Below are 71519 nucleotides of genomic sequence, written 5' to 3'. Positions count from 1 at the left end.
TTCCTAAGAGACAAAATGACAAAAATGTGAAAAACAAACATCTGAGAAAATGTTCTATAATTGCAGTCAATTTTTTCCATCAAAATCATCTTAATTTTTCCTGTCAGCTTGCTTTTCTGCTCCAACCAGGGACCTCGCCTACATCAGGCAGGACCTATCCTACATTAGGCAGGTGTTTCTACCTCCAGACTACACCCCAGGCTCTCCAGCTGAGCCCCATACCAGCTTTGTTTCTTTGGTTTTTGTTGCTGTTGTTTTGTTTTTTCCTTGTTTCTCCCCCGCTCCCCACCCCAGCACTGAGGACTGAACTCAGGGCACACTGTACATGCCAGACAAGCATTCTGTCAATCGAGCTACATCCCAGTCCTTCGGTCAAGAAAAATGGTGTCTCTTGATATTCCTTTTAATTACACATCTAAGTCCAAGAAAAGGTTGGAGAAAAAGATGGATCCAAGGAAAGACTTAATTGGGGCTTGTTTGAGTGCAATCTAGAAGCACTTCCTGTGGAAGAGAAGGGGCGGGCTTCTTTGTCATGCCAGAAAGGTTAAGCAGGTGCATGATTTGCTTTCAGCCTTTGCCAAGTCACCACCTAAGGAGATGAGAGAATGTAATTGTCTTTGTTCACAGCATGCTGCCAGCCTGGAATACTGCATGTCACAGGAAAGAAAACCAAATGCTACACACACACATCCCCAGAGGAGAGCCAGCTCCTGACTGAGAATCACTCCCCCTCACCATCAGCATCATCCAGAGAGCTTCCTTATGCCCAACTCATTTACACCTTGCCCCAGATTAGCCACTCTGAGATGAAGTGTAAGTACAGAGGCAAAGACCTGCCCCACCCCCGCTTTCTTTGCAACCCTGATTGAGATGTCTAGACAGAAGCAGAGGAGGGAAGGGGGAAGCAGAACAAACAGAAAAACAAGTCCTAGAAAAGTGTCACCTGCAAGTGGGGCCCAGAGGAAAGGCACTGTGGGACTGCAGGACCCAAAGGGAAGCACATTGGGAATTTGCAAGAAGCAGGTGTTCCCAAGGGATCTCTTGCCAAAGCTCTTGATACCAATCTGAGCCCTTTTATGTTATGCTAAACACATTTGTCTTATCTGTTTCTAACCAAGCCTAACCCTGCTCAGAAATGTTTGTTTAAAGTAGTTTCACTTGTACCTTGTCTTCTGGGATGAGATCTGTTGTAGTTAGGCAGGAAGTTCTTGGCTCACTTCTAGCCCTCGGGCCTGACCTGGCCTTAGGTGGCAGCAAATCCAACCTCTGTAGAACTCAGAGGCAGTGTGTGTGTGTGTGTGTGTGTGTGTGTGTGTGTGTGTGTGTATGTGTGTGTGTGTGTGTGTGTATAACAACTTTGTTACAAACACACACATGCTAAAGCATTTACCTAGGTGGTCAGGCCCTTGGTTTGATTCCAGCACATATATCCCACATTCAACATCTATAATTCCACACACTCAATTTTTAAAAAAGATTTATTTATTACGTATACAGTAATCTGTCTCCATGTGTGCCTGCAGGCCAGAAGAGAACACCAGATCTCATTATAGATGGTTGTGAGCCACCATGTGGTTGCTGGGAATTGAATTCAGGATCTGTGCTTTTAATCTTCTCTCCAGCCCAACACACTCAGCTTTCAAACCCATCATTTTGTCATTTGTCTTCAATGTACATGAGCCTTTTACACACTGCCTTCCCTTGAATAAGTGGACCATTTAGAAACTAAATATGCTTGTGTTGGAGCCATTGCTAGGAGCACAGTGATAGCCAAGCTTCTGTGTGTGTGTGTGTCTGTGTGTCTGTGTGTGTGTTTGTGTGTGTGTTGCTAATCCTTGGATGAACAAAAAAAGGAAAAGAAAAGTTTAATATTTAATATTTGCCTTTAGACTTTTAGGTGAAATGCAAGTGGAGCTGATGCTGTCTTCTTGTACCCACCTGGCAGTTTTGAGCATCACACAGCAAATGGCTGCTGAGAACTACTAGGGCATAGGTACTGAGCTTCACATGCCGTCTCCTTACAGTGTGGGAATGCAGTGGGCACAGGACTGGGCAGGGCTCTGTGATCTAGGCAAGCCGTCTGCTCCTCCTGAGTTTCCATGTACACTACCAGCAAGAGGGGAAAGTACAGGAGACAGACATGCTGAGTCCATGTCAGTGTCTCTACCTTTGGACACAGTCAATGCTGGGGACCACTGGGACCTCAGGATGTCCAGGCAGATGCTGCCATTGCTGCTGATATTAGGGTGATAGATTTTGGTAGTGAAAGCACACCTTTGGGGATTTGGAAGGATAACCTGTAAGGGAGTGGATGGTCAGGGAAAAAACCCTTCCTGGTAAGGACTGTCCTTATTGCAAAACACTGAGCAAGACGATCCCTCTGTGAACCAGGCAGATCCTTCTGGACCCGATTCAGAGCCATGATCCCACTGCTCAGGCCAACCCAGGGCTGCCTGAGACAGTGGCTGAGCCACAACTCTGTGTGGTTTCTTTGCCAAGTGAAGTCATCTGAGATGAGGGCTTCCTCCCCATCACATTGGCCCATAGGCAAGCCTGAGAGGCATCATCCTGATTAATGGTTGATGTAGGAAGACTTAGCCTACTGTGGGCAGTGCCCCCTTGGGCAGGTGGTCCTGGGTTGCATAAGAAAATGGACTGACGAAACTATGAGAGAGCCAGCCAGCCAGCTGCTAAGTGACCTCCTCCGTGACCTCTGCTTCAGCTCCTGCCTCCAGGTCCCCACCTGACTCTGCACACACCTTTTATCCCAGCACTCAGGAGGCAGAGGCAGGCAGATCTCTGTGAGTTTGAAGCCAGCCTGGTCTACAGAGCGAGTTCCAGGAAGGCAAGGACAACATTAACACACACACAACAATTGCCAATGTGTTTCGCTAGGGTGTGTGGTTTCCTACAAATACAACTTCAATTGGCCTGCACAGTGACCATCTCCCCCCCTTGAATGGGTCACTCCTCACACTACAATGCAAAAGCCTGGGCATGGGTCCTCCTCTGCACAGTGAAAATTCCATGTCTTTTTCATTGCTTTCTTTTTTCCAGTGCTGAGGACCAAACCAAAATGTTTGGTTAGAACCTCACTCCCTGTACGATCCAGAAAGCCCCATTCCTGTCTCTCTCCCTCTCCAAACCTTGCCCGCTTAGAGAGTCTCCAACAAAGGAAAGGTGTCAAAAAGCCATATTTTTGGTGGCTATTGCAGGTTACTCCTCTGAAGTTGCCAGTCACCCAAGTCCTGACCTAACCCATACTTAGATAGAAACCCATGGTTTGTATGGTTGACATGTCATGACCTCTTGTCTACAACCTAGAAAATCTTCCTGCTTTTTTTGAGAGGAACGACTTCTCTGGCCCCAATCTCTGGGACCCCAGGGCCCACCCGGGAGTGGCATTGTTCAAATAAACCTGTTGTTTAACTTTTTCCATTCGGCTTCATCTGGCTTACCTTATCAGTAAACCTATTACCAAGACCTTGGACTGGGTAGGCAAGCTTTCTACCCTTGAGCTACACCCCCAGTTCCACAATTTCCCCTTTTAAGCCTGTCCTTTCTGAACAAACTCGCACAACATAATAACAAAAGCTATGACGACCACCTGCCGCTAGAAGCATGAGGCCTGGCATAGACATAGATCTAGTCCAGACCACTCTTCCTTCCCTTGCTACAGTCCCTGAGGCTTTTTATGTTGCAGATAATAAGAAAGAAAGGAGACTCCTTTAGACATCTGCACTGGAGCCAAGGGGACTAAACACAGAATGTGCCTCTTTTCGCTTGCGCTAAACAGAAAAGGCCAGACTTTCTCCGGTCTCTTCTGCAACTCGATAGAAAACAGGAGCAAATATTTGCCAGATTCACCAGAAACTGCAAAGGGAAAACAAGTCCAACTTAGGACTGTGGTGTAGCTTAGAGGTAGAAGAATTGCTAACACGGGCAAGGCTTGGGGTTGACTTTTAGCACGTGGGGCACGAGACTCTAGTCTTAGAACACTTTGGAGTCAGGCATGGTGGATCATGTCCAGAATCCCAGCACTGAGAGGCTAAGGCAGGGAGGCGGGGAGTTGTGGGCCAGGCTACATAGTGTGGCCCTGTTGAAACAACCAAACCCTCAGCTGTGTCTAGGGAAGGTGGACGGGGCTAGAGTAAGCCCCTTACAGTTACGTCATCATCTACTCATCAGTCTGTCTCCCCAGGACTTCCCGCCTAGAAGACTAGAAGACTAGAAGCCTAGAAGACTAGAGTTGCAGAGAGACTAGTCCTACAAACCAGTTTCTAACGTCATTTCCCCCACAGCAACCCAGAAAAAGAGCCATTCCACAATCCCAGGATTCCTGTCCTGATGGTCATATTAACAGTGGCAGCCCCTTCCTGGGATCAACTGTCCCAGGATTCCTGTCCTGATGGTCATGCAGACAGTGGCAGTCCCTTCCCAGGATCAGCTGGCCTCACTGCTTGCCCAGCGGTTCTCAGCCTTCCCAATGATGCAGCAACACGCCCAGCTTTGCCATGGAACTCCAGTCCTCTGCTCCTCATGCCCGCCTGGCATTGTACCCTCAATCATTTCCTCGGTGCCTGGTGGGATCATTTTAGTTATAGCTGGCAACTTTCTCTTTGTGCAGAGTTCCGAGGGATAATGTTTGATTGGAGCTTCCAGCTTGTTCCTGAACAATCTGGAAAGCCCCATTCCCCCCACCCCTGGTCTCTCACTGTCTGTCTTTGTCTCTCCAAACCCCAAACCCCACTCAGAGAATCTCCAACAAAGAAAAGGCACCATAAAGCCTCTACCTTCCTTGTACAAGAGAACCTCCTGTCCCAGGATCACATTACCCGCCATAATGAGACTAGGCTCCCCTGCATGAGTTCACAATTAAGAACACACCCTGTCATCATGTCTGCAGGCCAATCTGGTGAAGGCAACTCTTTGAGGTTCTGTCTTCCCAGGTGTGTCTACTTAATAACTGAGGTGATTTCTGCAAAGTTTTATTCATTTTTGAGAGAAGGTTTCTTGTAACCCAAACTGGCTTCAAATTCAATATTTAACTGAGGATGACCTTGAACTTCTGATCTTCTTGTCTCTGCCTCTCAAGTGTTGGAGTTACAGGCATGTGCCACCGAGGCTGGCTTAGAAACTTTTATTCATCTTTCCAGATACATATTATTCCATTATGTAGGGGATCCCATGGCACATTTAACTGTCCCTACTTTAAATTTTTACTTTTATTTATTTTTGCAGTGGTGGGATCATATGTGCAGGACCTTGGGAAGAACTCAAGGATAGGCATGTGTCACCAGCCTATCTTGTGTGTCTGTGTATGTGTAGGTGTATGTACATGTGTGGTCATGTGAGTGTACATGCACTCAACTAGTGTGTGATGTCTTTACCTCCTTCTCCCTTTTCTTCCCTCATTCAATCCTTGATTTTGTTTTTTGTTACTGTTTTGAGACAGGGTCTCTCTGTAGCCCTGAAACTCCATTTATACACTGGCCTTGAACCCACAGAGATCCTCTTGCTTCTGCCTCCTGACTGCTGGGATTAAAGGCATGTGCTACCATATTCAACTAATCCTTGTTGTATATTGTGGAGCCAGGATCTTACTATCCAGTCCAGGCTGGCATGGAACTTGGGCTGGCTTTGAATTCATGATCCTTCTGCCTGTCCTCCAGCTGGTGAGATTACAGGCACAGGGCATCACACTGGGTTCTAGGTCCACTTGTTTATTACTTACAACATGTCTCATATAACCCAGGCTAGCCTCCAACTGGGAAATGTTGAGCCAAGGTTGGCCTGAGAGTTCTGATCCTCCTCCTTCGACTTAGAAAGATCAGAAGTTGGAGGTCTAAGTAGTGTAAGGATCGTGTCTAAGTGCTCAGGTTACAGCTACGTGTCACCATGCTCAGCTTGGTACTGTTTTATTATCGTCAGTTTATTGTGTTTTTATTCATTTATGAGTGAATATTCGTGGCATAGAGCATATGTGGAAGCTAGAGGACAACCCAAGGGAGTCTGTTCTCACCCCCACAATGGAGGTCTAGGGGACTGAAGTCATCAGGGTTGGTAGCAAGCGCCTTCCCCCATGAGCCCTTCAAAGTTTCTGTATAAAGCCGGGTGTGGTAGCACATGCCTACAATTTTACCACTCAAGAGACAGTGTGCCGGTATCTAGTGTGGGCTGAATTTGGAGCTTTTTTATTTTATCTATTGTTCTATCTACTTATTTACTTTTGCTTTTTCAAGACAGGGTTTCTAAGTAGCGATGGAGCAGTTAGGACTCACTCTGTAAATCAGGCTGGCCTTGAACTCCCAGAAATCAGCCTGCCTCTGCCTGCCTCCCAAGTCCTGGGGTTTAAGGCTGTGCCACCACCACCCAGTTATACAGTTCAGTTTTAAAACACTTTCTTATTTAGAAGTAACTTCAGACTTTGCAAAGGTTGGAAAGAGGGGCGAAGGAGAAGCCTCGGTCAGTACAATGCCTGCTATGCAAGCATGAAGACTGGAGTTCAGATTCCTTCCACCATGTAAAAGCTGGGGACAGTGGGGACAGGCGGATCCCTGAAGCTCCTCGCCAGCAGCCTAGCCAGTCTGGGAGCTCCAGGTTCAGTGAGAGTCCTTGTCTCAAAATGTAAGCAGGGGAGAGAAGAGGAAGACACCCCAGAGATTCCCTCACTTTCACACACGCACACGCAGCATTTGCACTCACATGACCACACGTGCACACACACCTACACACAAGCTAGGCAGCTGCCACATGTCTGAACTCAAAATACTGAGGAAATGGATGCAAGAAAATCAAGACCAGCCTCATTCCATGGTGAGTTCAAGGCCAGCCTTGACAACATGGAATTCTAACACACACACACACACACACACAAAAGAAAAAAGAAAAAACTGAAAGGCAGAATGAAGAAGCCCTGTATGGCTGGGTGTTGGTGGCACATGCCTTTAATGGCAGCACTCGGGAGGCAGAAGCAGGTGGATCTCTGTGTATTCAAGACCAGCCTGGTCTACAACAGATAGTTCCAAGACAGCCACCAAAGCTACAGAGAAACCTTCTCTCATAAAATAAAAAAAAAATAAGAAAAAAGAAGGAAGCCCTGCATGTACAAAAGTCATTTACATTTCCCTAAACATTTACATTTCTAATCACTTATTTTGTATTCCCTGAAACATTCAAACATACATTATAGACATGGTTCTTCATGACAGGAATGTTGTTTCCAGAGCAGTTTATCTGCCCAATGGGCAAAAAGGCCGCTATTATCCTGTAGTTTCTGCTCTGCTGCGGCTCAAACCCAGGGCTGTGGGCATGCAAGACAAGCATTCTGCTATTGAATTCCACCTCCGGCTTTTGTTTTGAGACAGGCTCTTAGGCTGCCATTGAGTTTGTCATCCTCCTGCTTGGGCTCCACAGAGCTGGGATTATAGGCATGTGCACCTGGTAAGTGCTTTCCTGCTGCTGTGAGAGCCCAAGGATCATCAGGAAAGGTACGGAAAGGTCTTTCTTCCTAGACCTCCTCTCCAAATCACAGAGATCCACCTGCCTCTGCCTCTCGAGTGCTGGGATTAAAGACGTGCATCACCCCCACCTGGCTCTTTCTTTTTTATGTGGAGACAGAAAAATTTCACAAATCCTAGACTTGTTGAACTTGCTAGTTGTCAAGGATAATGTCCAGTGAATCTCCCTCCCTCCACTTCCCAAGTACTAGGACTAGAGCACGTACCATCTCACTTGGCAAAAATCTTTCTCCTTTTTCAATTGACAGAGTGTAACATCCAGCTTTATTTTATTTTTGAGACTGAGTCTCACTATATAGACCTGGCACTCACAGAGAGCTACCTGCCACTGCCTCCTGAATGCTCGGATTAAACGGATGCACCACCATGCCCAGCCCTCCTTTTGGATTTTTTTTTTGAGACTTAATTTTGTAGCTAAGGCTGCCTTAGAACTACTAAAGATTACCCTGGGACTTGTGGATTAGCTCAGTGGGTATGGTAGTTTTAAAGAGAAATGTCTTCTATAAATTCATGAATGTAAGTGCTTGGTCCCCAATTGGTGGTGCAGTTTGGGGAGATTCTGGAACTTGTAGCACAGGAGCCTGTTAGGGGAAGTATGTCATTGTGGGGGGGCTTAAAGAACTGAAAGCCTTGCTCCACTTACAGATGACTCTCCCTCTCTACTTCCTGTGTGTGATGGAGATGTGATTTCTCAGACAACAGGCCCTGTCTGAAAACAACCAAAAGCTCATTTAACAATGCCATTTTATTTCCAACATAGAAAACATATATTGTAATGATTAGGGAAGAAGCAGGGGTTAGCACCAGTAGAATTGATCAAGGTGGCCTTCTTTTCTCCCTAGTGCAGGGTCCTCTCCCTTGGCTTCTGAGAGGCGCCTAGTCCCGTGCTGCAGAGAGGTGAGACATCCAGGTGACCCACAGTGCCAACAAAGCTGGGATCACCTTGTCAGCCCACCAACTGAATTCTACTCAGCAGTCATAAGATTCCCCAGGGTTTGGCTTGCTGGGCTCTGCATCCAGAGAGGACCACCCAGTGTTCTCAGCAGCAGCATCCTGTCTCATTCTAGGTCTGGCCACCGGAATGCTCCTCCAGAAGAGGCCAGATCTTATACCTGATTCGTCAACTAACTTTGTACTGCTTCCTCTTTTTCCTTCACATTGTTTGTTTATTTATTGACCGGATTCTGTGGGTAGCCCAGGATTCCTGGGACAGCAAGTTCTGCAGTTGTAGATCAAGCTGACGCCACAGAGATCTGCCTGCCTCTGTCTCCCGAGTGCTGGGACTAAATATCCACAGCACCCCAGCTGACCTTGTGCTTCCTTACACTATTTTGAGCACACACATCATGCTTCTGTGTACGTGTGCAGCGGTGTCTGTAGACACACACTTGCAAGCTCAAGGTATGTGTGTGTGGCACAGGTGTTCAGTGTCAAATGTCAAATCACAGGTGCTGGACACCTTGTGTTTTAACATAGGCTTTCTCAAGGCCAGTGAGGTCGAGATGCATCTGCCTCAAAAGGTGGCACACACCTACAATCTTGGCATTCAGGAGTCAAAAGCGAGCAGATCTCTGTGAGTTCAAGGCCAGCCTGGTCTAGAGAGGAAGGTCCAAGCAGAAAAACCCTGTCTCCAAAAGAAAAAAAAAACCACAACAACAGGACAAAAATGGAGATTCACCTTTTTCCATCTCCAGGTGCTGCGGTGGCCAGCTTCAGCAAGCCTGCTGGTCCTTTTCCTTGGATTCTGCACATGAACTCATACCAAACAAGGTAAATAGACACTGTACAGACAGACAGTCACTGTCAGGCTTCTTGTGCTTCTGAATCTTGCCCAGGGGGTCGATTTCACACTCTTGCTTAGTGCCAATCATTTCTCATTATGGACCGCAGGGCCAGGAAGAACCAGCAATGTGGTTTGCAAAGTTTCTTGAGGGACATCCCCTGGGCAGAACATCTATGAAAGCTATTTTGTCTTTTATTAGGATACTCTAGAAATGGAATGAAGTAAAGAAGGATAAAATCACGTCAGATGGGTACAGAGCGGTGGAAGCCACTCCCTACCCTACCTCTGAGCACACCCAGTCACCCCAGTTTGTGGCAGGAAATAAAGCAGTGACCCCAGCAAACCAGGCACACTAACACGGAACTGGTACAGAAGTGCCACAAGGTGGCAGCACAACATCAGATTTTCTGCTTGGTGGCAGGGCCAGAACCTTCCTGCCTTTCTTATTGGCACAGGTAGGGGTCCCCATGCTCCCCAAACCTTCCTGTCAGAGCCTCCCAAAGGGCCAGCAGGGAGTATTTAACAAAGAGCTTTTCAGTGCTGTGCACAAGGATGAACTCAATTGGCTCAGGCCAGTTCCAGATGTGAGTCACAGGAAATAGCCCTGAATATCTGGATGCCTGATTTTCTTCTCTCTACCAGAAAGATCTTTTGATTCACAAAGAATATGTGGTTAGAAAGGGCTGCTATGTCACTGTTTTCTCAGATTGGGGCATTAAGATTTGGGGGTAGGTGCTGTTTGTTTTTAAAATAGTGTCATTCCTTCTAGACTGGCCTCCAACTTTCTGTGTTGGAAGATGGCCTTGACTCCCTGATCCTCTTGTGTCTGCCGCCCAATGCTGGGATTCGGGGCATACTCTGCTTGGTTTTATTCTATGCTAAAGGAGCCAGGGCCAGAGCCAGTGTGTATGCTAGGCACACTGAGCATTAGTCCTGTTGTTCACTTTCTGTGTTTTACAGAGAGAGCCACCAAAGCCTAGACTACTGTTCCTCATGGAGGCCAGGCTGGCCTTGAACTCATGGCTAGTCTCTAGTCTAAGCCTTCAGAGTCCTGGGATTATAGGCATACACCTTCACCCTAGCTCTAGCATCTAGTTTTAAGACAAATCCACAACCCCCCTAGAACTGTCTAAATGCGAGGGATAGGAGATTGCCCCATGGGGTGAGGTGACTAAACCTTCCAGCAGTGGGGGTGAGGCTCCATCTTCCTAGTTTCATCAGCCTGAGGTCGGGACATGGGCTGGTTAGGGCTGGTGACTTCCATGTGGTCGCACGGAGGTGCATAGGGAGTTAGACGTGGCCGACGTGAGGGCTTCTGGTCAGAACACACCTTCAACGCTGCCTGGATACACAGCGTAGAGTCTGAGGACTCTGAAATGACATGGGACTGGGACAGCCTCCTGTCCCTCCCTCCCAACCGGAACACAGCTCACTAGCTTCAGAAGAAGAGTGGCGTCCAGCTACACCCCTTGTGTGTGCAACTTCAAAAGACTCTCAGTCGGAAAAATAGGTCATCTAGAAAGGCTAGAAAGAAAAAGAGAGAAAGAAAGCAAAAGAAAAATCAGGGTCAATGGGTAAGATCTGCAGTTCCATCAGGAGGTATTTCTCGGCTACAGAGAGTCTGAGGCTAGCCTGCCTGAGCTCCAGGTGTGACTCAGTTGCGGTAGCTCTTGCCCACCATGCAGAAACCTGGGTTTGGTTTCTACAACCAAACAAACAAGGCTTGGCGTGGAATTCGTGTCATCCCTACATTTGTACGTAGAGGCAGAAGGATTAAGAGATCAAGGATGTCCACCCCTACATAGATGATTTAAAAAGTAAATCTCCCCAAACCCACTAAGACAAGTTACATACCTTGTATAGACCGCCTACACTCAGTTGGCTGAGGACAAGAAGATCGATAGTCCTTGGCAGCCGGGACTACATACAGTAAACCGGAGTCAAAACAAGAGGAGAGAAAAAGAAAGGATTCTTCATTAGAAGGAACCAGTAGATATGTCCCTGTGGCTGATGTCAGGCCAGCAAGCTCCCACACCTGCTCCCTTCCCCACCAGGTGAAGATGACACAAGGATGCTGGCACGTGCTGTTGTCACACAGTCCCGTCCACCCATCTCGCCAGCCCTGCTCTTCAGATCTGATAGTTCAGAATATTTAGAATCTCCATATTCTTTTGGAGACAGGTTCCACTCAGCCTGGAATTCAGTCATGCCTACCCTGGTCTGGAGGTTTTCCTACTTGACAGGGCAGAGTGGCTCAAAGCAGGAAGGCATTCCTGCAGTGGGCAGTTAGAGACGAGAAGATGAGGATCCTGCTCAAGGTCATCTTTGGCTACAGAGTGGCCTGCCTGGGCTCTATGAGGCCTTGCTTATACCATCATGCTGACAGTGCTTCAGTGCAGCTAAGAAGGAGCTGAGGCAGCAGCATCTTCAGGCCTATAAAGCCAGCCTGGACTACACACTGCATTTCAGTCCAGCCCGAGATACTGGGCAATACTCTGTGTGAATTCTCAAGAAAAACAGTTCATAGTATACTGTTCCTACAAACCAAAGTAGACCCAACCACATGTCAGAAAACAAGATGGAAGTGTGCACCTAACACTTAATACACCTGTCCGGGAATGAGAGCCAATTCTCATCTATGGTTGCAGCTAGAATGTGTTCCCTTAGCATACTTCTGTAGGTCACTCAAGGTGTTATGTCTGCTTGTTTGTTTGTGTGTTTGTTTGAATTTGCCATGTCTATTATAATCAATTAGAATTTTTATAGTATATTTGCATTATTGTGGCTGCTTATGGCCATCCTCAGCGCTTGGTGATTCCCTGGGGGTTAACATGTGACAGAGCAGCTGGCCTGCCTGAGAGTTGTTCATGTGCAAGAAAAACACAAACACAGAGACAGAGACAGAGAGAGACACAGAAAAGAGGGACTCATCAGTAATGCGTGTTCGAGTGGGTAGAGGGCAGGGGAACATCACATCAGTCAGAGGGGATCACAGTGTCAGGCCAGATCAGCCTCCCAGGCTGGCCAGAGTCTCCTGAGAAGTTCTCCTCACTTTGAATCATTCAGTCTGGTCCAGTGGCTGAGGCCAGGAAAGGATCCCGTGATGATGGGCTGGGAAGCATGGGATTCTGGGGTGCTCTTCCCACCCCAGAGTGGAGTAAGATACTCCTTTATTCTCAGATTGGGCTGCTCAGAGACAGCAGATTAAGAGCCAGGAATCTGTTCTCCCAGTGGGGGAACACTTAGGAACCCTTTTTATTTTAGCAGACAGCCTTTAATGAGCTCTTCTCCCCTGTTTTTAGGCTCGCAGGCTCTTTGAAGTCCTCCATGAACCCTTCCTCAAAATGCCCCATGACCCACTGCCACTGAGGCTCCAGTGTAGCAATAAAGCCTTTTCCAGGCCTAGTCTCCTGCTGGATGTGCTGACGTGTTTGCTTGAAGGGACTACCAGCAGCTGGTTTCTGACAGCATTCCTGGGCCACCTCAGCTCTGATCGTTCCTCACTTTCCCCAGAATGTTAGTAGGGTTCCTCTGCTTTTTCTCCTGTCCTGTGGGAGACATCTCTCAGTGGGGAACGGTACCTTACACCCCACTTTCCTGATTCCTCTCCCTCCTTTCCTCGTCCTCCTCCTCCTCTTTTTCCTCCTCCTCCTCCTCCTCCTCCTTCTCCTCCTCCTCTTCCTCCTCCTCCTTCGTTTGTGGATCCTTGAATTGCTCCAGCCTCAGGTTTCTCGGATTCTCTTGGGTCAGTCATCTCATAGGGGGAAATCTATCACCTTCTGTCCTTTTTCTTTCTTCTTGCTGGGTTCTGGAGCCACCTGGGGCTCAAAGTTAGCTGCAAGTGCAGATTTTGCCACCTCTGTCCTTGAGGCCAGCGCCTTGCCCAGCCACTTTTCCTTTTCCTTCTTCTTGGTCTTCTTGGGAGACAAAGGAGCTGCCTCAGCCTGAAACCCATGTTCTGAATGTTCAGGCTCTGTGGTCACTCCAGGGAGCTCCATATCTGGCTCCATCACCAAATTCTGCCTCTTTTTTTCTCCTCTTCTTTGTGGGGGACTGTGGGATAGCTTCCTCCTGGGGTTCCACAGCGATCTGTGGCTGAGTCAGCCACGATGGCAACACTGCTTGCATCCCTTAGCCCTCCTTCTGCCTCCTTCTCTTCTTGGTGGGGGACAGGAGGGTCCCATCAGGAGGCTCTGTTTCCACCACAGATTCCATGGGTCCCAGCTCCTATTCTGGCTGGAACATCTCTGCTGCCGTGGACTTGCTTTTCCTCTTCTTGCTACTGCTGGCAGATGGGAACGGCAGTCCCATGGGCTCTGCCATCTCTGCCATGGACTCTAGGGTCTCAGCCTCCAGAAGCTCTACCTTGCCCACCTGATGCTTCTTTTTCTTCTTCTTCCTCATTTCTAGGCCACTCCAGGCTGTGTCCACCTCCATGGCCCCATGCCCGTTGACTGCCTCCTGAATGTCTGAGGCCTCTGTGACTTTTCTCTTCCTTTTCCTCTTCCCTGAAGTGGGTGACCTCAGAGCCATGACTGACCCAAGCCCTGTTCAAAGGGCTGCCTCCAAAGGCAGAGAACCGAGGCCACAGGCCGGCAGGGATCTGAGGTGGCAGGCTTGTGGGAATGGGCTGCAGGGGGACCCGAGAGATAAGATACTCTTGAAGACCCTCCATGATCCTTATGCTCTGATGGGGGGGGGCCGGAGTCCAAGTGAGTCTTCCTCCTGCCTCTGTTGACAATGCCAGAAAGGTGGCTTCTCCAGCCTGAGGGCTGCCGGTAAGGACCCGTAATCGGCACCTCTTGCCATCCAGTTTGCCCTTAACAGTCTTTGAGCCAGAGAGGCACACGCTGCCCATTGAGGCTGAGGAAAGAAAGGGAGAAGGCAGAGAATGGCTAGATCCTTTACAAAGCGGGAGGCCGGGGCTAGAAGCAACTTTTCTAGGCTAGCGTGCATGCAGCTCAGTGCTAGAGCCCTGAGTTTTGTTTCAACTATCTAACTTCTATTGTGTGGGGTTTGTGTGAGGCCTAGAACTCCTGATCAGCCTGCATCACCTCCCAGGTACTGCAAACAGACATGTGCCACCGTTACTGGCTTGCTTGCTTCACTTTTAGTTTTTGGTTTTGGAGACAGGGTTTCTGCCCTGGCTGTCCAGGAACTCACTCTGTAGAACAGGCTGGCGGGAAACTCGGAGGTATTTTGCCTCCCAAGTGCTGCACCATCAAGACTAGTCTCCACCTAGCTCCTGTTTCTTGAGACAGACCCTCTGTGTGTGAGGCTAGCTTGTACTCCCTATCTCATGCTAGCCGTGAAGCCTACCATTTTCCTGCCTCAGTCTCCTGAGTGCTGAGATTAAACCTAATCCCCATCATTAATGGTGAAATAATGTTTAAGGCAGGCAGGTATTGGAGGAGGCTCAGACATTGAGTTTGTACACAGTATGAATGGGCCCTGGATTTGATCACCAGCATTGTATGAAATTGGGCTCAGTATCTGCACTTGGGAGGTAGAAGCAGAAAGATCCGAGTTTAAATATTGCATAGGATGTTAAGATTCTCCAAAACAAAGGCAGGCGACAGTAGCTGCGCTTGCCTTTTTTTTTCCTTTAATTTTCCTTTAATCCTAGCACTCGGGAGGCATGTGATTTGAGGGGCAGCCTGGTGTAAAAGAGCTAGTTCCAGGACATCAGGACAGACTCCAAAGCTACAGAGAAACCCTGTCTTCAAAAACAAAACAAACAAACAAAAAAAAAAAAGATTATCCAAAACAGAAGAATATGTGACACCACTTGTAGTTCCAGAACTCAAGAAACTGAGGCTAGAGGATGCTGGGACTTAAGAAACCAGCCTGGGGTAGACAGAATGAGCCTGATTCTCCATTGTCAGAAAGGCTGTCTACAGTTCTAGGTTCACAGTGTGAGGTGGGTTCAGTTTCTAGGGTGTGTGTGGGGGGATACTCCCAGCGGGTGGAGTGGGACTGACCACTCACCACTGTGGGGCAAAGTCTGCAGGGGCTCAGATAAGCCACACTTCTGTATCTGGAAAAATCAGCACCTGCAAGGAGATACGAGGGGGATTTGAGTCTGGAGACATCGCTATAAAATTGGGGGGGGGGGGCAGGAGAACCGAGTGGCACCAGAGTCCGGGGTACCCACCATCCCAACGACCTGCGCTGAATGCTTGGGACATATTCTTGAATATAGAAGATACCCAGGATGGTTCTAATTAGGAAGACAGCTGGAGAGATGGACCACCACACAAGTCGCACAGTCTTCTCTGTGTCTCATGCTGTCTACAGTTTGACACAGTCTAGGCAGAAAGAACACGAGATGAGATTTTACCAATGCGACTGTGGCTTGGACGAGAAAAACAGAAGCCATCTTAAAGAATGTCACTGCCCAGTGCAGACTCAGGCAGACTCAGGCAGGCTGGAGGCAGGAGGCACAGCAGGTTGCTGACCCCTCATTAAGTTTTTGGGTTTCACTCTAATCTGACACCTACCAGTCCCTCAGGGTGTGGCACATGGTGGTAAGTGCAGGAGCCAGTTGTCATTCTGGGAATGGTGGCCTTGAAGGAGCAAGCAGACAGAGACAGGAGGTGAGTAGCTGGAAGGCAGAATTGGTGGAGGGGGGGACTCTGCTGCCCTTGAGTCATTCACTCCCCAGCTCAGATTTTCCCAAGCTTTGGGTCTGAGGACTCAAGCAATGGAACTTGCTGGGATGACTTGTGGGGATTCCTGCTAAAGGTTCTTGCAGGAGCCTGGCCTCTAGAGGAGTCGGTCCTACAGGGCTGCTTACAGGACAAATTCTCAACCTGGCAACTCAGCTTAGGGCACGCTGACTAGGAATACTCTCCTTGGGGGAGAGAAGAGTCACCCCATGGAGAAGACTGTGTTCTCTGCCAAGAAACATGGGGCAAAGGACAGTCACTACCCAGAGCGCCACTTCTAATGTTTCCGCAGTCAGGAGGAGAGGGCAAGGCAGTATTGTTCCACGAGACAGCCTAGGGCACCTTTGCACCTCAGCCCTCCACACTGAGCTAGACCCTGTGGGAAGCCTACCCTTCCTGCCTGGGATTTTACCTGGAGAGATAGATGTTCTCTGGGGTGGACAGCTCTTCCTCTGCAGGAGGGGCCTGTGGCCAGCCTGTGTCCTGGGCATCTGGCCTGGGTCCCCAGAGGGGCTGTCAGAATCTCATCCAGACCGATCCCCAACCCGTGGCTCAGAAGCCACGGAGCTGGGGCTTGACCTCTTCAGGGCTTCAAAGAGAAAAGCACAGGAAGGAGACTCTTAGTGCCTTCAAAACACACAAGACTCAGTGCACTGCCCTGCAGTGCCCAAGTTCATGACTGGTGCTCCAAGGAATCTTTGCCTCCTTTGCCCCCACCTCTCCCTGCCTGGCACAGCATCTCGGCTGTCCCCCTTTTGCTCAACAAGCCTGAGGTCACACTTCAGGGGACACCTGGTCTTTCCCAAGTGACAGGTTGTTACGGTCACAGTGTGCTACGAGTAGACACAGGCATCATTTATCACAAAGGACAGGAGGAAAAAGACAAATCAGATGAAGTGAGAAAGGCGCTCACCTGGTTCTGTGGGTGCCTCTAGGATCCCCTGACTGTGGAGCCTGGTTCTCATGGGAGGCATGATTCCTCTCTGCAGGAGGCAGGCAGCAACATACATAGGTGTGTGAGGCAATTTACAATGGTTTTTTTTCACCCTCTTCCAGTGGTGATGCTTCTGGTTTGGGGAGGAAGCTGGCCCGGCATCCTGGGGCTGACCATGTGTGATGGACCCTTCCTGTCTGGTGGTCAGTTCTGTGATGGTCTCTTCCTGTAGTGTGTCCCCAAGGGAGGTGCCTTTGGGGGTTACACGCAGAGCCATCCCCAGCGAGCTCCAGAGTTTCTCTGCGTCATTTGCAGCCTCATTGTGGTCTGCCTCAAGAGGGTGGTACAGAGAGCAGGATGGCTGGGCACTTGCCATCAGGCTGCCACACAACCCGATGTTCGACTGCGAAAAATTCTTGCTGGTCTCCAGGCTGCTGTTCATGATGGAATCAGCCACAGGACAGCGCAGGTGGGATAGGTGGGCCAGGTGGATCCTCCTAGGCGGGCAGCACAGGGTGGCAGGCACGCTATGCCTTCTGCCACCCTGCCTGGAATTCTTATCTTCTTTCTTCTGGGGCTCAGATGGCATGATGATGGTTGGCAGAGTAGGCTCAGCAGCTCTCCCGAGAGTCCCAGAAAAGGTGTGAAGATTGGCCAGGTTGAGGACAAGGCCCGGCTCCATGGGTTTTGTGGTTTTTACCCGGTGATGGCAGCAGTCTCCCGCGGGTGCCTGGTGTTGCAGACTCAGGTATCTGGCCATCGCCTGATTAAATTTTTGGGCTTCTAGACACTCAATCACTCCTTCAAGTTGGTACCCCACGCCTGCCATGGTGCTGACAATGCTAGGGCTCGGGGTGCCTGGGAGACTCTGGATGGATGCCCGTGCCTGGCTGTCCATGATCATGGGGCGCGTCAGGATTTGGCTGATGGTGGGCCTCCTGTCGGGGTTGATCATGAGGATTTCCACGATTACGTTGAAAGCACAGTAGGCCAGAGTGCCGCAGGGATTCTTTAGTTTTGTGCCAGGGACGACTTTCACCGCAAGGCCAAAATCACAGAGCTTGGCATTCCCAGAGGCGTCGATCAAGATGTTATTTGCCTTAATGTCCCTGTGGACGATCCAGTTGTCTTGGCAGTACTTCACTGCCTGCAGTACCTGAGTAAAGAGTTTTCGAGCCTCGCACTCCCGTAAGCCTCCCGGTTTGCGAATCTGATGCAACAGGTCCCCCTTAGAGGCGTAATCCATTATGAGATATGTCATCTCCTCTGTCTGGACCTCCTGAATGAACTTGATTATATGCGGATGAACGAGGGATCTCATTATATCAACCTCGTTGTTGTGGGTGGAGTACCCCTTCACGTTTGCAAGAATCTTCACAGCCACGTAGCTGACAGTGGGCATATGGAAGGCCAGTTTGACTGTGGCAAAGGTTCCTCGTCCCAGTGTGGTCATCATTTGATACACACTGGTAAATGTCTTCTCGTCACAGTAGAGGGTCTCTCTGCCCTGCTCCATGGCCAGGTTCTCGCTGAAATACAATGGGAACTTTAAACTAACAGTTAAAATCACACCAATGAGAATGTTTATCACTATGAATTCCTACATTCCAAAGAGAAAAAGAGTCACAGATATTTCAGGAAACCTAACCAGGTACGTAGTGCTCAGGAATGGAAGGAAGTACCCTCCAAAGCAGTGGACAGCAGAACATACCACAGATCAGGTTGGCCGGATTCACCCAGAAACTGAGAGAATGAAACCAAGGGTCGCAGAAGCTATGAGCCACTTATTGGGAAGGAGAATCATAGTCTTACTTGAGCTGAACACTCTTTGAGAGAGAAGATACTAATAAAATCATATGCATGAGAAGTTGATGAGACAACAGAAAATCCCCAAACCCAGAGTTTCTTGGTGGGGAGATGGCTCAGGAGGTCAGAAGGTTTACTATTCCGGCAGAGGACCTGTGTTTGGTTCTCAGGACCCAGGTCAGGTGGATCACTGACTCCAGTTCTAGGAGATCCTACACCTCTGACTTCTGAGGGCATCCAAACACATGCATGGATGATGGCAAGGGCACACACACACACACATACACACACATACATGCACACACACACACACACACACACACACACACTTGAGGTCACTTACATGTACACTGTCATGTACTACATAGAGTTTTAAATAATGATATAAGTCTTTTGTATAATTTCATTTCTATGACCTGGAAGGACATAAGAGGGTAACAGATCCCCTAGGTGGGGCACTTCAAGAAGTTATGATGTCATGGGATTGCTGTGAGGCAGACCTAGGTCTTCTGTGAGAAGACTACATGCTCCTAACTGTTGGGCTGTCTCTCCAGGCTAATCCACCCATCCCCAAAGAAATCTGTTTTTGAAAACCCTGAGAGTCCTTCTCATGGACTGGAAAATGTGGATGGAATTGGGAAACTTCTTGAAATAAATTCAACTAAGAAGATATGATAAAGAACAAGATTGAAATATTTATGAGGAAAGAATCTGAATAAGAAAGCCCACGACCAGGCAAACCTACTGAGGAATCCTTCCAATCTCTTGAAAACAAATGTCAGTGCTCCTCAATACTCCACCAAATAGAAAGGAACTTAGCAGTTCCAAACACATTCATGCCAAAACCAGAAAACACAATGAAGAAAAATAGAGGCTATTTCCATGATGAACATCGATGTAAACGTCCTCAATAATACTACTTGAATCTTTTCATCAAACTCACATAAGCCAGGCCATACTTCATGGTTAAAATATGCTCACAAGGATCCTTGCAGGGAGACCTCTACATATTTAGCCTGACAACACAACATTGAAACAGAATTAAAGGCAAGAGTGCCACAGTCATACAGAAGGACGGCCACAGAGAAGGATGAAACAGTGGGGCTCTCGAGAACATGGTTGTCACTGGAGAAGATCGCTCTACACGGGAAAGCCAGTCCTTCTAATGGGTCACTTTTCTTCTCTCATATGTGGCACTTGGGAGCAGGAGGAGGTCCTCAACATAAGAGGGGGCTCCTAGGAATGTGGAGGAGGTAGTGTGAGAAGAAAGCATAGCAGCGTGGGGAAATCACATGATCAAGTGGTCAGAATGCATTAGAGATGTTCCTGCTCTTGCCAGGACTCAATTGTTCCTACAATAAGGTACACCATAACAAGGAAAGCTTGAAATGAGAAAAGAGAAATGGACCAAGGAACACATAACAAAAGTAAATGAAAAAGTGAAACTCAAGACAGAGGTTCTGGAGAGATGAGTTAGTCTTTAACAGCACCACCTGCTCTTTCAGAGAAACCTGGTTCAATGCCCAACACACATGGTGCTCACAATCTGTTGTTACTCTAGTTCTAGCTAATCTGTCTCCCACTTGTGACCTCCACAGGTGCGAGGCTCATGGTGCACACACAGACAAGAAAACAAAAGACTCATACACATAAAATAATAATATTAAACATTATCTCCCCAAGAAGCACCACTTAAAAAATAAAAACTACCAGTCTGTGGTGGCACATGTGCTTAATCCCAACACTCAGAAGGCAAAGCAGATGATCTTTGAGTTTGAGGCCAGCCATATCTACAGAGTGAGTTCCAGGAAGGCAAGAGCTACACAGAGAATTTCTTGAATTCCTTCCATTACACCCACAAAATAAACAGACAGTTTAAAAATTATGAATAAGTAAGCTCATAAATCAAGCCAGAAAATGCGTAAATACACAGAGAAAAAAACAACAAAGAGAGTCCTTCAGGGTCAGCTGATACACATTAGGATGTCAATGGGAAAGTCAGGAGTGGGATATTTGATCATGCTCTGAAAATCTTGAGAGTGTGTTAATAAAATCGGTTAAAAACTCAGGGAACGTGGCCTTTTCTGTCTCTGCTCCCAAAGAGGCAGCTTCTGCCTTGCTCCATTCTCCCCACTATTCCTTTCCCCACTTCTGCTTCTGTCTCTCCCTGCCTCTCTGTTCTTCTCCTCTTTCCCCTTCCCTTCCATACCCAATAACTAAATATCCAACCCCACTCTGCAAGGCGTGCCTATCCATGTGTCTCAACAAATTGAATTAAAAGAAGAAAAGAAAAGAAAAAAACTCAGGGGATGGAATTAGCCAAGGAAGAACAAAGTAGCCGGCAGTAGGAAGAGAGGGATGCACAGGAAGGTGTAGGGGGGGCACTTAGCGATTTGCGGCCTTTTTGGTTTGGGGTGAGTGAAGACATGCTTTTCTTGCTGCGTCTCTGTCCAAATAGGAAAGTAGATTGGTTGCTTCTTGGCCTCTCTGAGCTAGCAGGTTATCACCCCAACATCTGACTCCCAGGTCTTTATTGGTAAATAGAACAAAGGAGGCTTAGTTAAAACTTACATTTGGTGGCTGTGGCCAAGCTGATCCCGGCGCGACCAGAAATCCCGCTAGGCCTCAGCCTATGCAGTGAGGTGTTGACCGTCGGGCCCTGGGGAGAAGATAGATAGGAATTAAAATACAGGTAGATATAGGTTAGGCCATTAAACTGACAGAAAACAGGAAAAGTCTCATAAAGGTGAGCACTTGGCTTTTTTGATTGGTTTGTCGGGACGGGTTTCTCTGTTTTACAATCATGGCTGTCCTGGAACTCGCTCTGTAGACCAGGCTGGCCTCAAAGTCACAGAGCTTCAGCTGCCTCTGCCTCCCGATTGCTGGGATTAAGGGCATGCGCCACTGTGGCCCGGCACATGGCAATTATTAAAGCTAGGAAAGTTGAGGCAGGAGGACCAGCAGTTCAGGTCATCTTTGGCTCCACAGTGGTCTTGAGGCCAGCCTGTGCTACAGGAGACCCTCTCTCACCAAACCAAAAAGCAAACGCAAACAGAAGAGCAAGGACTGCTTTTGTCTTGTACATGATTGAGGGTCCCAGTGCTTCAAAAGTAACCTTTGCTGTGAGACACGGGGCATGGACACAAGTGTGTCCATGAGTGTGACATCAACACCTGAGGCTGAGGCTTGAGGGCTGTGATCAGCCTTTTTGTGTTCTTGAAGCTATGCTGCCATCACCCCGCTTAAGTAAGTAGTCAACAGATTTACACTTTAAATGGACCTCACAGGACCCGCCCAGAACCAGCTATGGGGCATAAGCCAAAGAAAATGGATGGAAGTTTACCAGTGCTCAAGCAGGACGTTCTCTGTCAATAGAACGTTCGCACCCCTAAGGCATCACATGTGCACACATTACACACTTAGGTACTGGCTAGCAGCTCTCTGGGAGGTCGAGGACAGCCTGGTCTACAAACCAAGTTCCATAACAGCCAGAGCCACACTGAGAGGATCCCTGTCTGGAAAAAGAAAGAAAAGATGAGACAAAAGAGTTTTCCTCTAGCCCAGGCTTGTGACTGATAATCAGATAAAGATGGTCCTTGTCAACAAAATGTCCCCCTGTTTTTCCAAAAGGACAGGTATTTGGGGTGGGTCTCTGGAGTGCTGGGCAGAACATCCCAGCACTAGGTAGTTTTGTTCCAGAACATGATCCTTGAGGTCTTTGGCCAGCAGAACTGATCCTTTGCTTCCAAATGATTATTGCCCCCACCTCTGCTGTGCCTGATAACACCCCAGCTTTAGTACTGCAATAGCCCTGCTCCCTGCTAGGGAATGAAAAAGTCCCACGGAAGGCCAGTTTCAGGCACACAGAAGGACAGAAGATGGTGGAGGGACCTGGTGTGCTATGTCCCACCAAGGAAAGTTCCTCTCTTCCTCCAAGAACAGGTTCTTTTTAGACTTTCACTTTTTCTGTTCTTGAATCCTTTTCAGCTGCCCTGTTCCATAATTAGCATCACAAAATGGCCTCTAACTCTTACCTCTGGCCCTCTGCAGGCCTGACTTTGAACTGCCAGGAAGATCCTAAGATAACCACTTTGGAGGAGGCTTTCTGCTAGAGCACAGGCAGACAGACATACATCGGTGCCCTTCCTTAGGACACCATCCAGTCAGTGTGCCTGTCAGTCCTCTGGACGGGAGTTCACATGACTTGGCCTGGACTCGGACAGTAACTGACTGAGTGAAAAAGCGAGAACACCAAGGGACTTGGAAGGGGTGGGCAGGAGGCAGTGAGTTCAGGGGAATGTGGTCCAAGCTTTCCATGTGCGTGTAGGTAAATGTCACTGTGAGAATACTCATGTTGTAGAGTCAATGGAAACAAACGTTTTAAATGGTGGACGAAGGAATGAACCCAGAGAAAATATATGGTCTACAAGAGCTAGTTCCAGGACAGGCTCTAAAGCTGCAGAGAAACCCTGTCTCGAAAAAAAAAAAAACAAACAAACAAAATAAAACTAAAGATTAAAACAGTAAACACCTAATTAATGCAGATAATAAAAACTGCCCCAAATTATACCCCAGACCGAGGAAGAAAGAAAGGAAGAGAGGATTATTTTAAATCCTGGAAACCCAAACCTCTGAACCCCAAATCTGTGACCTCAGAAGGAAACTCACTGTGTTCAGATTCAACAGTTCATGAATATCCACCAAGTGGAACCAGCTCACTTCTGTCTAAATCACCAAGTTTCAACTGACGATCAGCCTCTGTACTGGAAGGAGAGGAGGCAGCCTCAGCCAGAGTTGTTAGGCAACAGGGTTCTGTCATTGTGAGGTCAGAGCAAGAAATGGACCAATCATGGCTTGGCTCAGATACTGGTTTTTTTCACATTCTGTCCCTAAGTACAGAAAGGCTGCCCTGGTCAGTTGGGATATAGGGGACTGATGGTTACAGCAAAGTAGCATTCACTGTGTCCCCCTTTTTTGTTCATCGTGTCTGTTATTTTCATTCTTTCCTTCTTTTTGGTCCTGACAACCAGCTCCCAGTTAAATTACACACAGTAGCTTCTTCTTCCTTACAATGCCTAACCTTAGCTGTGCTTGTTCCTTGCCAGCTTTTCTTATCTTTGAATTATCCTTTCGTCCTTTGCCTCTGGCTCTGGGCTTTTTCCTTTTTTTAAACTCTGTGTATCTTACTTTGATTATTACTCAGTGCCTGGGTAACTGGATAGCTTCCCCTAGCATCCTCCTCTCCTTGTTCTCTTGCTCTTTCTCTGTTCCTTCCTCTAGGATTTCTCCTTCCATTTATACTCTCTGTGTGACTGACCAACCTATCCTTTCTCCTGCCTTACATTTGGCCATTAAAATCTTCATTAGCCCACCAGGTTTTGTAGACAGGCAAAGCATCCCAGCTTCACAGAGTTCAACAAGTGCAACCTAACCAGAAGTCACACACCCTAAAATAATATTCTACAACACCCCATGACCTACCTTTTCCTTCTGGGTTTATTTACCAGGTTTTCCACAACTTTGAAACATGGCCACTTGCTAGGGATCAGTGTCCAAACACAAGATCCTTCCTTGGGTATTACACATCCAAACCCAAATAGAAACCCTTTCCACTTTAATAATCATAGTAGGTGGAATCATTTGAATTATAACAGGCTCTGGATGTTGTCCTTTACTGGGTATGGACACTGTATACTTGCTTTCTCATCATGACCCAGAACGACTTGAGATAGGAAGGTTTACTTCCCTTTCCCTTTCCCTTTCCTATCAGAAGCTACCATGAGTGGAAGTCAGGGCAGGAAGTCAAGACAAGAACCTCGAGGCAGGAACCAAAGCAGATACCATGGAGTAAAGCCACTTACTGACTTGCTCTCCTTGACTCTCTAAGCCAGCTTATTTTATTCAGCCTTGACCTCCAGCCCAGGGACATCCATCACTAATTGAAATTCCCCATAGGCTTACCTATTAGATAGTTAAGTTCCTTCTCCCTCAGATTACTCCAGCTGGTGTCAAGTTGACAAAATCCAAGTGGCACACACTGACACCATCTATTAGTGGATGGGAGCATGGTCCACTTCTCACAGACCCTAACATGCTGTCATGACTTTTGGCTCATGAAGCCCATTACATCCATCCTCAAAGCAGTTCCTTTTTTAGTAGACTCAGATTGATCAGAATAACATGGTAGTGAAAGACCCCGAAGAGGACCTTTCCTCAGGAAGAGACCCCGGGACCCAAAGATCAAGCCGAGACCACGGATGCAAACTGCAAGAGGTTTATTAGGTAGTCACTGGTACCTGCGGGCGGCAAAGTCATTTGGGAGACTTGCGCACCGCTAGGCAAGGTGACCCCCCTTTTTATAGGGTAGGGGAAGCAAAAGCGCGCGTACAGAAGCAGATGCCTGGTTACAGGGTTGTCATTGGTGGATTCAAATAAGGTGGTGGGTTCACCTTGGAGACATGCATGGGACTCAGATAATAGCTGACTTGGTCCTATCTAGGGTGTGGAACGGGACCCAGGGACTTTCTATTCCCCGTTTGGGGCCAGATGGCTGACCACAGATATCTTTTTGGCACCTAAGGGCTCTAACCTTTCATCTGCCCTGTTGTGCAAGCCCTGCGAAATTGCGTTACTGCTGCTAGCTTATTGTCTTTGGGTAGAGGTCTCAGGGTCTTTCATTCCCCCATTTTCTTTTATCATTGAGTTAAATCTTTTACTCATAGTCGTTACGAAATCTCAGTTTCTTGTTGTTGTAACCTTTGGTATTGATTGGTCAGTACTAGGGCCTGAATCACAGACAGCCTGTCTTTTATAAATTGGACCAAGCAGTTTAAGATGCAAGGTCCGAACAGGAGTATCAGAAGGAGAATAATTAAGGGACCCATCAGAGAAGACACTAGAGTTGTAAACCAGGGAGACTTGTTAAACCATCCTTCAAACCATCCTTGTTGTAATTCGAACAGCTTTTGCCTCTGACTCAATCTCTCTCTAAGTTTTGCCATGTTGTCCCTTACTAATCCAGTATGGTCTGCATAGAAACAGCATTCTTCCTTTAAGGCTGCACATAACCCTCCTTCTTTTAGGAACAGCATGTCCAGTCCCCTTCTATTTTGTAGAACTACCTCAGAGAGGGAGGTTAGTGATTTTTCGAGGGCGCTGACCGATTCCTCTAGTGTCTTAATGTCTATCTGCATGGCTGCTTGTAGTTGGCGAAACTGACTGGTATCTATGAGGGCTTTGGTCCCAGTGGCTATTCCGGCTGTGATCCCTCCCATGGTGATGCCCCCCAGGAGTAGGGCCAGGGTTAGGGAGATGGGCTCTCTCCTGAATCGAGGTCTCCCTTCAAAGTGGCTGTAGACATATTCAGGATCATGATATGTAACCTTGGGCCATAATTCTATTAAAACACAGTAATCAGAGGTTATATTTAGTACTGTGGCTGAAACACAGGGAGTTAATCTGGTGTTACATGCCCAATAAGTCCCATTGGGGGCGGATAGGTAATAGGATCCACTGGGTACCTCTCGAGTGGAATTACGCAAAGTCTGGTGGGTTTTGGGAACAGCTCCTATACAAAGCCCCTTCCCAGATACCTCTGACAGAGTCATCTTATGTCGAGGGATGGAAGAGCAGCTAGGGGATACGGAGGTCTGATTAGAGTAGTTACCTAGAACGGCCACTCCTTCATAGCAAGGGGGTCCCGAAACCAGGCATAGCCAACAATCCTGAGTTTTGTTAGGATCGGTGAGGTTGAGAGCCAAGTAGGCTCCTTGTACTAGATTAAGTAGTCTGTCTCCCGTACCAGGGCGGTGGGTAGGCGAGGTGGTGATCGGAGTGGGGCTAATATTTGGGGGGGGCCGAGGAGGAGTTGAGGGGCGCCGCTGTGGGTAGAGCAGCTGCTCCTGGCTGAGAAGGTGTCTTTTGGTCTGTTAAGACTGTATTGGGTCCTACTGGCTGAGGTCGAGTCACGCTAGTGACTTGTCTGGTTATTGAGAATAAGGTAATGGGATCATATCCCTGGGGGCGGTATAGGCGTAGACCCCATGACTTGGGTCCATCCCATGCAGCTTTCTTCCCTGCTGGGGTAAAGCTCAAAATCAAGGGATTACATCGGCCCCCACTGGTTGAGCCCTGGACATTGGAGGTAGTCAGGGAGTCATAGCAAGGCCCACAGTCTTTTCCTCCACAGGTCCAAGGTCCTCCCCCTGAGTATCCAGGAGTAATTCCTCGTCTAAGGGTGATCAGATCCCAGGAGGAGGAGGGCTTCCAGTAAGCATCGCCCGTTGTCTCGCATCCCCATTGAGCACAATATCCGTCCCCTGGCCCCCCACAATTTTTTCCTTTGCCTTGACCAGGGCAGACATAGAATCCCTTGGTCTGGGTCCCAATTCGTCCCCCTGTGTGATGACAACCATAGCCAGGAAAAGGTTCCTGGTCCAAGGGGTCCCAGGTTGAGTCGACTAGGTCACAGAGGTCAAAGTAGAGGTTTGGAAAGGCGTCTGTCAATGTGCCTATCATGGAAGTGGAATTAGCTATGATTTCTGTCATGAGATTAGTAATCCTCCAGGTCACATTGTAAACCTGATGAGGGCTATTCTGTCCCAGGGCGACTGTCCCCATTCCCAGTAAGACCCCCATAAGGAGGATTAAGAGTCCCCCCGAACAAGTCTTATCTTTAAGGGGTTTTGGGTGCGCTGGATCTTCCATGATGAGGTCACAGTTGGCTCGGTCTCCTCGGTGGTGTGGGCGGCCTTGATGTGGGAGGCGTGGATCCAGGCTGCGATGCCGTCAACTTTCAGTGCCGTTGGGGTGGTCAGGAGGACGGTGTAAGGGCCTTTCCACCGAGGTTCCAAATTCCTGGACTGGCGTCGGCGGACCCACAAGGTATCTCCTATTTGAAAAGGGTGTGGCACCTCCGGCTTGTCCAGTTGTTCCCGGTAGGCTGCAGCGAGTGGTTTCCAGACCTCTTTATACAATCTGTAATGCCTGCAAATGAGTTTCCAGAGAGGGGGTGTTAGCAAAATCAGCAATGTTTGAATCGAAGAAGTTTATAAACGGGGTGGCGCCCCATACAGTATCTCAAAGGGAGTCAATCCATGGGGACCTGGGGTATTGCAGGCCCTGTATAAGGCCAGCAGCAGGAGGAGCACCCAGTCTTTAGAGCCAGTTGCAAGTGCCAATTTGGATAAAGTTTCCTTAATTGTCCTGTTCATACGCTCTACCTGCCCTGAACTTTGGGGTCTGTATGCACAATGTAATTTCCATTTAATCCCCAAAAGCTTAGCCACCAACTGACTTACCTGGGAAACGAAGGCGGGCCCGTTGTTGGTGCCCAGGACCTGAGGCGTTCCATACCTGGGAAAGATTTCTTCCAGGAGTTTCTTTGTCACCACCGTCGCTGTTTCATGTTTGGTGGGGAAAGCTTCTACCCATCCTGAGAAGGTGTCCATGAACACCAGGAGGTATTTATAGCCATAGAGGCCGGGCTTGACTTCAGTGAAGTCAGTTTCCCAGTGCACACCGGGACGATGTCCCCGTACCCGGATCCCTGGTCCGAGCTTGGACTTGCCTGCATTTACTTGAGCACAGGCTTTACATTTATCGGTCACCTCTTGTAGGGCCTCATCTTGGTTCAGTAGGTAGGGGCTAATCTCCTGTCACTCCAAGAGAGTTCTCATCTTTTTGGTTCCTAGATGGGTCAATTTATGTAGGTGTTCTAACAGTTCATGGGTGAGCCTCATGGGCATAACAGCCTTTCCTTTAAAAATCCAGTGTTGTTCTTTGGGGTCATAGGTGGCCCCCATTTTCTTTAGGAGATCAATGTCCTCCTGACTATAGGGCCATGCGCACCGGGGTAGTTGTGCATCTCCCTTGTCAGTCAGGGGAAAAGCTCGGGAGATGTTGGTGCTTTTTAGGGCAACTTCCCTGGCGGCTGTATCTGCCAATCGATTTCCCTTTGCCCCTGGGCTATGGCCCTTTTGGTGGCCAGAACAGTGCATGATGCTTAATTTGAGAGGCAAAAATAGGGCTCTAAGCAGCGCCAATATCTCAGTCTTGTTTTTAATTTCTTTTCCCTCTGAGGTCAGCAACCCTTGCCGTCGGTAAATTTCCCCATGTATGTGAGCAGTGGCAAAGGCGTATCGACTGTCCGTATAGACATTAAGCTTCTTACCTTCTGCCATCTGGAGCGCCTGGGTCAATGTGATGAGGTCTGTTCTCTGGGCTGAGGTACCCGCTGGTAGGGCTTCAGCACAAATTACCTCTGTTTCCGTAGTTACTGCTGCCCCCGCTCTCCACTCCCCGTTTTCCAGGAAGCTGCTGCCATCGGTGTACCAGGTGTAGTCAGCGTCCTGGAGAGGGCGATCTGTCAGATCCAGTCTGGTCCCGTGCATTTCCACAAGGATCTGGAGGCAATCATGTTGCTCTGCCTCTTCAGGCAAGGGGAGCAGGGTTGCGGGGTTGAGAGCAACCACAGGTCCGAATTGCACTCGGTCGGCATCCAGGAGCATGGCTTGGTAGTAAGTCATGCGGGCATTAGAAAGCCAGCGATCTGGAAGCTGTTTGACTAAGGCCTCCACTGCATGGGTGCCAGGATGGTCAATGGCTGACCCAGAGTCAATTTACTCGCATCCTTGGTAAGGACGGCAATGGCCGCTACCATTCGCAGACAGGGCGGCCATCCCGATGCCACAGGGTCGAGTTTCTTGGATAGGTAGGCTACAGGGCGCCTCCAGGGGCCTAGTTTCTGAGTTAGGACCCCTTTCACGTAGCCCTGTCTCTCATCTATAAACAATTCAAAGGGTTTGGTGAGGTCGGGGAGGCCTAATGCTGGGGAGGTCAGCAGGGCCTGTTAAATGTTCTCAAAAGCCGCCTGTTGTTCTCCCTCCCATTTGAACATTGTCCCCTGTTTGGTGAGAGGATACAGAGGTACAGCCATTTCTACGAACCCTGGAATCCAAAGGCGGCAAAATCCAGCTGTCCCCAGGAATTCCCTCAATTGGCGAGGGGTCTGAGGGACAGGGATGCGGGTGATAGTCTGTTTGCATGCCTCGGTCAGCCATCGTTGTCCGTCCCTCAGTTGGTATCCCAGATAGATGACTTGCTGCTGGCATATTTGGGCCTTTTTAGCTGAAGCCCGATATCCTAACTGTCCCAATGTCCGTAGGAGGGCTCTCATGCCCTCCTGACATTCCTTCTCGGAAGCAGCCACCAGGAGGAGGTCATCAACATACTGGAGGAGGATCAGGGCAGGGTATTGAACTCTAAAATCTGCCAAGTCCCGGTGTAAAGCCTCATCAAAGAGGGTAGGACTATTTTTGAATCCCTGGGGGAGTCTGGTCCAGGTTAGCTGACCCGAAAGTCCGAGATCTGGGTCCTTCCATTCAAAGGCAAAAAGGTGCTGACTTTTCGGGTGTAAGCGCAAGCAGAAGAAGGCATCCTTTAAGTCTAACACTGTGTACCAGACGTGGGATGGCGGCAGAGTACTCAGCAGATTATAAGGGTTAGGGACCATAGGGTGTATGTCTTCCACCCTTTTGTTAACCTCCCTCAGGTCCTGTACGGGCCGATAATCCCCAGTTCCTGGCTTTTTCACGGGCAGGAGAGGGATGTTCCATGGCGACCGGCAGGGAGTAAGAATGCCCTGGTCCAACAGTCTTTTTATGTGGGGTCTTATACCCTGATATGCCTCATGGGACATGGGATACTGTTTAATTGAGACGGGGGTAGCTGTAGCCTTTAGCTGAACGACGATTGGGGACTGTTGCAAGGCTAGCCCCATCCCCCCTGTCTCGGCCCATGCCAGTGGAAAGTCATTGAGCCAAGGGGTCATGTCAATTGTCTGGTGCCCTGGGGGCTCATAAAGTCTATATTCATCCTCCAGCTGGAGAGTTAAGATTTGAAGAGGACCGCCACTTGGGCCTGTTACCTTGGCCCCTTTTTCCTCAAAATGAATTTGGGCTTTTAGTTTGGTGAGGAGGTCCCTACCCAATAGGGGATAGGAACAGTCCAGAACATGCAGAAAGGCATGCGTCACCTTACCAGTAGCCAGCTGAACCTTCCAGTCGGTCATCCATCAGTATCTTTTACCACCGGTGGCCCCTTGGACCCAAGCGGATCGCACACTGAACGGCCCCGGTGTCTGGGTCAAGACTGAGTGCTGGGCTCCGGTGTCCACTAGGAAGGTGACTGGTTGCCCCCCGACATTAAGAGTTACCTTGGGCTCGGGGGGTGGGGGGCTCCTGGCCCTGAATTACCTAATCCTCCAATGTCAAGAGAGAGGTCTGAGTTTTAGGTTTCCGGGGTCCTTTGGGCTTCTTGGGGCAATCTCTGACCCAATGTCCTCGTTCCTTGCAGTAGGCACATTGGTCTTTGTCCACCTTGGCCCCCTTTCGGCCTCCCAGCCTACCTCCCTCTCTATTTTGTCCCTGAACTACGGTGTTAAGCAGACTGCTTAGTTCCTTATTTTTCTTTTTGTCCCTTTCCTCCTGGGCCTCTTTCATTCTCTGCCATAGTCTCTCTTCCTTTTCTTCTGGAGTCTCTCTTTTATTAAAAATCCTTTCTGTCTCCTTTAATAAATCCTGTAAAGTATATCCCTGTAGACCCTCTAGTCTCTGTAACTTGCTTCTAATGTCTGGACTGGACTGCCAAATGAAGGACATTGATACGCTAGTGGCTTGTCCAGGGTCCTCGGGGTCATAGGGAGTATACATTCTGTATGCTTCCTTAAGTCTCTCTAGAAATGCTGAGGGTGTCTCCTCATTTCCTTGTATTACCTGCTTTACCTGAGCCAAATTGGTGGGACGGCGTGCTGCCCCCCCAGAGACCGGCTATGAGCAACTGGCAGTAAAGACGTAGATGTCCCCTACCTGCAGGGGTGGTGAAGTCCCATTCTGGGCATGTTAAGGGGAAGGCCGCATCAATTTCATTTGGTAGCTGGGTCGGGCGTCCGTTGTCACCCGGGAAGTTTTTCCGTGCTTCCAGAAAAACTCTGTTTCTCCTCTGAGGTCAACAGAGCCTGTAAGAGCTGCTGACAATCATCCCAAGTGGGCTGGTGCGTGACTAAAATAGACTCAATTAGATTAGTTAACACCATCGGATCCTTGGAAAAGGGAGGGTTGTGCTGTTTCCAATTGTAAAGATCAGAGGCTGAAAATGGCCAGTACTGTTGTTGGCCATTCGGACCCTCCCTCAGGGGAAGGGCATGAGAGGTAGAATCAGGGGGTGGCTCACGTTTGCCCCTCAGTCGTCCGGCCACAGGTGAGGGAGCCAGAGACTCCAGAGGGGGCAATCCGCCTGCTGCAGCCACCGCTTCTGGCCCCTCTGGGCTCTCCGGAGCTACATAGGGAGGGGGATCTTCTGACAGGAGGTCGATGAGGGGAGAATCAGGGTTCGGGGGAAGAACAGGAGGTGCTGCAGAGGGTTTTGGAGGTTTCTCTTTCCTAAGGAGGGTTGGGTATAGGGAGGAAGAGGCGGAGTTGGGGAGGGGGGAGGGAGAAGGGGAGTGAGCGGCTGTTTTCTTGGAGGAGGGCGTGCCGTGGGGGCAAGAGGAGTAAGGGGTGGTTGGGGTTTGCTGGAAATGACAAATGGCTTGACCCAGGATGGGGGATCGTATGCCAGGCTTTCCCAAGTGATAATGTAGGCAACTTGGTCTGGGTGTCCGTGGGGTTCTGGATTGAACACTCGTGCTTTTACCTGTGAAATAATTTCAAGATTAAAGGTGCCATCTCGTGGCCATCCCACTTCGAAAGTGGGCCATTCGGATGAGCAAAAAGTCACCCATTTCTTCTTTCGAACTTCGACCGACTGGTGTCAGCTTGGTCCCGGACATCAGCCCAGTGATCTAGAGTGAGACTCAAGGGGGTCGTTAATGATTGTCCCATAATTTCAAAAGAGAGGTAGGTTAGAATTAGACACAGAAATCCAACAATAAGACACAGACCAAACAGACGCGCCACACAGCTTCTGCGTAAAGCCGAAAGCAAAATTTCAGATGGAGACTCCGAGGGTCCTGATCCCTCTTCTCAAACCAGAACCATGTATCCTTCCGATACAGGCTGAGCCCTGAAAAATCGGGCTCCAGACACCCTTGGAACGTCTTCCAGGGCTGCGGGTGGAGAAGTCTGAGCTCGTCAGCTCCTTCCCCGGCCCGCCAGATACTGATAGATCCGATCGAATCTGAGTAACAGAATGACAAAACACTCAGACTGACAGAGACACAGACAGGGCACTGGCCAGCTTACCTCCCGATGGTGGGTCAGTGGTCCCTGGGTGGAGGTCTCTAATCCTGGACGAGCCCCCACATGAAAGACCCCCGAAGAGGACCTTTCCTCAGGAGGAGACCCCGGGACCCAAGGATCAAGCCGAGACCACGGATGCAAACTGCAAGAGGTTTATTAGGTAGTCACAGGTACCTGCGGGCGGCAAAGTCACTTGGGAGACTTGCATGCCCATAGGCAAGGTGACCCCCTTTTATAGGGTAGGGGAAGCAAAAGCGCGCGTACAGAAGCAGATGCCTGGTTACAGGGTTGTCATTGGTGGATTCAAATAAGGTGGTGGGTTCACCTTGGAGACATGCATGGGACTCAGATAATAGCTGACTTGGCCCTATCTAGGGTGTGGAACGGGTCCCAGGGACTTTCTTTTCCCCATTTGGGACCAGATGGCTGACCACAGATATCTTTTTGGCACCTAAGGGCCCTAACCTTTCATCTGCCCTGTTTGTGCAAGCCCGGCAAAATTGCGTTACGGCTGCTAGCTTATTGTCTTTGGGTAGAGGTTTCAGGGGTCTTTCAGTAGCCTCTCACTGACTCTGGGATGTGGTGGCAATGCTCTGTTTCCAGGGACACTCCAGGGCAAGTGACTAACTTCTACAGGGCTGAGAGGAATAGACTTTGTCACATTTTCTCCATAAACTCTTCATCCAATTTCCCACCAGACAGAAAACTAGGACCCCAGCGGGCAGTGGGTTGATATGTTCAAAGTGATGAGAGGAAAAAAATCCATCAGTGGTCCTGGAATCCGCACCCCTGAAGGAGGAGGCACATGTGGTTTCTTCCACCTGATGTTCTGGGTCAACATTTTAGAGAAAGTAGAGGGGAAAATCCTCTCACAATAAACTAAATAACAACCAAAATAGTTGAGAATGCAAATGAAAATTCAGAGCAGACCTCAGAGCTAGGGCAACTCTCAAGTAGCTTTTCTGAGTGTGGTTACACTCCTTTAGCTCTCATGGCCCCTTTGATGATTTTAGTTCTGTTTTGTGTCTCTGTCCATGAGGATTCTAAACCCTGGTACAGTTGGTGCTGTCCTAGTTCCAGGCCTTTACGATCTTGTGCCTCAGAAATACCAGCCATTGCCACCTGCACTGAGCTATCTCCTACTGCTAAGGCTCTCATTGTTGTCACCCTCTGACCTGCAGTCCCTCACAGCCACACCCCACCTTCTGCAAATGTCTCCACTGCCTGTTTGTCCTGCCAGTCGAACCCAAGACCAAGCCACAAGATCAGCTGTCCACTGCCAGCTCTACTTTTTTTCAATTATTTATCATTTTTAGTGAGCTGTATATTCTTCTCCCCTCCGTTCCCATCTCACCCCTCCCCTCTACCCTCTCCCATGACCCCCATGCTCCCAATGTACTCAGGAGATTTGTCTTTTTCTACTTGCCATGTACATTAGATCCACGTGTGGCACTCTTAGGGTCGTCTTTGTTGTCTAAGTTCTCTGGTTGTGAATGATTGGCTCGGTTTTCTTTGCTTTATGTCCACTCATGAGTGAATGCATATGGTATTTGTCTTTCTGGGTCTTGGATACCTCATTCAATATGATGCTTTCTACATTCATCCATTTGCCTGCAAATTTCAAGATGCCATTGTTTTTTTCTGCTGTGTACTATTCCATTGTATAAATTTTTCAAATTTTCCTTATCCATTTTTCAGTCGAGGTTCATTTAGGTTGTTTCCAGGTTATGGATATGATGAACAATATTGCTACGAACATAGTTGAACACATGCCCCTGTGGTATGATTAATCATCCTTTGGAGATATATATATATATATATATATATATATATAATGTATATGTATATATATACATATATATCCAAAAGTGGTAGTGCTGAGGAAGGTTGCTTCCTAACTTTCAGAGAAATCACCATACTGATGCCCAAACTGGCTGTATTAGCTTGCACTCCCACCAGCAATGCAGGAGTGTACCATTTACCCGACCATTTATCCTCTCCAGAATACGCTGTCATGAGTGTTTTGATCTTGGCCATTCTGAAAGGTATAAGATTTGAGATCAGAGATATTTTCATTTGTATTTGTCTGAAGGCTAAGGATGTTGACCATTTCCTTAAGTGTCGTTCAGCCATTTTAGATTCATCTGTTGAGAGTTCTCTGTTTAGGTCCGTACCACATTTTTTACTGGAAAATTTGTTCTTTTGATGACCAATTTCTTAAGTTCTCTGTATACTACTTATTGGCACAGGTGGGGGTCCCCATGCTCCCAAAACCTTCCTGTCAGAGCCTCCCAAAGGGCCAGCAGGGAGTATTTAACAAACAGCTTTTCAGTGTTGCTCACAAGGATGAACTCAATTGGCTCAGGCCAGTTCCAGATGTGAGTCACAGGAAATAGCCCTGAATATCTGGATGCCTGATTTTCTTCTCTCTATCAGAAAGATCTTTTGATTCACAAAGGAATATGTGGTTAGAAAGGGCTGCTATGTCACTGTTTTCTCAGATTGGGCATTAAGATTTGGGGGTAGGTGCTGTTAGTTTATAAAATAGAGTGTCATTCCTTCTAGACTGGCCTCCAACTTTCTGTGGTGGAAGATGGTATTGACTCCCTGATCCTCTTGTGTCTGCCCCCCAATGCTGGGATTCGCGGCATACTCTGCCAGGTTTTATTCTATGCTAAGGAAGGCAGGGCCAGAGCCAGTGTGTATGCTAGGCACACTGAGCATTAGTCCTGTTGTTCACTTTCTGTGTTTTGCAGAGAGCCACCAAAGCCTAGACTACTGTTCCTCATGGAGGCCAGGCTGGCCTTGAACTCATGGCTAGTCTCTAGTCTAAGCCTTCAGAGTCCTGGGATTACAGGCATACACCTTCACCCTAGCTCTAGCATCTAGTTTTAAGACAAATCCACAACCCCCCTAGAACTGTCTAAATGCGAGGGATAGGAGATTGCCCCATGGGGTGAGGTGACTAAACCTTCAAGCAGTGGGGTTGAGGCTCCATCTTCCTAGTTTCATCAGCCTGAGGTCGGGACATGGCTGGTTAGGGCTGGTGACTTCCATGTGGTCGCACGGAGGTGCATAGGGAGTTAGACGTGGCCGACGTGAGGGCTTCTGGTCAGAACACACCTTCAACGCTGCCTGGATACACAGCGTAGAGTCTGAGGACTCTGAAATGACATGGGACTGGGACAGCCTCCTGTCCCTCCCTCCCAACCGGAACACAGCTCACTAGCTTCAGAAGAAGAGTGGCGTCCAGCTACACCCCTTGTGTGTGCAACTTCAAAAGACTCTCAGTCGAAAAACAGGTCATCTAGAAAGGTTAGAAAGAAAAAGAGAGAAAGAAAGCAAGAAAAAAATCAGGGTCAATGGGTAAGATCTGCAGTTCCATCAGGAGGTATTTCTCGGCTACACAGAGTCTGAGGCTAGCCTGCCTGAGCTCCAGGTGTGACTCAGTTGTGGTAGCTCTTGCCCACCATGCAGAAACCTGGGTTTGGTTTCTACAACCAAACAAACGAGGCTTGGCGTGGAATTCGTGTCATCCCTACATTTGTACGTAGAGGCAGAAGGATTAAGAGATCAAGGATGTCCACCCCTACATAGATGATTTAAAAAGTAAATCTTCCAAAACCCGCTAAGACAAGTTACATACCTTGTATAGACCGCCTACACTCAGTTGGCTGAGGGCAGGACGATCGACAGTCTTTGGCAGCCAGGACTACATACAGTAAACCAGAGTCAAAACAAGAGGAGAGAAAAAGAAAGGATTCTTCATTAGAAGGAACCAGTAGATATGCCCCTGTGGGGATTGAGAGTCATATGCTTTCCCAAAGAAAAAACAAGACCATGAGTACAAGGTACAGACAGTGAAGAGGAACAGACAAGGACAGGGTTGAAGAACTCTACAAAAGGCAGGTATGTGTTTGTGTATGATATATGCATGACCATAAGTGTGTGTGTGTGTGTGTGTGTGTGTGTGTGTGTGTGTGTGTGTGTGTGAGACTGTCTATCTGTGTGTCCTCACCCTCTGAGCACACATGTAGACCAGGAATATTCATCAAATGCTTTTATTCCTTAAATCTTTTTGCTTGGTGTCTGAGACAGGGTTTTTCTATGTTTATCTGGCTGTCATGGAACTGGCTCTGAGATCTGCCTGCGTCTATCTCCCCATCCCGAGGCAAAGGGGGTGCTCCACCACCACCGGACTTACACCTTAATTTTTGAGACAGGGTGTCTTGCTGATGTCAGGCCAGCAAGCTCCCACACCTGCTCCCTTCCCCACAAGGCGAAGATGACACAAGGATGCTGGCACGTGCTGTTGTCACACAGTCCTGTCCACTCATCTCGCCAGCCCTGCTCTCCAGATCTGATAGTTCAGAATATTTAGAATCTCATATTCTTTTGGAGACAGGTTCCACTCAGCCTGGAATTCAGTCATGCCTACCCTGGTCTGGAGGTTTTCCTACTTGACAGGGCAGAGTGGCTCAAAGCAGGAAGGAATTCCTACAGTGGACAGAGACGAGAAGATGAGGATCTTGCTCAAGGTCATCTTTGGCTACAGAGTGGCCTGCCTGGGCTCTATGAGCCCTTGACTAAACCACCATGCTGACAGTGCTTCAGTGCTGCTAAGGAGGAGCTGAGGCAGCAGCATCTTCAGGCCTATAAAGCCAGCCTGGACTACACACTATATTTCAGTCCAGCCCGAGATACTGGGCAAGACTCTGTGTGAATTCTCAAGACAAACAGTTCATAGCACACTGTTCCCACAAAGCAAAGTAGACACAACCAAATGTCAGAAAACAAGATGGAAGTGTGCACCTAACACTTAATACACCTGTCCGGGAATGAGAGCCAATTCTCATCTATGGTTGCAGCTAGAATGTGTTCCCTTAGCATACCTCTGTGGGTTTGTAATTTTTAGGGTGGGTCACTCAAGGTGTTATGTCTGCTTGTTTGTTTGTGTTTTTGTTTGAATTTGCCATGTCTATTACAATCAATTTGAATTTTTATAGTATATTTGCTTTATTGTGGCTGCTTATGGCCATCCTCAGCGCTTGGTGATTCCCTGGGGGTTAAAAATATGACAGAGCAGCTGGCCTGCCTGAGAGTTGTTCATGTGCAAGAAAAACACACAAACACAGAGACAGAGACAGAGACAGAGAGAGACACAGAAAAGAGAGAGACTCACCAGTGGTTGCGTGTTCGAGTGGGTAGAGGGCAGGGGAACATCACATCAGTCAGAGGGGATCACAGTGTCAGGCCGGATCAGCCTCCCAGGCTGGCCAGAGTCTCCTGAGAAGTTCTCCTCACTTTGAGTCATTCAGCCTGGTCCAGTGGCTGAAGCCAGGAAAGGATCCCGTGACGATGGGCTGGGAAGCATGGGGTTCTGGGGTGCTCTTCCCACCCCAGATTGGATTAAGATACTCCTTTATTCTCAGAATGGGTTGCTCAGAGAGAGAGAGCAGATTAAGAACCAGGAATGTGTTCTCCCAGTGGGGGAACACTTAGGGACCTTTTTTTCTTTTTTTTTTTTCTTTTTTTTTTTTTAGCAGACAGCCTTTAATGAGAAGCTCTTCTCCCCTGTTTTTAGTCTCGCAGGCTCTTTGACGTCCTCCATGAACCCTTCCTCAAAATGCCCTGGTGACCCGCTGCCATTGTTGCAATACAGCCTTTTCCAGGCCCAGGCTCCTGCTGGATGTGCTGACATGTTTGCTTGAAGGGACTACCCGCAGCTGGTTTCTGACAGCATTCCTGGGCCACCTCAGCTCTGATCGTTCCTCACTTTCCCCAGAATGTTAGTAGGCCTCCTCTGCTTTTACTCCTGTCCTGTGGGAGACATCTCTCAGTGAGGAACATTGTCTTTACACCCCACTTTCCTGATTCCTCCTCCTCCTCCTCTTCTTTCTCCGCCTCTTCTTTATCATCCTCCTCCTCCTCCTCCACCTCATCCTCCTCCACCTCTTTCTCCTCTTTGTCTTCCTCCAGCTCCTGGCAGTTTCTTGAGAGAGACCCTCTGTGTGTGAGGCTAGCTTGTACTTCCTATCTCATACTAGTCACAAAGCCTACCATTTTCCTACCTCAGTCTCCTGAGTGCTGAGATTAAACCTAATCCCCATCATTAACGGCTAAGTAATGTTAAAGGCAGGCAGGTAAGGGATGAGGCTCAGACATGGAGTTTGTGCCCAATATGAATGAGCCCTGTATTTGATCACCAGCATTGCATGAAACTGGGCTCAGTAGCTGCATTTGGGAGGTAGAAGCAGAAAGATCCGAGTTTAAATATTGCATAGGATGTTAAGATTCTCCAAAGCAAAGCCAGGTGGCTGTGGCTGTGCTTGCCTTTTTTTTCCTTTAATTTTCCTTTAATCCTAGCACTCGGGAGGCATGTGATTTGAGGGGCAGCCTTGTGTAAAAGAGCTACTTCCAGGACAGCAGGACAGACTCCAAAGCTACAGAGAAACCCTGTCTTGAAAAACAAAAGAAACAAAGAAACAAAGATTCTCCAAAACAGAAGAATATGTGACACCACTTGTAGTTCCAGAACTCAAGAAACTGAGGCTAGAGGATGCTGGGACTTAAGAAACCAGCCTGGGCTAGACAGAATGAGGCTGATTCTCCATTGTCAGAAAGGCTGTCTACAGTTCTAGGTTCACAGTGTGGGGTGGGTTCAGTTTCTAGGGTGTGTGTGGGGGGATACTCCCAGCAGGTGGAGTGGGAATGACCACTCACCACTGTGGTGCAAAGTCTGCAGGAGCTCAGATAAGCCACACTTCTGTATCTGGAAAAATCAGCACCTGCAAGGAGAAACGAGGGCGATCTGAGTCTGGAGACATCGCCATAAAATTGGGGGGGCAGGAGAACCGAGTGGCGCTGGACTCCGGGGTACCCGCCATCTCAATGACCTGCGCTGAATGCTCAGGACACATTCTTGAATATAGAAGATACACAGGATGGTTCTAATAAGGAAGACAGCTGGAGAGATGGACCACCACACCAGTCGCACAGTCTTTTCTGGGTCTCATGCTGTCTAAAGGTTGACACGGTCTAGGCAGAGAGAACACGAGATGAGATTTTACCAATGCGACTGTGGCTTGGACGAGGCAGCTTCCCGGAAGCCCCCCACCCCAAAAAGAAGTGGAAAAGCCTGCTGACCTTTGCAAGGCTGAGAAAAACAGAGGCCATCTTAAAGAATGTCACTGCCCAGTGCAGACTCAGGCAGACTCAGGCAGGCTGGAGGCAGGAGGCACAGCAGGTTGCTGACCCCTCATTAAGTTTTCGGGTTTCACTCTAATCTGACAACTACCAGTCCCTCAGGGTGTGGCACATGGTGGTAAGTGCAGGAGCCAGTTCTCATTCTGGGAATGGTGGCCTTGAAGGAGCAAGCAGACAGAGACAGGAGGTGAGTAGCTGGAAGGCAGAATTGGTGGAGTGGGGGACTCTGCTGCCCTTGAGTCATTCACTCCCCAGCTCAGATTTTCCAAAGCTTTGGGTCTGAGGACTCAAGCAATGGAACTTGCTGGGATGACTTGTGGGGATTCCTGCTAAAGGTTCTTGCAGGAGCCTGGCCTCTAGAGGAGTCGGTCCTACAGGGCTGCTTACAGGACACATTCTCAACCTGGCAAGCCAGCTTAGGGCAGGCTGACTAGGAATACTCTCCTTGGGAGAGAGAAGAGTCACCCCATGGAGAAGATTTTGTTCTCTGCCAAGAAACATGGGGCAAAGGACAGTCACTACCCAGAGCGACACTTCTGATGTTTCCACAGGCAGAGGGAGAGGGCAAGGCGCTATTGTTCCACGAGACAGCCTAGGGCACCTTTGCACCTCAGCCCTCCACACTGAGATAGACCCTGTGGGAAGCCTACCCTTCCTGCCTGGGATTTTACCTGGAGAGATAGATGTCCTCTGGGGTGGACAGCTCTTCCTCTGCAGGAGGGGCCTGTGGCCAGCCGGTGTCCTGGGCATCTGGCCTGGGTCCCCAGAGGGGCTGTCAGAATCTCATCCAGACCGATCCCCAACCCGTGGCTCAGAAGCCACGGAGCTGGGGCTTGACCTCTTCAGGGCTTCAAAGAGAAAAGCACAGGAAGGAGACTCTTAGTGCCTTCAAAACACACAAGACTCAGTGCACTGCCCTGCAGTGCCCAAGTTCATGACTGGTGCTCCAAGGAATCTTTGCCTCCTTACACCTTCCCCAACCTCTCCCTGCCTGGCACAGCATCTCTGCTGTCCCCCTGTTGCTCAACAAGCCTGAGGTCACACTTCAGGGAACACCTGGTCTTTCCGAAGTGACAGGTTGTTACCCTCACGGTGTGCTACGAGTGGACACAGGCATCATTTATCACAAAGGACAGGAGGAAAAGGACAAATCAGATGAAGTGAGAAAGGCGCTCACCTCGTTCTGTGGGTGCCTCTAGGATCCCCTGACTGTGGAGCCTGGTTCTCATGGGAGGCATGCTTCCTCTCTGCAGGAGGCAGGCAGCAACATAGGTGTCTGAGGCAATTTACAATGGTTTTTTTCACCCCCTTCCAGCGGTGATGCCTCTGGTTTGGGGAGGAAGCTGGCACAGCATCCTCGGGCTGACCATGGGATATGGCCCCTTCCTGTCTGGTGGTCAGTTCTGTGATGGTCTCTTCCTGTAGTGTGTCCCCAAGGGAGGGGCCTTTGGGGGTTACACGCAGAGCCATCCCCAGCGAGCTCCAGAGTTTCTCTGCATCATTTGCAGCCTCATTGTGGTCTGCCCCAAGAGGGTGGTACAGAGAGCAGGATGGCTGGGCACTTGCCATCAGGCTGCCACACAACCCGATGTTTGACTGCGAAAAACTCTTGCTGGTCTCCAGGCTGCTGTTCATGATGGAATCAGCCACAGGACAGCGCAGGTGGGATAGGTGGGTAAGGTGGATCCTCCTAGGCGGGCAGCACAGGGTGGCAGGCACGCTATGCCTTCTGCCACCCTGCCTGGAATTCTTATCTTCTTTCTTCTGGGGCTCAGATGGCATGATGACGGTTGGCAGAGTAGGCTCAGCAGCTCTCCCAGGAGTCCCAGGAAAGGTGTGAAGATTGGCCAGGTTGAGGATAAGGCCTGGCTCCATCTGTTTTGTGGTTTTCACCCGGTGATGGCAGCAGTCTCCCGTGGGTGCCTGGTGTTGCAGACTCAGGTATCTGGCAATCGCCTGATTAAATTTTTGGGCTTCTAAACACTGAATCACTCCTTCAGGTTGGTACCCCACGCCTGCCATGGTGCTGACAATGCTAGGGCTCGGGGTGCCTGGGAGACTCTGGATGGATGCCCGTGCCTGGCTGTCCATGATCATGGGGCGCGTCAGGATTTGGCTGATGGTGGGCCTCCTGTCGGGGTTGATCATGAGGATTTCCACGATTACGTTGAAAATATCAAGTGGGACATGAGGAGGAACGCTGAAGTTTGCTGCCAAAATTTGGCGCCTCAATCCCGCAGAAGAGCTCGCTTGGAACGGCATGTGCCTGGCCACCATATAGTAGAGGAGTACGCCTAAGTTCCAAACATCGCTGGCATAGCCATCATAAGGCTCCCCTCCGAAGAGTTCCGGGGCACAGTAGGCCAGAGTGCCGCAGGGATTCTTTAGTTTTGTGCCAGGGACGACTTTCACCGCAAGGCCAAAATCACAGAGCTTGGCATTCCCAGAGGCGTCGATCAAGATGTTATTTGCCTTAATGTCCCTGTGGACGATCCAGTTGTCGTGGCAGTACTTCACTGCCTGCAGTACCTGAGTAAAGAGTTTTCGAGCCTCGCACTCCCGTAAGCCTCCCGGTTTGCGAATCTGATGCAACAGGTCCCCCTTAGAGGCGTAATCCATTATGAGATATGTCATCTCCTCTGTCTGGACCTCCTGAATGAACTTGATTATATGCGGATGAACGAGGGATCTCATTATATCAACCTCGTTGTTGTTCTGGGTGGAGTACCCCTTCACGTTTGCAAGAATCTTCACAGCCACGTAGCTGACAGTGGGCATATGGAAGGCCAGTTTGACTGTGGCAAAGGTTCCTCGTCCCAGTGTGGTCATCATTTGATATACACTGGTAAATGTCTTCTCGTCACAGTAGAGGGTCTCTCTGCCCTGCTCCATGGCCAGGTTCTCGCTGAAATACAACGGGAACTTTAAACTAACAGTTAAAATCACACCAATGAGAATGTTTATCACTATGAATTCCTACATTCCAAAGAGAAAAAGAGTCACAGATATTTCAGGAAACCTAACCAGGTACGTAGTGCTCAGGAATGGAAGGAAGTACCCTCCAAAGCAGTGGACAGCAGAACATACCACAGATCAGGTTGGCCGGATTCACCCAGAAACTGAGAGAATGAAACCAAGGGTCGCAGAAGCTATGAGCCACTTATTGGGAAGGAGAATCATCCTCTTACTTGAGCTGAACACTCTTTGAGAGAGAAGATACTAATAAAATCATATGCATGAGAAGTTGATGAGACAACAGAAAATCCCCAAACCCAGAATTTCTTGGTGGGGAGATGGCTCAGGAGGTCAGAAGGTTTACTATTCTGGCAGAGGACCTGTGTTTGGTTCTCAGGACCCAAGTCAGGTGGATCACTGACTCCAGTTCTAGGAGATCCTACACCTCTGACTTCTGAGGGGATCCAAACACATGCGTGGATGATGGCAAGGGCACACACACACACACACGCACACACACCCACGCACACACACACACAGTTGAGGTCACCTACATGTACACTGTCATGTACTACATAGAGTTTTAAATAATGATATAAGTCTTTTGTATAATTTCATTGCTATGACCTGAAAGGACATAAGAGGGTAACAGATCCCCTAGGTGGGGCACTTCAGGAAGTTATGATGTCATGGGATTGCTGTGAGGCAGACCTAGGTCTTCTGTGAGAAGACTACATGCTCCTAACTGTTGGGCTGTCTCTCCAGGCTAATCCACCCATCCCCAAAGAAATCTGTTTTTGAAAACCCTGAGAGTCCTTCTCATGGACTGGAAAATGTGGATGGAATTGGGAAACTTCTTGAAATAAATTCAACTAAGAAGATATGATAAAGAACAAGATTGAAATATTTATGAGGAAAGAATCTGAATAGGAAAGCCCACGACCAGGCAAACCTACTGAGGAATGCTTCCAATCTCTTGAAAACAAATGTCAGTGCTCCTCAATACTCCACCAAATAGAAAGGAACTTAGCAGTTCCAAACACATTCATGCCAAAACCAGGAAAACACAATGAAGAAAAATAGAGGCTATTTCCATGATGAACATAGATGTAAACATCCTCAATAATACTACTTGAATCTTTTCACCAAACTCACATAAGCCAGGCCATACTTCATGGTTAAAATATGCTCACAAGGATCCTTGCAGGGAGAGCTCTACATATTTAGCCTGATAACACAACATTGAAACAGAATTAAAGGCAAGAGTGCCACAGTCATACAGAAGGACGGCCACAGAGAAGGATGAAACAGTGGGGCTCTCGAGAACATGGTTGTCACTGGAGAAGATCGCTCTACACGGGAAAGCCAGTCCTTCTAATGGGTCACTTTTCTTCTCTCATATGTGGCACTTGGGAGCAGGAGGAGGTCCTCAACATAAGAGGGGGCTCCTAGGAATGTGGGGGAGGTAGTGTGAGAAGAAAGCATAGCAGCATGGGGAAATCACATGATCAAGTGGTCAGAATGCATTAGAGATGTTCCTTCGATTGCCAGGACTCATTTGTTCCTACAATAAGGTATGCCATAACAAGGAAAGCTTGAAATGAGAAAAGACAAATGGACCAAGGAACACATAACAAAAGTAAATGAAAAAGTGAAACTCAAGACAGAGGTTCTGGAGAGATGAGTTAGTCTTTAACAGCACCACCTGCTCTTTCAGAAAAACCTGGTTCAATGCCCAACACACATGGTGCTCACAATCTGTTGTTACTCTAGTTCTAGCTAATCTGTCTCCCACTTGTGACCTCCACAGGTGCGAGGCTCATGGTGCACACACAGACATGAAAACAAAAGACTTATACACATAAAATAATAATATTAAAAATTATCTCCCCAAGAAGCACAACTTAAAAAATAAAAACTACCAGTCTGTGGTGGCACATGTGCTTAATCCCAACACTCAGAAGGCAAAGTAGATGATCATTTAGTTTGAGGCCAGCCATATCTACAGAGTGAGTTCCAGGAAGGCAAGAGCTACACAGAGAATTTCTTGAATTCCTTCCATTACACCCACAAAATAAACAGACAGTTTAAAAATTATAAGTAAGCTCATAAATCAAGCCAGAAAATACATAAATACACAGAGAAAAAAAACAACAAAGAGAGTCCTTCAGGGTCAGCTGATATACCTTATATAGGATGTCAATGGGAAAGTCAGGAGTGGGATATTTGATCATACTCTGAAAATCTTGAGAGTGTGTTAATAAAATAGATTAAAAACTCAAGGAACATGGCCTTTTTTGCACCCTTCCCAAAGAGGCAGCTTCTGCCTTGCTCCATTCTCCCCACTATTCCTTTCCCCACTTCTGCTTCTGTCTCTCCCTGCCTCTCTGTTCTTCTCTTTCCCCTTCCCTTCCATACCCAATAAATAAATATCCAACCTCACTCTGCAAGGCGTGCCTATCCATGTATCTCAACAAATTGAATTAAAAGAAGAAAAGAAAAGAAAAACTCAGGGGATGGAGTGAGCAACTAGTTGACAAGAATTAGCCAAGGAAGAAAAAAGTAGCTGGCAGTAGGAAGAGAGGGATGCACAGGAAGGTGTAGGGGGGCACTTAGCGATTTGCGGCCTTTTTGGTTTGGGGTGAGTGAAGACATGCTTTTCTTGCTGCCTCTCTGTCCAAATAGGAAAGTAGATTGGTTGCTTCTTGGCCTCTCTGAGCTAGCAGGTTATCACCCCAACATCTGACTCCCAAGTCTTTATTGGTAAATAGAACAAAGGAGGCTTAGTTAAAACTTACATTTGGTGGCTGTGGCCAAGCTGGTCCCGGTGCGACCAGATATCGCGCTAGGCCTCAGCCTATGTGGTGAGGTGTTGACCGTCGTCGGGCCCTGGGGAGAAGATAGATAGGAATTAAAATACAGGTAGATACAGGTTAGGCCATTAAACTGACAGAAAACAGGAAAAGTCTCATAAAGGTGAGCACTTGGCTTTTTTGATTGGTTTGTCAGGACGGGTTTCTCTGTTTCACAATCATGGCTGTCCTGGAACTCGCTCTGTAGACCAGGCTGGCCTCAAAGTCACAGAGCTTCAGCTGCCTCTGCCTCCCGATTGCTGGGATTAAGGGCATGCATCACTGTGGCCCGGCACATGGCAATTATTAAAACTAGGAAAGTTGAGGCAGGAGGACCAGCAGTTCAGGTCATCTTTGGCTACACAGTGGTCTTGAGGCCAGCCTGTGCTACAGGAGACCCTCTCTCACCAAACCCAAAAGCAAAAGCAAACAGAAGAGCAAGGACTGCTTTTGTCTTGTACATGATTGAGGGTCCCAGTGCTTCAAAAGTAACCTTTGCTGTGAGACACGGGGCATGGACACAAGTGTGTCCACGAGTGTGACATCATCACCTGAGGCTGAGGCTTGAGGGCTGTGATCAGCCTTTTTGTGTTCTTGAAGCTATGCTGCCATCACCCCGCTTAAGTAAGTAGTCAACAGATTTACACTTTAAATGGACCTCACAGGACCCGCCCAGAACCAGCTATGGGGCATAAGCCAAAGAAAATGGATGGAAGTTTACGAGTGCTCAAGCAGGACGTTCTCTGTCAATTGAACGTTCGCACCCCTAAGGCATCACATGTGCACACATTACACACTTAGGTACTGGCTAGCAGCTCTCTGGGAGGTCGAGGACAGCCTGGTCTACAAACCAAGTTCCATAACAGCCAGAGCCACAATGAGAGGATCCCTGTCTGGAAAAAGAAAGAAAAGATGAGACAAAAGAGTTTTCCTCTAGCCCAGGCTTGTGACTGATAATCAGATAAAGACGGTCCTTGTCAACAAAATGTCCCCCTGTTTTTCCAAAAGGACAGGTATTTGGGGTGGGTCTCTGGAGTGCTGGGCAGAACATCCCAGCACTAGGTAGTTTTGTTCCAGAACATGTTCCTTGAGGTCTTTGGCCAGCAGAACTGATCCTTTGCTTCCAAATGATTATTGCCCCCACCTCTGCTGTGCCTGATAACACCCCAGCTTTAGTACTGCAATCGCCCTTCCCCCTGCTAGCAAATGAAAAAGTCCCACGGAAGGCCAGTTTCAGGCACACAGAAGGACAGAAGATGGTGGAGGGACCTGGTGTGCTATGTCCCACCAAGGAAAGTTCCTCTCTTCCTCCAAGAACAGGTTCTTTTTAGACTTTCACTTTTTCTGTTCTTGAATCCTTTTCAGCTGCCCTGTTCCATAATTAGCATCACAAAATGGCCTCTAACTCTTACCTCTGGCCCTCTGCAGGCCTGACTTTGAACTGCCAGGAAGATCCTAAGATAACCACTTTGGAGGAGGCTTTCTGCTAGAGCACAGGCAGACAGACATACATTGGTGCCCTTCCTTAGGACACCATCCAGTCAGTGTGCCTGTCAGTCCTCTGGACGGGAGTTCACATGACTTGGCCTGGACTCGGACAGTAACTGGCTGAGTGAAAAAGCGAGAACACCAAGGGACTTGGAAGGGGTGGGCAGGAGGCAGTGAGTTCAGGGGAATGTGGTCCAAGCTTTCCATGTGCGTGTAGGTAAATGTCACTGTGAGAATACTCATGTTGTAGAGTCAATGGAAACAAATGTTTTAAAATGGTGGACGAAGGAATGAACCCAGAGAAAATATTAAAACTAAAGATTAAAACAGTAAACACCTAATTAATGCAGATAATAAAAACTGCCCCAAATTATACCCCAGACCGAGGAAGAAAGAAAGGAAGAGAGGATTATTTTAAATCCTGGAAACCCAAACCTCTGAACCCCAAATCTGTGACCTCAGAAGGAAACTCACTGTGTTCAGATTCAACAGTTCATGAATATCCACCAAGTGGAACCAGCTCACTTCTGTCTAAATCACCAAGTTTCAACTGACGATCAGCCTCTGTACTGGAAGGAGAGGAGGCAGCCTCAGCCAGAGTTGTTAGGCAACAGGGTTCTGTCATTGTGAGGTCAGAGCAAGAAATGGACCAATCATGGCTTGGCTCAGATACTGGTTTTTTTCACATTCTGTCCCTAAGTACAGAAAGGCTGCCCTGGTCAGTTGGGATATAGGGGACTGATGGTTACAGCAAAGTAGCATTCACTGTGTCCCCCTTTTTTGTTCATCGTGTCTGTTATTTTCATTCTTTCCTTCTTTTTGGTCCTGACAACCAGCTCCCAGTTAAATTACACACAGTAGCTTCTTCTTCCTTACAATGCCTAACCTTAGCTGTGCTTGTTCCTTGCCATCTTTTCTTATCTTTGAATTATCCTTTCGTCCTTTGCCTCTGGCTCTGGGCTTTTTCCTTTTTTTAAACTCTGTGTATCTTACTTTGATTATTACTCAGTGCCTGGGTAACTGGATAGCTTCCCCTAGCATCCTCCTCTCCTTGTTCTCTTGCTCTTTCTCTGTTCCTTCCTCTAGGATTTCTCCTTCCATTTATACTCTCTGTGTGACTGACCAACCTATCCTTTCTCCTGCCTTACATTTGGCCATTAAAATCTTCATTAGCCCACCAGGTTTTGTAGACAGGCAAAGCATCCCAGCTTCACAGAGTTCAACAAGTGCAACCTAAACAGTAGTCACACACCTTAAAATAATATTCTACAACACCCCATGACCTACCTTTTCCTTCTGGGTTTATTTACCAGGTTTTCCACAACTTTGACACATGGCCACTTGCTAGGGATCAGTGTCCAAACACAGGATCCTTCCTTGGGTATTACACATCCAAACCCTAATAGAAACCCTTTTCACTTTAATAATCATAGTAGGTGGAATCATTTGAATTATAACAGGCTCTGGATGTTGTCCTTCACTGGGTAGGGACACTGTATACTTGCTTTCTCTTTCTATGAAGAAACATCATGACCCAAAACGACTTGAAATAGGAAGGTTTACTTCCCTTTCCCTTTCCTATCAGAAGCTACCATGAGTGGAAGTCAGGGCAGGAAGTCAAGACAAGAACCTCGAGGCAGGAACCAAAGCAGATACCATGGAGTAAAGCCACTTACTGACTTGCTCTCCTTGACTCTCTAAGCCAGCTTATTTTAGATATACAGCCTTGACCTCCAGCCCAGGGACATCCATCACTAATTGAAATTCCCCATAGGCTTACCTATTAGATAGTTAAGTTCCTTCTCCCTCAGATTACTCCAGCTGGTGTCAAGTTGACAAAATCCAAGTGGCACACACTGACACCGTCTATTAGTGGATGGGAGCATGATCCACTTCTCACAGACCCTAACATGCTGTCATGACTTTTGGCTCATGGAGCCCATCACATCCATCCTCAAAGCAGTTCCTTTTTTAGTAGACTCTGATTTATCAGAATAACATGGTAGCCTCTCACTGACTCTCGCATGCTGTGGCGATGCTCTGTTTCCAGGGACACTCCAGGGCAAGTGACTAACTTCTACGGGGCTGAGAGGAATAGACTTTGTCACATTTTCTCCATAAACTCTTCATCCAATTTCCCACCAGACAGAAAACTAGGACCCCAGCGGGCAGTGGGTTGATATGTTCAAAGTGATGAGAGGAAAATAATCCATCAGTGGTCCTGGAATCCGCACCCCTGAAGGAGGAGGCACATGTGGTTTCGTCCACCTGATGTTCTGGGCCAACATTTTAGAGAAAGTAGAGAGGAAAATCCTCTCACAATAAACTAAATAACAACCAAAATAGTTGAGAATGCAAATGAAAATTCAGAGCAGACCTCAGAGCTAGGGCAACTCCCAAGTAGCTTTTCTGAGTGTGGTTACACTCCTTTAGCTCTCATGGCCCCTTTGACGATTTTAGTTCTGTTTTGTGTCTCTGTCCATGTGGATTCTAAACCCTGGTACAGTTGGTGCTGTCCTAGTTCCAGGCCTTTACGATCTTGTGCCTCAGAAATACCAGCCATTGCCACCTGCACTGAGCTATCTCCTACTGCTAAGGCTCTCATTGTTGTTACCCTCTGACCTGCAGTCCCTCACAGCCACACCCCACCTTCTGCAAATGTCTCCACTGCCTGTTTGTCCTGCCAGTCGAACCCAAGACCAAGCCACAAGATCAGCTGTCCACTCCCAGCTCTACTTTTTTCAATTATTTATCATTTTTAGTGAGCTGTATATTCTTCTCCCCTCCGTTCCCATCTCCCCCTCCGCTCCTACCCTCTCCCATGACCCCCATGCTCCCAATGTACTCAGGAGATTTGTCTTTTTCTACTTGCCATGTACATTAGATCCACGTGTGTCACTCTTAGGGTCGTCTTTGTTGTCTAAGTTCTCTGGTTGTGAATGATTGGCTCGGTTTTCTTTGCTTTATGTCCACTCATGAGGGAGTGCATATGGTATTTGTCTTTCTGGGTCTTGGTTACCTCATTCAATACGATGCTTTCTACATTCATCCATTTGCCTGCAAATTTCAAGATGCCATTGTTTTTTTCTGCTGTGTACTATTCCATTGTATAAATTTTTCAAATTTTCCTTATCCATTTTTCAGTCGAGGTTCATTTAGGTTGTTTCCAGGTTCTGGCTATGATGAACAATATTGCTATGAACATAGTTGAGCACATGCCCTTGTGGTATGATTGATTATCTTTGGATATATATATATATCCAAAAGTGGTGTTGCTTCCTAACTTTCAGAGAAATCACCATACTGATGCCCAAAGTGGATGTATTAGCTTGCACTCCCACCAACAATGCAGCAGTATACCATTTACCCTACCATTTATCCTCTCCCGAATACGCTGTCATGAGTGTTTTAATCTTGGCCATTCTGAAAGGTATAAGATATGACATCAGAGATATTTTCATTTGCATTTGTCTGAAGGCTAAGAATGTTGACCATTTCCTTAAGTGTCTTTCAGCCATTTTAGATTCATCTTTTGAGAGTTCTCTGTTTAGGTCCGTACCACATTTTTTACTGGAATATTTGTTCTTTTGATGACCAATTTCTTGAGTTCTCTGTATACTTTGGAGAACAGCCCTTTGTCTGATAGGGGGGTTGGTGATGATCTTTTCCCAGTCTGTATCTTGCCATTTTGTCTTGTTGACCATGTGTGTTCTCTGCTTTACAGAAGCTTCTCACCTTCATGAGGTCCCATATATTAAGTGTTGCTCTCAGTGTTTGTGCTACTTGGGTTCTACTGCAGAAGTGATCTCCTGTGTCAATGTGTTCAAGTGTATTTCCCACTTTGTCTTCTATGAGATTCAGTGTGGTTCATTTTATGTTCTGGTCTTTGATCTTTCTGGATTTGAGCTTTGTGCATGGGATAGATATGGATCTATTTTCATTCCTCTGCATATTGATATTCAGTTATGCCAGCACCACTTGTTGAATATGCTTTCTTTTATCCATTTTATATTTTTCTTCTTTGTCAAAAATCAGGTGTTTGTAGGTGTGTGGGTTGACATCCAGGTCTTTGATTCAGTTCCATTAGTCCTCCTGTCTGTCCCCATGCCAATACCAGGCTGTTTGCAGTATTGTAGCTCTGTAGTAGAGTTTGAAGTCAGGGATTGTGAGGCCTTCACGAGTTCCTTTATTGTACAGGATTCTTTTGGTTATCCTGGATTTTTTGCTTTTCCATATGAGGTTGAATATTGTTCTTTCAAGGTCTGTGACGAATTTTGCTGGGATTTTGATAGACATTGCTTTGAATCTGTAGATTGCTATTGGTAAGATTGCCATTTTTAAAATGTTAATTCTGCCTACCCAAGAGCCTGGGACATCTCTCCACCTTCTAGTGTCTTCTTCAATTTCTTTCTTCAAAGATTTAAAGTTCTTGACTCACTGGCCTCCGCTCAACCCGGAGGCAGTGGCAAAAGATGAAACTTTGTGGACTGCCTACGGATGAGCACCTGAACAAGATCCTTGGATCCGGAAGAGATCCGGAAACGCCTGGAACAGACTGAGTGCCAGTTCCCTAACTGCCACCAAGATACTGATCTGGGGTCTCCCGGGAGATGTGACTAACCAGGAGGTACACGAACTTCTGAGCGACTGCAAACTCAAGTACTGTTGGTGGACAAATACAAATACAGCTTTCGTGACCCTGCTGAATGGGGAGCAGGCTGAAGCTGTCATCAAGGCCTTCCACCAGAGCCGCCTTCGAGAGTGGGAGCTGTCAGTTCAGCTGCAGCCTACCGATGCTCTGTTGTGTGTGGCCAAGCTGCCACCCAGCCTGACCCAGGCACAGTGTGAGGAGCTGGTGCGGCCCTTTGGCAACCTGGAGCGCTGCTTCCTAGGGTACAGCGAGCACACAGGCCACTCTAAGGGCTATGGCTTTGCAGAGTACATGAAGAAAGACTCGGCTGCCAGGGCCAAGTCTAATTTGCTGGACAAGCCACTGGGGCCACCGCACACTGTATGTGCATCACACAGGTGCTGGGCAGCTGGACCCAGCCTTGTTGCCCTCCCATGCCTCTGTGTGGACCACTTGTCACCTGGCTTCAATGATGTGGATACCCTGCACCGGGCCGTCAGCGGTCTATACCCCCAACTTCTGTCAGCTGCCATGTGGCCAGGGTGGGCAGCTGAAGGGCTTTGCAGTACTGGGGTATGAGACAGCAGAGATGGCAGAGGCTGCACAACAGCGGGCTGATGGCCTGGCCCTGGGTGTCCTTCTGTGCTCCAGGTCCTCCTGGCCGCAGCACGATGGCAGCACTCATTGCTGCCCAGGCCACGGCTCTCAATCGACGCGAGGGACTCCGGCCTGAGCCAAACATCCTGCAGCTGTTGGACAATCTGGACCCATCTGCTTCCCTCCAGCTGCTGCTCAGTCCTCTGCTGCGTGAGGTGCCAGTGTCCAGCAGGGCCTTTTGGGTGCGTCCCCTGTCATGGCATGGCTCAGCGGACCTGCCCTGTCCACTGCACTGCTCCAGTTAGCCCTGCACACCCAGAGCCAAAAGAAGCCTGGGATCCTGGGAGACTCACCTCTGGGTACCCTGAGGCTGGGGCCCAACCTGTAAATTCCCTCCTTTGGGAGCTGTCTGCAGGTGATGGGGCTGGCTCCAGAACTGCCACCCGCTGAGGGAAGCCACAACCCTTACTACTACCACTGCTGGGCCCTTCTGGGGTGACCAGGAGCCCATGAGTCTGCATCCCCCAGCATCCCAGCTCATTCCACCTGCAGCCCCTGTGAGGCTCTGAGGCTCTAGTCTTAGTTAGAGACCTCAGGAAGGACAGTGTGCCCCCTGCCAACGACCCCTGGGGTGTCACTGTTGGGGCAGCCTCCAAAGGATTACCGCACCTCCCTGAGCCCCTACCTGAATCCACATAGCCTGCTTTCATCCAGCAAACTGGCAGGCAAGGAGACCCGGGGCTGGTGAGCATTGTTTAATTTCCATGTGTTTGTGGGCTTTCTGGAATCAGCATTGCTGTTGAATTCTAATTTTAAACCATGGAGATCCGATAAGATACATGGGGTATGTCAAATTTTTGTATCTGTTGAGGTTTGCTTTGTTACCTAGTATGTGCTCAATTTTTGAGAAGATTCCATGAGGTGCTGAGAAGGTGTTTTCTTTTCTGTTTGGATGGAATGTTCTATAGATGTCTGTTAAGTCCATTTGAGTTATCACATCTCTGTTAGAGCCACGCACAGCTCTAAATCTGCTCTTGAAGGTGACCTCTGACTCTTGTCAGTGCTGTGACCCTGCTTATCTGTCAGGGGTGACATGGACAGCCTTCTGGGATGGATGGCTGGGAACAAGCCTGCTTTGGTCTCAAGGTAGAGTAGCCTCACAGCAAAACCTGCCTTCAGTCAGGACCAGAAGGGTTTAATCTTAACAAGCCCTGGCTGGAATCTTCTAGTGTGGTTACACCAGTGTAGAGAATTAGACCCTCAGGAAATACTGGTCTTTATTGTGATGGTCAATGGGAGGCTCCCTTACAGGACTGAAAGAGATGAGGGATCTCGTCTCATTTGGGGTCTTTCCTAGTTTGGATTCCACTGCTGTGATAAACGCCATGACTGATACTAACTTGTGGAGGCTGGGTTTGTTTTCTACTACACTTCACCATCCATCAATGAGCAAAGCCGAGGTTCAAACCTGGAGGCAGGAACTGAAGCAGAGACCATGGATGAAGGCTGCTTACTGGCTTTGTCTCTTTCCCTTCCACTTCCACATTCTTGGCAACTATGCAGCTTCCTTGCCTGTTGCCACCAGCAGCCCAAATCCCCACCTAAGCTGTCAGCTTTTGACCATACTTGGGCACAAACCCAGCTTGTGGTGAACACATCATCGCCCCTCACCTACAACCTATAAAGTCTCCCTGCTTTAGCTCGGAGGTGCAACTTCTCAGGCCTCAATCTCTGGGACCAGAGAACATTCGCCTGGGAGTTACTTTGCTCAAATAAACCTATTGTCATATTTTTCATTTTGACTTCATCTGGCCCACTGCATCAGCAGAGAAATTTATTATCAGGAGGCAGGAAACCCGTGAGATAGGAATGCAAATTCCTGCTTCTTCCGGCCATTTCTACAGGAACAAATGTGCCTATGCCTGCTTCTGTGCCCGCTCTGACATTGCCCATGGTGTGCCCGCACTGCCGTTCCCGCACTTCTGTGCCTGCTGTGTCTTGGCTGGGCTTTGTTGCTGTGTTTTTTGTCAACCTGATGCAGAAAAAGTTAAATGTGATGACCCTCAAAGAAGAAAAGGCCTCCATCGTTGAACTGGCTGGAGGCATGTCTGTCGGGCATTTTCCTGATTTTGATTGATGTGCAAGGGCCCAGCTCACTGCAAGCAGAGTCACCCCTGGGTCTCTGCCTCAGGTCCTGTCTCAGGTTCCTGCCCTGGCTTCTCTTCTTAGTGGACTGTAAGTTGTAAGGTAAACAAACCCTTTCCTCCCGAGTTTCTTTTGGTGTCATGGTGTTTATGCTACATGAAGCAGACTGATATACACCACCACCCTACTTCCTACTTTTGAGATAGATAGGAAACAGGCTCACAACCCTCTTATGTCACCTCTGCTGTTTTCTGTCCTGTGTGTCTCCAGGGAGACAAAAAGCCCAATTCGTTTAATGCCATATGATCTACCACACTCCCCACATTTGCCACCTTAATTGAATTCATTGCAATAGGGTGACGTGAGTCTGTTTTTCTGAGTAACTCTTCTTTTACATTCATTATCCGGCAATTAACCTACCCTCTAATTGATAATGACAGGAACTTTTTATGTCTTTTTTCTACAAATGGATGTTTACACATGGAGTATGAATCAAAATCATTAAGAACTTTTTTTAGTTTTGTTTTTATGGTCGGTTAGTTTCGTTTTGTTTTCTTGATGTTCGTTGGTTTGGGTTTTGGTTTTTTTAATCTTGAGAATAATTTTGATAGGCTGGCCTGGAACTCACAGAGATCTGCCTGCCTCCACCTCCCAAGTGCTGGGATTAAAGGCGTGCGCCACCACCGCCCGGCTCCAGAGGAAAATACTTAAGCTCCAGCCAGCATCCAAAAGAAAGAAACAGGGGGAAAAAAGGGTAGGGGTGGTTACAGCCATGGCCATAGGTACACACCACGCAGTTTACAGAAAGACTGCTTATGTACAGTGGAGGAGACCCCACAAGGGCCAGGAATTAGGGGTTCCATGGAACATCCACAACACTGAGTCCACACTCCTAAGGAAATGGGAATGGTGATTTCCAGCAAGAGAGTGCCCTGATGTGCAGAGAGCACCATGTCCACCTCCTGCTCACAGGAAGCAGTAAAGAAAGAATGTTATATAGGCAGGCTTTTCTCTTCAGCAAAAGGGATCTCACCTGGTTTCTACAACGAAGGCTGGTGAGCATGCTCTTTATAGCCTGGTGATCATTTGCTGTCTATAGAGCTAGGCCTCACCTGAACCCCCACACTCCGAGCATTGTCAGTCAATAGACATAATTTGCTTATTTGTATTTGATGTGCAATGGTGTTTTGCCCACATGTACGCCTTTGTAGGGTGTTGATCCCCTGGAACAGGAATTACAGACAGTTTTAAGCTGCCATGTGGCTGTTGGGAATTGAACTCAGGTCCTCTGGAAGAACGGCCAGTGCTCTGAGCCATCTCTCCAGCCCCAGAGCCTATTCTTGCAGAACAGGTCACAGGTACTTTGCAAAGGAGTTTTGATGTGGCCATGCCTTAAGCTTTGTTGTCATAATTGTCACAACGAAACTTTTCCCAAATCTGTGCTGTGCCTAATTATACCAAAAATAAACTACCAGGAGTCAGAGTCAGTTTGAACCAGTCTAGATTCAGCCATGCTTAACCGATTCTTTCCTGACAACCTCGGTCATGGCACAGCTGGCACAGCTGGCTGTAGTGTTTGCAGGGATCCCCACACAGAGAGGTAAGTAGGCAGACTCTGAATACCCTGGATCAGCCTCTCTATTTGAAGATCACCTCCGCTCATAACAGAAAAGACCGCTTCCCCAGTCTTCCGTCCATGGCGAAGACCTAGGTATTTGCTGGGTTCATAGCCTGGAAGGACCGCAGGTCACTCCTACAGTATCATGAGCGCTCAGTGCCTGTGGCCCTGAGGCATCATTTCCTACGTGTTTAATGGAAGCCTCTGTGTATTTGCTCTTCACTGGACCTGAGTTTGAGTGAACATACACAACTCTCTTGATTTTATTCTTTTATTTATTGTTATCCTACTTCCCTATAGCAATGTTAGTATAATCATTCCCATTATTTTTCGTCGTAACCTTTTAGTCGAAAGTGCCAGAAACACAAGCAAATTTCAACCATTCAATAGCGTTCTCGTCAAAATTCCAATACCATTCTTCTCAGAAATAGGAAAAAAATCCTAAAATGTACATGGAGGCACCAAAGGCCATAAAGAGATAAGAAATAGCAAGAGAGAAGAAAACCACGGGAGGGATGGCCACATCTTCTTCAGGGTCTACTGCAAAGCCAAAGCAAGAAAACCAGTGTGGCATTGGCTCAGAAACACACTCAGTGGAAGCAGACAGACTGTCCAGGTATAAAATCATGCTTCTGTAGCCCCCCGAATTCTGACAAAGGTACTGAAAAGCACACTTGGGAGAAAGTCAACTTCAAAACAAATGGCACCAGCAAAACTGCATATCCACAAAGAGAAACTGAAAGCCGAGTCCTCTCCCTTATGCAGAAATAGCCCAAATGGATCAAAGACCTCGGTGTAAGAACTCAAACTGTTGGGGGCGGGGAGAGGAAGAAACACTGCAAGAGGTCAACACAAGCAGGGACTGTCTGAGCGGACTCACAGGAAGCGGGTAGTCAGATCCTGAACAGCCTCATGCAGTGTGAGCAGACTGGCTGGAGATAGCTCGGCTGGTAAAATGTTTGCCTGAGAGGATACAGATAGCAGCTTCTTTTATTGTTCTATTAATAAATAAAGCAGTGGAGTCAGATATTAAGGTAAAACATGACAGATCCACAGAGTGACAGAGAAAAGGTTCAGCTGACCCTCTGAAGGTGCGTGGTTGATCGGCAGTTATGATTCACCAGACAAGCTTTAATATATATAATTCAGTTTTAATAAAGGAAAGGAAAGGGAACTTACAAATCCAAGGTTCCAGCGAGGAGGGCAGGAAAACAAAGAGCAGGTGGGCCACAGGCCAGCAAGATTTTATAAGTCAATATTAGCCTAAGGGGGACACACCTAAGAGGGACACGCCTTTAGACCAAGGGGGACACGCCTTTAGACCAAGGGGGAAACGCCTTTAGACCAAGGGGGACACGCCTTACAAAACAAGGTGTTTGGCTAGGCTTCCCCTTCATCTCCCCCTTTTGTCTAAATAAGACAGAACCAAACCAAATACAACTATATTCAATAGGAACAAATAATAAATATAAAATTACAAACAATATTAAGAAGAAACATATAACAAAGTTTTACTAAGCATTCTATTTCAAGTTGTCTAAATAATGTAGAGGGTAACTACAATTATCTAATCTTCAACCCCATCAAAGATCTGAGAAGGGAAGTAATATTACTTAAGCAACCAGAAAGTACAAACAAGAAACTTCCAAAATGTGCAACAAATGACAGAGACAACTAACTACCTGGGCAGTCACCCAAAGTTTCGTTTTGCAATGTTGAGGCAACCAACTTTGGCTAAGGCCTAACACAACTGACATAACATTTTTCAAAGGCAAGGAACTTTTTGTAGAACTGTCCTACCCTGTCTTGGCAAGATAAGACAATCCTATCTTTATCCATTTACGGATACTCTGAAACTCTGTCAGTGGTCGAGGTATGGGCTTTTTCTTTGCCTAAAGGCCACTTCTGCCAAGAAGAAGACAAGCTCCCAGTGGAGTGTCTTTGGTGCTCAACATTCTCTCGGGAATAGATTGGTGTTGCCAGGAGTGATTGTGTCTCATAAGTACCAAACTCTAGGTTAGATTAAAGGCCATGTTCTACAGCTCTTCAAAGAGGTCGGAGATTATACTATCTATACTAAATATAATTTCTATGTATCTAAAAAACCTGAAAAACAATTGTGCAATAAAGGAGGACAATATCCCCAAACGTAAACAATGTCATTATACAAATAATATCAGAGGTAGAAATGTACATTGCAATATGATAAATATCTCAATATAACAATTGTTTTAAACAGAGGTAGAAGCATACTCTCATACAATAGAGGTAGAAGCATACTCGCATACAATGTTCAATATACAAGAATCAACACCAATGCAATTTTCTAATAACAATAATTCACAAATACCAATCATCCCATCAAACCAGGTAATTCCCCCCCCTTTTTTTCATAAACACCCCTGAGTCCATATAATACCTCCCCCATCCCCTCAACCCTATACCAACTACTAAATGATGTCCCTAAACCAGAGGGCAAACTCTGTTGGGAGAGGGGGCGTCGTCCTCTAAGATTGCTTCTAGCTGACATGGGGGCGACGTTCTTCTCAGGGGGTTCCATGAAAGCAAATGATGGTAAAATTCCCAGAATAACATTTGGTCGAGGAAATTGTAACTAGCCTCTGAGTGTTTTGAGGAGGTCCGGCCAGAGTGTTGTCAAAATTGTACACCATTTGAAACTGTCTTGTGTAGTTGGTACCAAAAAAAAAAAAAAAAACCCAAAAAAAGGTCTAATTTTAGCGCTATTAAAAACATGACGTCATAGTAACCAGGTGAAATTGATGTTGTGGGGCCCCATCTTCATCCTGGAAACTTCAAAGATTACTGAAGGAAAATTTGTTGTTTGTTACAGGAAAGGTAAACATTATCTACAAAGACATATACAGACATATATATTCGATGGAAGGTATAATAAAGACAGACAGATATGAGGAAAGGCAAAGAAAGTTTATCAAGTATCATCATCATCATCATCATTATTATTATTATTATAATTATTACTATTACTATTATTATTCTGTCCCATTTCATGGCTCCTGACCTGAGACAGAAACTCTGAGATATCTCTTATAAATAGGCTTGGAATTGAAGAAGGACTGAGCCATAGTCCAACTCCAAAACCAGCTCTATATACATATAAATAAAAGCACTGTATATATGTAAAAAATGTTTTATACTTAATAAACATATTCGGGTTCTGTGTTGATCCATATTAGGTTGTAACTAGTGTCCATGCATCAGTATTTAAATATCCAGGGTCCCTTAAGTTCTTTGAAGATGAATGGTTTCCTGTGGAGATAAGAAAAGAACCCTGCCCCCAACCTATATGCTTTTCTTACCATCAGTATGATCATCATCCTTGTGAATGAATTATTTTTCTTTTCCAAGGGGCTTCTTCTCTTCAAACCGAACCTTTATTAATTTTGACGGTATCCACAATTTTTCCTCTCCTGTGGAGAAAAGAGCAAAACCCCTTCCCCAACGCAGCACATCTCCTGGCTTCCATTGCGAGGTCAGCACATCCTTGAAATAAACTGGTTGATTTAATTCAGCAGACTTTTCCATTATCCAATGTCTTTCTGCAGCCGTTGTCCCCTTCTCATTAGCGTTGAGAAAATTCAAGGTTAATAAAGCACTATGTAACCTATTTCTAGGGGTATTTTCCACCCCTTTCTGTTTGTTTAACATATCCTTTATAGTTCTATTTGATCTTTCTATGACTGCTTGACCTGTAGGATTGTATGGTATACCTGTAACATGCTTAATATTGTAATAAGCAAAAAACTGTTTCAATTTCCTAGAGACATAAGCTGGACCATTATCTGTCTTTATTTGTGTAGGTATACCCATTATGGCCATAACTTCTAATAAATGAGTGATTACTGAATCAGCTTTTTCTGAGCTTAAAGCAGTTGCCCATTGAAAACCTGAATAAGTGTCAATGGTGTGGTGTACATATTTTAATTTGCCAAATTCTGCAAAGTGAAACACATCCATCTGCCAGATTTCATTCCTTTGAGTGCCCTTTGGATTAGCCCCTGCAGGCAGTGGTGTTTGGTTATAAAAAGAGCAAGTAGGGCATTTCTTTACAATTTCCTTAGCTTGTTGCCATGTAATAGAAAACTCTTTCTTCAAGCCTTTGCTATTGACATGATGTTTTTTATGAAATTCAGAGGCCTGCAGCACACTACCAATCAACAATTGATCAATTTCTGCATTACCTTTTGCTAGAGGACCTGGCAGACCCGTATGGGATCGGATGTGTGTTATATACATAGGGCAAAGCCTGTTCCTGATCATGTCGTGTACCTGGATAAACAATGAGGTTAGTTCTGTATCATCAGGTATAAATTCAGCAGTTTCAATATGTAAGATTACTCTTTCTGCATATTGTGAATCAGTAACTATATTAAGCGGTTCTTTAAAATCCCTTACTACCATAAGAATGGCATATAATTCTGCCTTCTGGACAGAATCATAAGGGCTTTGTTCCACCTTACTCAAATCTTCTGATTTGTAACCTGCTTTCCCTGATTTATTAGCATCAGTATAAAATGTACGTGCCCCAGTTATTGGAGCATCATGGATGATTCGAGGGAGAATCCAAGAAGTTCTCTTTATAAAGTTAAGCCTCTTGCTTTTCGGATAGTTGTTATTGATTTCTCCCAAAAAATTAGCGCAAGCTCTTTGCCATGGTTCGTTATCTTCCCACAACTTTTTTAGTTCATCAGCAGTGAAAGGCACTATAATTTCTGCTAGGTCTATGCCTGCTAGTTGACGAAGTCTCAATTTGCCTTTTATAATTAATTCAGGACTTTTTCCACATAAGTTTTTATTTTCTTACTTGGTTTATGTGGTAAAAAGATCCATTCTAAGATAATATCATCTCTCTGCATTAAAATTCCTGTAGGAGAAATTTTGGAAGGCAATATGACGAGAATACAACTGAGCTCTGGATTCACCCTGTCCACATTGGTCTCTTGTAATTTCTCCTCAATCATTCTCAGCTCCTTTTCTACTTCAGCTGTTAATTCTCTGGGACTGTTTAAGTCTTTTTCACCATCCAAGGTTTTATTTAAGTGAATTATCATATCAGGTGTTATGCCAACAGCTGGTCGTAAGCTGGAAATGTCTCCTAACAACCTTTGAAAGTCATTGAGAGTCCGTAACCGATCTCTCCTAATTTGTGCTTTTTGTGTCTTAATTTTTTGCAAACCTATTTTATAACCTAGATAATTAACAGAATCTCCTCTCTGAATTTTTTCAGGAGCAATCTGCAATCCCCATTTAGGTAAAAGTATTTTTACTTCTTCAAACAGTCTTTCTAAAGTAGCCATGTTTGAGTCAGATAACAGAATATCATCCATGTAATGATAAATTATAGACTTGGGAAATTGCTTGCGTATTATTTGCAATGGTTGATTTACAAAATATTGGCACAGGGTGGGAGAGTTCAACATGCCCTGTGGGAGGACAGTCCACTGGTATCTCCTTGTAGGTTGAGAGTTATTATAAGTAGGCACTGTGAAGGCAAACTTTTCTCTGTCTTTTTCTTGTAAAGGTATAGTGAAGAAACAATCCTTTAAATCAATAACTATGAGAGGCCATCCTTTTGGTAATAAAGATGGCAGAGGAATTCCAGATTGCAGAGAGCCCATAGGTTGAATAACCTTATTGATAGCCCTGAGATCTGTTACCATTCTCCACTTACCAGATTTTTTCTTAACAACAAATACAGGAGAATTCCAAGGGCTGGTAGATTCTTCTATATGTCGAGCATATAATTGCTCTTGTACCAGCTGTTCTAAAGCCTGCAACTTTTCCTCAGCTAAAGGCCATTGCTTTGTCCATATTGGTTTCTCAGTCAACCATTTTAGAGGCAGTGCTGTTCGTATCTCTGAAGGGCCATCAATTGCTTTGCATTCTTGTACAGCCCGAACAGCCGGTTTCTGCCTTCTGTAATATCTTTTAATATTTCCCTCAGTGATATAGGCTCTAGAAGCAGCAGGAATGTTAATTTGGGTATTCCATTGCTGCAACAGGTCACAGCCCCATAAATTCACTGCAATATTGGCTACATATGGCCTTAATTTTCCTATTTATCCTTCTGGCCCTATGCATTCAACCCATCTCGTGCTCTGCCTTACTTGAGATAGGGTTCCAATTCCCAGGAACTGAACATTTACATCCTGAAGAGGCCAATACGGATGCCAAGATTCTGGAGTAATGATACTTACATCCGCACCTGTGTCCAGTAGGCCAGTAATAAAAACGCCATTTACACACACTCTTAACTTTGGTCTTTGTTCATTTATAAAAGTCTGCCAAAATACACGTAACTCATCTTTCAGGCCATTTTTGCTTTTAACAGCAGGCATGGGGCTTTCTAATTTTCTTGACGAGGCATGTTCTCGGCAGTAACTGGAAATGACTGGACCACATTCGCCATGGGGGCCTGCGAGAGGCCCCCCATTGAGTTTCCCAGTGGCAACAGGTTGCCTTGTCTATCTCTTGTTGACCTGCACTCATTTGTCCAGTGTCTGCCTTTTCCACATCTCCTACATATACCTGAAGGCTGAGTCCTCCTACGTCTGTTATTTCTAGAAGAGGCATTATTATTATTATTGTTATTGTTATTATTATTGTTATTATTATTATTATTTCTGAAAATCCGTTGTCTGCAATTCCTTTTAATATGTCCCATCTTGCCACAATTAAAACATTTGGTAACTTGATGTCTCCTTTTTGCATTAGAAATTGCTTCTTCTACCTATGCTTCAGTGCCATAGTCAAATGATTCAACATTCATTGTATGTAAGACCCATTCGTCCAAGGGCGCTGATCTCATCTTTAAAGGCCCCAGGATCCTTTTACACTCCACATTGGCATTCTCATAAGCCAAAGACTCAATTATTATACGTCTTGCTTCTGGGTCAGATATCCCTATCTGTACAGCTTTAGTTAGCCTTTGTAAAAAATCACTAAAGGGTTCTCTCTGACCCTGTTTAACTCTGATATATGATTCCAGTCTCTGTCCTGGGTCTTGAACCCTGTCCCAAGCCTTTAAGGCTGCTGTAGTACATATGGATAAGGTGTGTTCATCATAATTAGCTTGTTCCAGAGGATCGGAGAAAAGTCCTTCACCTAGAATTTGATCTAGGGAGATCTCAATTCCCTTTGATCTTTCCTGCTGTTCTAAAAGTTTAGCCTCTTGTCTGAACATGCATTTCCAATTTAATTGTGACCCACTCTCTAGAACAGCTGATACTAATTGTACCCAATCATGGGGCGTTGCCTTATTGCTTATAGACCAAGTTTTGAGCATCTCTCTAACAAAGGACGAATGTAGCCCAAAGTTCATAATGGCTTGTTTAATTTCTTTGAGATCATTCATACGCACAGGTTCCCATGTATATTCCTTGATGACCTTAGGGTTTTTGGAACCAGTCACCTTTTCTGACGTTATTATTGGAAAGGCAGGTAGAACTTTATGGAAATTATCCCGGAGAATTTTACTCATTGACGGAGTTAAATTTCGCCTTTCTACCGTTTGCTCCTGTTCATCATAGTCTATAATTTCCTCAATCTTTTCTAATCTGCTTACTATTGCCTTCTGTAAGGCCTGGATCTCCTGTCCAGAATTATGCTCCAAGGCCTTCATGGAGGATTCCAAAACATGAAGTTTGTCCAGTAGAGTTAGTATCTCATCCTTGGATAGAATTTTCATGGCATGAATTGTGCCTTCTTGTATTGACAATCTGTCAGCCAATCTGTCATATCCTTTAGACAAAGTCCGATTTTCACATTCAGCAGTTTTAATTCTCTCTGATAATGTTTCAGACAGGGACTGAAGTTTACGATCCAAATCAGCTGTTCTCTCCTCCGCAGCAATGAATCTCTCCTTAATATCAGACTGTAGTTTTTCTAAATTTTGCTCATTTGACCGAGTCATATCAGACAAAGCCCTATTCCCTTCCTTGAGACCTTCAAACTCTTTCTTGGTGTCAGTCTGAATTATTTTTGCAAATACCTCGACCGACTTAAAGTTGTCACTCAAAACAGTTGTGCCCTTTCTTAAGCATTCAACCTCTGTCCTAAGAATCCTGGTTTCATTCTGTAAGGACTTTATCATTTTTCTATTTTCAAACCATGTAAGGGAGAAACCAAATACGAGAAAAATTGCAAGCCCTATAAACATCCAAGTTATGGGAATATCATATGTATCCTGTAATATTTCTACCATAGTATAGTTAAATAGATTGCAGAAGCTTTCAACGGTGATATGGTCAGACATTTTTTTTTTTTTAATCAAAAGAAATTTTACCTGTAATGACCGTTCCCTGCCAGTAGGTGGCGAGGGCAGTAACCGCTCGGCCAAACGGAGTCTGCAGTACCGGCGGAGCTCGAATGCTGGGACTCCGGCAGTAACCGCTAGTCTCCCAGGGCCCAGGCCGAACTCAGCCTGGACTGGTGCTGCCTGAGGGGTTAGCGAGCTCGGACTGAGTCACCCGCACACACACGTCCTTTGCTCCGTACAAGCGGGGCTGGGACAGGCTAGTCTGGGAAACTGCTCTGAAGCAATCAAGAGCCCAAGGCCGAATCCCTGCCACGCAGTGTGGGAACTGGAGCTAAAGGCTCCCAAATGCCCGAGTTGGACGCCAAATGAAGGTGCGTGGTTGATCGGCAGTTATGATTCACCAGACAAGCTTTAATATATATAATTCAGTTTTAATAAAGGAAAGGAAAGGGAACTTACAAATCCAAGGTTCCAGCGAGGAGGGCAGGAAAACAAAGAGCAGGTGGGCCACAGGCCAGCAAGATTTTATAAGTCAATATTAGCCTAAGGGGGACACACCTAAGAGGGACACGCCTAAGAGGGACACGCCTTTAGACCAAGGGGGACACGCCTTTAGACCAAGGGGGACACGCCTTACAAAACAAGGTGTTTGGCTAGGCTTCCCCTTCAACCCTCCTCTCTACTTTCCCAGATCTAAAAGGCCCAATCTCTCCAAGCCCCTCATTATTCCTCCCCGTGTCTCTCTATCTTCATCTGGGCCCACCAGAAAACTCTATGGTTTATTTCCGGCCAGCTCAATGTACACTCTGCTCTCTTAATCAAGGTTTAGTTCCATTGGCAGCTTCAAAGTGACAATACAAACAAATCTCCCACATTTGCAACTCTTTTGTCTAAATAAAAAGGAAACATTTTAACTCTACCATAGTAAAACTATATAGAGTAAGATCAATTATCAGATAATTATATTCTCAATGTTCAGTCTGTTTGGATTTGGAAAATTCAGAGAAAATATTGTATTATCTATCTTCTCTTTATAAATCCAAACTTTTGTACCTAATTTACTTTCTGTCATAACTAAGGAAAACTGTAAACATATCTTGTCTTCAATCCCATCAGAGACCCATGAAGGATTACAATATTACCAGAGTAAATGGGAAGTGCAGAACAAACAAACTTCCAAAACAATAGCAATGACAGAGACATTTGGCTGTCTGCACAGTCGCCCAAGGTTCCTCTGGAATATTGGAGCTTCCATATTCAGCCTAGACTTCTCTGACAGACATTTCTATGAGGCAGGAATTTTGAAGGACTGTTCTCTCTTATCTTGGCAAAGTTCAGCAGCTGCCTTCTTTTGTGTCCTGCTGGTCCAATTTAGACACCATGATATCAGCAGTTGAGGCAAGGGCAACTTTACTTCCCAGTGACTAACTTTGCCACAATGAAAGAAAGCTCCATATGGAGGTCCTTCAATGCCCATCATCCTTTTTTGCAGTAAATTGTTGCTGCCAGAAGCAGACGCATCTCATTGTCATGAAAAGCCTTTTGGTATTAAAACATTTTAAATGCCATATTCTATAGGGCTCTGAAGACCACCTATCTATCTAAAACATATCTCTGTTTGACTTTGAAAACATACCTAACATGACTGTATGTTTGTCTATTAAATGTGACTACTTACTAAACTTTCTTTATTATTCTAATTAGCCTTCAAGAACTTGAACTTCATATTATATTTTTAAATGAGATGCATAGGTATAATAACTTAAACAAGAGTAGAAACTTATATACAGTATAATAAAAAACCTTAAATTTGTACCAATATACAAAAATCCATATCAATGTAAAATATTTGAGACTAGTAGTTGTTCTTTTAGTTTAGATAGTAGATTCAATAATGACCCTCTTTATTCTGTCATTCCCATATCTCCCCCTTTTCTTTTCAGAACAAGATCCCTGAATCTAATCTCCTTTGCTTAGCTTCCTCCCTGACCATGAGCGATAACAACTTGTAACCAACGCACCAAATGAAGACAAACAGCCACCGAACTACCCATACACACCCACCCCACCTCCTGGGAATCTAGGTGTCAGGTTCTTAAAATTACATCCTCTTGTCTGGGGGTGATGGTATCTTTTAGGGGACTCTTAGAATATTGAAATAAAGATCATGTCCTGGTAAATGAGCAAAGGGTCAAGGTTATGATGGGGAAACCCACAGAGACAACTGATCCGAGCTAGTTGAAGCTCACTGGCTCTGGACTGATAACTGGGGAACCTGCATTGGAGGAAACTAGATCCTCTGAATGAGGGTTCTATGGCTTGGGCAGTCTGTGGGGCCACTGGCAGTGGGACCAGGATTTATTCTCAGTGTATGACCTGGCTTTGTAGAGCCCATTCCCTATGGAGAGATACCTTGCTCAGTCATGATACAGGAGTGAGGAACTTGATCCTGCCTCAACTTGATTTGTTAGACTTTGTAGACTCCCCAAGGAAGGCCTTACCCATTCTGAGTATTGGATGGAGGGCTGGGGTGGTGGGAAGAAGGTGGCAGAGAGTGGGAGGAGGGAAGGGGGGGAACTATGGTTGTTATATAAAATAAAAAACTTTTAAATATTTTTTTAGGATTTGAAAAGGAAATAAATTTGTTAAAATAAATAATTAAAAATAAAGGATGACTGTTGGTCCAATGACCTTGATGTGCTTGTATACATTATAAGATAAGCATGTGTCCATGCTTGCCAGAGAGGATGCACTTGTATACATTATAAGATAGTTCATGTGTCCATGCTTGCCAGAGAGGAGAAAGTAATGATTTTCAAAGTACTTTCCCATGCTAACCTTAGTAACTCTGTGTTTCCACAAGGTATTATTTCCAGTCAACATGTCTAATTCAGAGGGGTGTGGAGGGTTTTAAGTGTCATTGGTGACAACGTCTGAGGCAGGCAGTTAACTGTCCAGGGTGAGTCACTAAAGACGGGTGTTCTGCGCCTGGATGGCTGATGCACTGGATGCCAACATCTTTGTACTCATTGTATGTTTGTGGCACTGCTTGCTGAATAAACAAACATAAATGAACACAGTTCGGATAGACTCTGTTTAGTTGATGGAAGACACTCCAATCTTGATGGTGTAAATCACAAACAATCCCACACCAGTTTGGAATTATGATTAATAGAATGGTTATTTATTTAAAGGGAAAAACTTACAGATCACCGTCCCAGACAACAGCCCTCTGTGCAATCAGGAAGGGAACCTAGTCGTCAGAAGCGGAGCCGGAAGCCAGAGAGCGAGCGGAGGGAAGTGGCCGCATTTTTAAAAAGAGAGACCACGCCCCAATGGGCTGGTATCTCAGTGGCTATTGGCTAAAGGAGCAGAAGGAGCTCCCGCAACACCTCCCCCTTTTGTTTAAGTAAGAGAGTTCTAAACCTACTATGAAATTATATACAATAAGCACAGATATCCTATTCCAACTAGCTTAAGTCTTGTATAATAAATAACTTGGCCAAGTCATGAGAGGAAAGTAACTACATTTATATAGTCTTCAACCCCATCGAAGATCTGAGAAGGAAAATAATGTTACCTGAGTAATTAGGAAGTGCATTCAAACCACTTCTAAAACATGCAACAAATCACAGAGACAACTAGCTACCTGAACAATCACCCAAAGTCACGTTTGCAGCGTTGAAGCAACCAACTTTGGCTAAGGCCTAACGTAACTGACATACCATTTTCAAAGGCAAGAAACTTTTCAGAACTATCTTACCCTGTCTTGGCAGGATATGACAGTCCTGTTTTATCCATTTATGGATGCTCTGTATCTGTCAGAGGTTGAGGTATGGGCATTTCTTTGCCCAAAGGCCAGTTCTGCCAAGAAGAAAGGCTCCACGTGGAGTGTCTTTGGTGCTCAACATTCTCTCGGGAATAGATTGGTGTTGCCAAGAGCAATTGTGTCTCACTACCAAATTATTTGTCTACCATGGAACTCTGAGTTAAATTAAAGGCCATTTTCTACAGCTCTTTGAAGAGGTTGAAGATTATCTATCTATTCTGAGTATAATCTCTATTTATCTAACGAACCTGATTAGTCTAATTATAAATGACAAACATAGATGACTACTGATCTATATAATTCTCAATACCTATCTAACTTAAAGACTAAGACAATAAACAACTGTGCAATAAATGAGGACAATATCCCCAAATGTAAACAATGTCATTATACAAATAATATCAGAGGTAGAAATGTACATTGCAATATGATAAATATCTCAATATGACAATTGTTTTAAACAGAGGTAGAAGCATACTCTCATACAATAGAGGTAGAAGCATACTCACATACAATGTTCAATATACAAGAATCAACACCAATGCAATTTTCTAATAACAATAATTCACAAATACCAATCATCCCATCAAACCAGGTAATTCCCCCCCTTTTTTTCATAAACACCCCTGAGTCCATATAATACCTCCCCCATCCCCTCAACCCTATACCAACTACTAAATGATGTCCCTAAACCAAAGGGCAAACTCTGTTGGGAGAGGGAGCGTCGTCCTCTAAGATTGCTTCTAGCTGACATGGGGGCGACGTTCTTCTCAGGGGGTCCCATGAAAGCAAATGATGGTAAAATTCCCAGAATAACATTTGGTCGAGGAAATTGTAACTAGCCTCTGAGTGTTTTGAGGAGGTCCGGCCAGAGTGTTGTCAAAATTGTACACCATTTGAAACTGTCTTGTGTAGTTGGTACCAAAAAAAACCAAAAAAAAGGTCTAATTTTAGCGCTATTAAAAACATGACGTCATAGTAACCAGGTGAAATTGATGTTGTGGGGCCCCATCTTCATCCTGGAAACTTCAAAGATTACTGAAGGAAAATTTGTTGTTTGTTACAGGAAAGGTAAACATTATCTACAAAGACATATACAGACATATATATTTGATGGAAGGTATAATAAAGACAGACACAGATATGAGGAATCATCATCATCATCATCATCATCATTATTATTACTATTATTATTCTGTCCCATTTCATGGCTCCTGACCTGAGACAGAATCTCTGAGATATCTCTTATCAACAGGCTTGGAATTGAAGAGGGACTGAGCCATAAATAAAAGCACAGTAATGTGTATATATATATATATATTTAAAAAATGTTTTATACTTACTAAACCTATTCAGGTTCTGTGTTGATCCATATTAGGTTGTAACTAGTGTCCATCCATCAGTATTTAAATATCCAGGGTCCCTTAAGTTCTTTGAAGATGAGTGGTTTCCTGTGGAGATAAGAAAAGAACCCTGCCCCCAACCTATATGCTTTTCTTACCATCAGTATGATCATCATCCTTGTGAATGAATTATTTTTCTTTTCCAAGGGGCTTCTCCTCTTCAAACCGAACCTTTATTAATTTTGATGGTATCCACAATTTTTCCTCTCCTGTGGAAACAAGAGCAAAACCCCTTCCCAACGTAGCACATCTCCTGGCTTCCATTGAGAGGTCAGCACATCTTTGAAATAAATTGGTTGATTTAGTTCAGCAGACTTTTCCATTATCCAATGTCTTTCTGCCGCTGTTGTTCCTTTCTCATTAGCGTTAAGAAAATTCAAGGTTAATAAAGCATTATGCAATCTATTTCTGGGGGTATTTTCCATCCCTTTTTGTTTGTTCAGCATATCCTTTATAGTACGATTTGATCTTTCTATAACTGCCTGACTTGTAGGATTATTTGGTATACCTGTAATGTGTTTTATATTATAATAATCAAAAAAGCGTTTCATTTTCTTAGATACATATGCTGGACCATTGTCTGTCTTTATTTGTGCAGGTATACCCATGATGGCCATAACTTCTAATAAATGTGTGATTACTGAATCGGCCTTTTCTGAGCTCAGGGCAGTAGCCCATTGAAAACCTGAATATGTGTCTATGGTGTGGTGTACATATTTTAATTTACCAAATTCCATAAAGTGAAACACATCCATCTGCCAGATTTCATTCCTTTGAGTACCCTTTGGGTTACTCCCTGCAGGCAACGGTGTTTGATTATAGAAAGAACAAGTAGGACATCTCTTTATAATGTCCTTAGCTTGTTGCCATGTAATGGAAAATTCTTTCTTTAGGCCTTTACTATTGACATGATGCTTTTTATGAAATTCTGAGGCCTTCAACACACTTCCAATCAATAATTGATCAATCTCTGCATTAACTTGTGCTAGAGGACCAGGCAGACCCGTATGGGACCGGATGTGTGTTATGTACATTGGACAAAGCCTATTCCTAATTATATCTTGTACCCGGATAAACAATGAAGTCAACTCTGTGTCATCTGGAATAAATTCAGCAGTTTCATTCAATATGCAAGATAACTCTTTCTGCATATTGTGAATCTGTAACTATATTAAGAGGTTCTTTAAAGTCCCTTAGCACCATAAGAATGGCATATAATTCTGCCTTTTGGACAGAATTATAAGGGCTTTGTTCCACCTTACTCAATTCATCTGACTTGTAACCAGCTTTCCCTGATTTATTTGCATCAGTATAAAACGTACGGGCTCCAGTTATTGGAGCATCACGTACAATTCTAGGAAGAATCCAAGAAGTTCTCTTTATGAGGTTAAGTCTATCACTTTTGGGGTAGTTGCTATTAATTTCTCCCAAAAAATTAGCACAAGCTCTTTGCCATGGTTCATTGTCTTCCCATAACTTTTTTATTTCCTCAGTAGTAAAAGGCACTATAATTTCTGCCGGGTCTATACCTGCTAGTTGACGAAGTCTCAGC

General features: G+C 46.3%; 1 protein-coding gene, 2 long non-coding RNA genes and 2 pseudogenes across 3 annotated transcripts; 1 reads left to right on the top strand and 4 right to left on the bottom strand.

The window, feature by feature from the left end:
• Window positions 1–9370: 9370 nt before the first annotated feature.
• On the bottom strand, window positions 9371–11293 carry LOC119822199. Its single transcript, XR_005286746.2, has 4 exons — window positions 11158–11293; window positions 10737–10827; window positions 10481–10645; window positions 9371–9508 (listed from the first exon to the last, which is right to left on the bottom strand). It is a non-coding gene; the product is annotated as an uncharacterized LOC119822199 (long non-coding RNA).
• A 1716-nt stretch (window positions 11294–13009) lies between these two features.
• On the bottom strand, window positions 13010–39835 carry LOC119822198 (annotated as a pseudogene).
• On the bottom strand, window positions 15804–16951 carry LOC119822200. The gene is made up of 3 exons (XR_005286747.1): window positions 16885–16951; window positions 16384–16560; window positions 15804–15869 (listed from the first exon to the last, which is right to left on the bottom strand). It is a non-coding gene; the product is annotated as an uncharacterized LOC119822200 (long non-coding RNA).
• A 1773-nt stretch (window positions 39836–41608) lies between the features above and the next one.
• Window positions 41609–45931, bottom strand: LOC119822653 (sperm motility kinase-like). Its single transcript, XM_038342107.1, has 3 exons — window positions 45908–45931; window positions 41721–43059; window positions 41609–41674 (listed from the first exon to the last, which is right to left on the bottom strand). The coding sequence occupies exons 2-3, from the start codon at window positions 43044–43046 to the stop codon at window positions 41609–41611; spliced, it is 1392 nt and encodes a 463-aa protein (XP_038198035.1). The 5' UTR covers window positions 43047–43059; window positions 45908–45931.
• A 3999-nt stretch (window positions 45932–49930) lies between these two features.
• On the top strand, window positions 49931–53424 carry LOC119822654 (annotated as a pseudogene).
• Window positions 53425–71519: the final 18095 nt, after the last annotated feature.

Source organism: Arvicola amphibius, chromosome 9, assembly GCF_903992535.2.
Source record: "Arvicola amphibius chromosome 9, mArvAmp1.2, whole genome shotgun sequence".
Taxonomy (NCBI): domain Eukaryota; kingdom Metazoa; phylum Chordata; class Mammalia; order Rodentia; family Cricetidae; genus Arvicola; species Arvicola amphibius.
Note: the sequence above shows the minus strand (reverse complement) of the source record. Positions and strands in the feature narration are given on the sequence as shown.

Bases quoted from the DNA above. Each gene is read 5' to 3' on its own strand.
- LOC119822653 (XM_038342107.1), bottom strand. From the start codon at position 43,046: ATGGAGCAGGGCAGAGAGACCCTCTACTGTGACGAGAAGACATTTACC. The intron at 41,675-41,720 runs GCAAGTGCCCAG...CTCTTGGGGCAG, and splicing joins GGTTGTGTGGCAGCCTGATG to ACCACAATGAGGCTGCAAAT.